The sequence below is a fragment of the Oenanthe melanoleuca genome, chromosome 2 (genome assembly GCF_029582105.1).
Source record: "Oenanthe melanoleuca isolate GR-GAL-2019-014 chromosome 2, OMel1.0, whole genome shotgun sequence".
Lineage (NCBI taxonomy): Eukaryota > Metazoa > Chordata > Aves > Passeriformes > Muscicapidae > Oenanthe > Oenanthe melanoleuca.
Genome location: NC_079335.1, coordinates 88596570 through 88668658, shown reverse-complemented (window position 1 = coordinate 88668658; position 72089 = coordinate 88596570). Strand labels below are relative to the sequence as shown.

The following is a 72089-nucleotide window of genomic DNA, read 5'->3' as shown; positions in this document are numbered from 1 at the left end:
TGCTGATTTTCAGAAAGCTAGATCTCAGTTCAGTTAGACTATCAGGATAAGAGTCTATCTGCATGATCTCATCTTCTCAAAATAATACAGAGGAAAAACTTAAGTAATGGTGAGGGTGGGGATATTATCCGCTGGGATCCTTTCCAGAATAAAACATTCGTTACTTTTTGCTTTGAACAGAGTTTCAGAAATGAGCACCAATCTTCAGTAATAGTGTGAGTGCCTGCATAAAGCATCCCAGATAATTGACTCTGTGGCTGGAGCAAATGGAGCCTTTTATAACACCAGCTGAGACAAGGTGGGAGCTGAGGGTAACACTGCTTTTGCAGGCTGGAAGGAAGGAAGGAAAGCACTCTTCTTTTTCTTCTGTAGAAGAGGGACTATTGTGTTCTCTATCATGTCCCTCTCAGGCACCACTTGAACTCCCCAAAGGACTGTTTGGCAGTACAGAAGCTTTGGTTTATTTAATACAGAAGGACTTTTCTTCTTCTTCACCAATAATGTTTTGATCTTCGCTGGGATTGAGAAGTGCTTCATTCATTATGACTGCTTGGCAGTGACATAAAGACATCCAGTGTTTAGCAGGTCTTCTGAATGTACATTGCTTGGAAAGAAATCTGTGTTTCTTCATGTATAAACATCTCTTAGTCCTGTGATGCCTGGACAGCTGTGTGTATTCAAGCTTCATCCCTTAATGTACCTCTTCACAAAACTCAAATTGCACCACTTATGAAGGGTGGAATTGCTTTTCTTTGACCATGCCACTTGGATCTTGTACTCAGTTTTGTTCCATTGTTTCTTTTTTTTATGATGTTGGGAGCTGTAAACAGCACTAGGGATGCTGAGGAACATGTCTACTGTGGTTCCTACTTTTATGTCTGAGCTCCATGGAGCAGGCTATTCTTGATGGGTCCATAAAACTTTTAGTCTATTTGGGTCACTCTCTGAAGTAGATAAAAAAAATAAGAACCTGATAAAGTGTTTGTGCCTGTTTTGTTTTCTTGTCTAGAGAGACAGACCTATACAGTGGTACTGTTTGCCAGTCCAGGCAGTAGGATGTTACCTTGTGCACTACGCTCTGGTCACTTAGCAGTCATCTCTAGAAACAGATATTAAACACCCCAAATACAATTACTATGATTTCTGGAAACCTTTTTTCTGTGCTTGTTCAGGGCTTGCTGGAGGTGAAAGTCATTGTCTCAGCAAGTGACCTTAGGTAGCTGTGTCACCTTTTGAGAAGCTGCAGTGGCTCATTGTTGCCAAGTGGTGCATCCTATCAACACGTGCCCCCCTTCTTCCTGTTCTACTTATACTGGCAGTTCTCAAATGTCCTAAACATCAGGCACTTGACTACCTTGATGGGATTACAAAGGAGAGAGTATTGTGCATGTCCTCCCTGTGCTTAGAGGCACCTCTCTATGTATCATACGAGCCATTTGTGATTAATAAATGAGGGAAAATACATAATTTGTCATACTATTTCCAAGGCTGCATTTAATTCTGTATAGAATTGCAGATCCACCTCCAGAGAGGGGATATGATACAGTATCATTTCCAAGAGAATTATGTGGAATTACCTGGAGGCTGCCTACAAGTACCTGCATGAAGCACTGCTGTCTCCTCCCTGGCAAGGGCATGCTCTTCTGAGGCGTGGTGCTCCACTTGCAATGTGCCTGATCCACAAAGGATGCTTCAGCACACCTGCTGGACTGGACTTCTCAAACAGCTTGGGGTTAATTCCTACAACATGCTGGCAGTTGTGAGCACCTGAGGCAGAGGGCACTGAAAACCTGGGTGACTTTTGGCAGGTGCAGTGTTTCATGGAGCAGTGCTTGTTTGTGGGGGCTAAAAATGATATGGGTATCATTTGTGCCTAGGGTCTGTTGACTTTTGGTTCTTGGCTAAATCTTTGCCATTTTGCAGCTTCTCAAGCCATACTAATGCAGACTTTGAAGAATGCTCCAAAGTTTCTCTCTTCCTGCCTCTCACCCTTGGTGTGAGATTTTATTTTGGAACAATTTCTGATTAAGTGAAATTTCCTTGTAAGTTCTAAAATAGTAGGTATTTCCTTTGAAGGAATGATGTTAGGATGTTTGACAGAAATTGGTAAATCTAATGACCTTTGATTAAAGCCTGCAGCTGTACAATAACACAGGCAAAGACAACTTTGAAGATGGATTCAGAAGCCAGGAATTTAGAAACCATTTTCAACATTTCAGCCTACACAGATTGCTAAATAAAGGATTTCAACAAGTGAGACAATGTTTTTGTTTGTAAAAGTGGGTGCTTAGTAGAGTGGGGTGATGAATTAAGGACAGCAGGAATACATCAGAGCATACTTTCCCACACATCCAGTACGGTTGAGCATTAATACATTTTCATCCCTTTGTAATTATTTTCTCTTTGCAGCTATTTCCAGATTGTTACCATCTGTAACTGTGACACTTTTACAAGAAAATTAATTTAGTCAATTCAGTTTCTGTGATTTTTATTATTGTCGTTGCTTCAAATCCAGAACCTTCTAATTTGGCTTGAATTCTTCAAACCTCTTATGTTGTGCAACCAATAATCAGCTTTTTTTGTTTTGTTTTTGTTTTTTGGTATTTTTTTCAGAAACCTGAATTTTTGTTTATTTGCTCTTATGGCTCTAGATAGACTCCCTTACACACAATGGTCAAGTCCTCTGGTGACATGCCAATAAAGAGATGAGCAGTTGTGCAAATTAAAGAGATTGGGGACCAAGGAGGCAGCCATTTAATAGCTGTTTTTGAAAGTTATGCACTGGACAATGGGAGAAATAGCTGGGTTGTAAACATGTATTGTATGACTGAGACAGGCTTTGGGGCTGACTAAATTGAATTCTTTCAAGACAAAGGTAGTTTGAGAAACTGTCTTTTGAAAATCCACTCTTGTGGTGGTAGTTACCTCCTTATGAGATGCTAAAGTGTGTTGCTTCCATTGAATTCAAGGGAATTGGAGTCCATTAGCACATTCAGGGCTTTTGATAGAAATTATCTGGACAACCAGAAAGCACAGAAATTTTTTTAAACAATATAAAACACATTATTTGAAATGGGTCTATCTCCAATGAACTTTTCTATGCTGTGTTACACTAAAAACTAGACTCCAAATAATTTTTGAATAATTTTCAAACCAACTTTTAAAAATGGTAATTCACAGAAAACAGCAGGGGTTACATTCTTTTTTAGTGAAGGCTAAGAAAAGAGTGCTTCTCATGAAATAAAAATGTCAGTGATTTTGAAAATTGCTTCAAAATAATGTGAACATTTAAAATGAAATAATGGGGAAACATTTCTTGTGAAAGATGAAAAAGGAATTAGTGACAATTTTCCAGTAATGCTGTTTCACTGACAAAAACGGTGTGGGGACTATTTAAAAGACAAATGTGTATTGGATGTGTGGGGAGGGAAAACCTCCTCTGTGATGCAGAGTTGAGTTGTGTGATTGCTTTGGTTGCTGATGCATGTAGCATTATACCTTTAGAGGTGTATTATTATATATTTGAGTCAAATGGATCTAGCTGCCTGTTGTACAGTGGTTTTGTAAGCATGTCTAAGCCACTGTACAGAATGGGTAGCTCATATGCAAGCTCTGGATTGCAAAGAATCCCAGACTTTTGTGAATTTCTATGTTTAGCCTGGCCCAACATCCCTGCAGATTTGCAGTTTCCCACAAGGGCCTTCCTGTATGTGCTGGCATCTGTTGGAGGAGGTAAGAATGGGTTGACACTTATTCCAGAAGTAAGACATGAGCACCAGCAGATTTCCAGCCACTGCAATGAGTTGTCTGATGGGTGAAGCATAAACAAGACATTCTCTTACAGAAGGATATGACATAGCAGGTGTCATCTGCTATGACAGGTGATGTACTGTGTGTATTGTGTATGATGGACCATCCTCCTACCAACCAGCCTTCCTGGTAGGAGTGTGTGCTGGTCTTGCTCCATGATATTCAAAGTAATGGTTTCACAGGCAGGTGAGTGTTAAATATTCAGGTCAGATATTATGTTTGTAATGGCTGTTCGTGTAATAGTAAAACACAAGAGCAGAGTGAAGTGATTTGTAGAGAAAGTGATGTTCTCAGCAGCTTCAGTGACAAAGCCATCGCTTTAGGTTAAAACAGTTGCTAAAATTATGAGTGTGTAGATGTCATCTTGAAAAAAAATTAAGGCAAATGAAGAGGCCTAGGAGGCATTTTATTTGGAAATGGAGGAAACACAAGGAGGTAGCCCTTGGGCTGCTATGAAGGGGCAAAATGTGCACCTGTAAAAGTTAGGGAAAGTTGTTGTCTTGTTGATTTTTTGGGGAAGGAAGATCATCCCCAAGATCAGGCAATTAACATTGGCACCAAAAATGGTTTAAATGATGAGCCTTCCTGTAAGTGATGAATGTAGAATAGCTGGCTAATGATTAATGCATATTTCATATTAATAAATCATATTAATTGTTCTCTTCTTCTCTCCCTTTGTGTTTATTTCTCCCTTTATATAAAAAGCACTCTATATGGGTCTGAAACCAGCACATCTGAGTATCTGAGAAGAGGCTATTATTCTTAGGTCCAAAATGCATTAAAGGAGATTTAGACAAAAAATTCATATTCCTTGTAAAACTACCAATCTGAACTAGGTAGGTATTTGAGATTACTGAGAGTGCTGAACTACAAGCTGAATGTTCACCAGTCTCTTTTACTAAAGTGTGGCTTTTGTATTTCGTGTTGTACCATGACATTGCATTGTTTACAGCCATTAATTGCTATGGATATGACTCATGCAGTCCAAGGGGACATAAAATGGAGGTAAATATGAAAAATATGAATCCTAAATAAATAGATAAAGTAAATATAAAACATGAACATTTTTTCCACAATTTTTCTGGAACTGGAAAAGGTTAACAGGAAATGCTAGGACAAAAGTAGACGAGGTATTTGCAAACAGATAATGTGAAATTGCATACAGTAATAAGATACTTGAAAAAAGTCTGAAGATTTATCTATTCATCTGATCCCTGAATCAGGGAAATGCTTTAGCATTTGTCCCTTAAACTATGAGGGTGGCATATGAGCAAACCCTTCATATAATCCTTTGTTTTGGAAGTTCAGCATCTGCTGAGTACTCTTAAACTCATAAAAGCACAAGGAATGCCTTTTGGGAAAAAGGAGAGTAAGGTAATTGCCATGTTAGCCTGCAGTGACCTCAGGTTTGTTCCTGTTTGTCTTCAGCCTCCTGAGGGAAGCTATGCAAAGTGATTGTACTCTTTCCTGCTTGTACCAACAGTGGGTAAATAGCCCTGCCTTTGTCCCTCAAGTATTTTGAAGATGATTGTTGGGCATCAGGCTGTTGACATTTCTGTCCCTGAAAATTATTTCCTTATATCAACTGCCATGGTAACATTCAAAAGACAACTTGAAAACCTGGTTTTCATCAGAAGACGTTCCAGAGTACTGCAAAATATGCACAAAGTCTCTAAGCAGTTCTTTGTGTCCAATTTTACACAAAGTTCAGACACTCATATTATTCAGACCCACTTACCTGAGTAGAATGTTTCAGGACTAAGCCTTTAGTCCACTCCCAACATTTGCAGCTGCTTTGTCTTTAGTTTTGTACAGCTCCTTTTAGTGGTTATCTCCAACTTCCTGTGAGTTTCAGGAATGAAGTCTACAAAATTTGTAAATTGAGATAGTAATAAAATAAGAAAGAGGCAGATTAGAGTGTCTGATTTAGAACATTTTTTGACCACATTTTTCTACTCCTTTATTAAAGCGAAGGTCATTTTGGTTGTTTTTTTTTTTTTTTTTTTTTTTTTTTTGCCATCTCTGTGATGAAAAATCTGGAGATTCTATCTCCAGAATTCTATTAAATCTAATTCAATAAAAAATTAGGAAAGCTTTTTTAGGAGATACTTTAGGATAAAGCAGATGAAAATAAGCAAGCTGGGGCCATTTCCTAGACATCTGATTCATTAAAGGACTATCCAGATTTGGAAGTTCAAGAGGAAAATTTCAAAAGGTAATAAGAATTCCATGGGGAAAAAATGTCTAATGTCTGAATAGTTTTTCCCTGTGTCCTTCAAGCTCCCACTTCTCACAAGGAGTCTCCCATTCAAGGCCAAATAATACTTCATTCTTATTAGTCTTTGGCATTTGGGAAGGTTACAACTGGAGGCAGGGAAATGATGTCCTTAAGACATTCATAGTGGTGAAGCATTATTAGGAGAAGTGATTTAGATTTTTCACTACTTGCTTTTCCCTGGCACTGCATCTTGATAATACATTGACTTCTGAAACTACCTTGCTGAAGGTGGTACTTGTGATCTTGTGCATGTAGCAAAGTACCCAACCATGTCTTGAGGCTGGTAGAGAGTGGTGGGGGATACGTTTTTTAGTAATGGTGATCTCAGTAAAATTACTGACACTGATAAATATTACTTTCCTATCATCCAGATGAAGCAGCATTACATAATTGACAAGTCAGCTACTTTTTTGTGCATCTTATTCTTTTTCCTTGTTGGCTCTGAAGTCAACCTTCAAGTTCTTGCAATCAATCTAATTAATTTGTGTTATTTAACTTTATATGGTTTTACTACATTCAAAATAAATGTTATTGTAAATGAGCTCTGGGAAAGAAATCAGCACCCTGAATTATTTGTTGCAAATTAATTATACAATAAACAACCTACTTTCTATTGTTTGCAGACCAAACCTGTCATCTCTTAGTTGTAAGCAATAGGTGCATCTGTTTTGGTCCATGGATTATTCATGACAGGTTCACTTCAGCAAGACAATGCTTGTGATATATAATAGACTATCCAGTTCATATTCATTCTTCCTCTGTTTCCTCATTGGGTGACTGAAACTTTTTCTTAAGAAATGAGTATTTGTGAAATAATCATGAGCCAGAAATATTTTGCAGATGACCTAGCAATTATCTGTACACAATGAATAATGCAACTCGGTGAATAATATCAGAGCTAACTTGTTTAATTATCTACTTCTGAATTAGTTCACAGTCTGACCAGATCTACTTACTTTATCCAACAAATATGGAATGCAGATTGGTACTCTTTTCTCCCTCACTGACTCCACTGATGCTGACAGAAGTCTAGTTCCCTGATCAGAGATGTAAATGATGAGAAGCATGTTCTCTGCATGCAACTGACAAACAAGTGTGACCACACTCCATACTGGATATTGTGTTTATGTTCCTCTAGTGTAGCAATGAGAGGTGAGACTGGCTCAAATCTTGACCCAATATCACCACATTATCCCAGAGCTCAGTTGTGTAGGCTAGTTTACATGCAATGTTAATTTAAAAGAACACGAACAAATATCCCAAAGGGTTTTGGTCTGTTAGGTATTAGTTCTTACTGACTAAAGTGCTGACATGGCACATGGATGACCCACCAGATTCTATTTGACCCACCAGTTAACACTTGAGAGTTGAAGAATTTGAAGTTGTCTACTTTCTTGGCAGTTACCCCACAAGACTGAGATTTTAGAAAGCTTCTTGGTGAGAAAAACGTAAGCAATGGTTATATGAGAAGTGCCTGTCATGAAAAGTCTTCAAGATTTTGGCTCGGTGGTCAGAAAACAAACCCGTTTCCTGTGAGTTTAGCAACTCTGTCATGAATTATCTCAGTTTGTTTAACACAGTTTTCAAAGGTGTGTTTTTTGTTAATACTGTGTATGATAAGTGCTACAATGTTCCTGACAGCTTGGATAAGAAGTGATGAACACAGTGAATAAGCTCCATCAAGTAAGGCCAGGAATTATATCTGTTCTAGTAATATCAGCTTGTCTTAGTGCTGCATTACTTGGCACTGTACCTATATCACATTTCATAGCTTTCTCTGCCTCTCCAGTCCCTGCCCCCACTTAGATTGTCTTCTGACACCTACATTTCTGCCACATTTCTGTATTCCTCTTGGTAGAGTCCAAGGGAATAGCAGAGCTGTTGAGGTATGTGATAGATGATCAAATTGCAGCATTTCTCAAGTTTGTTCCTTGTCAAAGCTTCATCTTTTGGAGATTTGCAATAGATCTGCTTCTCTTTATACTTTCTTTTTTTTTTTTTTTTTTTTTTTTTAATTCATCATTTCTTGGCAAGTCACTTGTTTTCCAGTGAAAGCTGTTGCCTTTACTGTAAATGACCATTCAGAACTTTGAGCACCACAAGAATAATGTGTCTGTTTGGCTAGAAGACATGAGCTTGGGGATAATCTTCTACCTCTTTTTGTACAAAGAGATCTGTTAATGAGCCAGCACATTACTCAAGTGCTGGCAGCAGACAGCCTGCATTTTAGAATGAGGTCTAACTTTAAAAATATACATCAGCTCCACAATGTGTCAGGTAACTGTACCTCATGGCAAATGAAAGTCCAATTTGCTAGGTCATGAAGAATTAATTATTTTAACACAAATTGTACTGTAATTTCTATAGAGTTTTTTTTAAACACAAAATAAAATCTTTTGCAGCTTTCCTGCATCACTCTTCAAAATACTATTGGTAGAAAGGAAAAAATTAGGTTTTGCTCTATCTTTTGTGAACTGTAATAGAATTTTTTTATCTCCCAAATGGATTAGGTCTGAATATTAGGAGAATCAAATATGGTCTCAGCCGGGCCTCACTGCTTATTTTTTTCATGTGTGTATGGCAGGAGCACAAGCTGTGATATAAAACTGAAGAAACTTTCCACAATTTATATGATCCCCTGGCTGTGAGCTAATTTCACTTTCTAGATCTTATCTGCTGATACTGAGCTGTTTTAAAGTCCTTGTCAGTGCAGGGAGCTATTTAAATAAATGTATCTCTTTGTTTAGGCAAATCATAGGACAGAAATATCTCGTAGAGTTTGGTATGTATTTCAGAAGTAGCGTCTTCATTTGATTCATATCCATATCCATATCCATACCCATGAACATCTCCATATGACTGTCCCTGCTGACTGGGACAAGGAAAGTAGAGAATCCACAGGACCTATAGTGGCTGTCTTCTGGAATTTGTAGAATATTTTTACTAATTTAATTAAACTGTCTTGATTTTTTTCTATTTTTAATAATGAGTATCATATTTAGGATTTAATTGCCTAACTCAGCTGCATGTGCATTCTACATCAAGAAGGCAAGGAACGTTTTCCTTTTGTCAAGAGTCACACGAGGGGAAAGAGAGTCATGGAGGGATTCTCATGGAATTAATCTAAATTTTCTGAATTTCTAAATTGCTCTAAATTTTCATTTTCAAATAAAGCAGTGAATGAGACAGTGCTCTCATTCAGGTACCAAATGAGATGGCAATCCAAGCAAGGCTGAGAAACTCAGTCCCAGAAATCAGGAGGACACTTTATTGTTAGTGGCATGTTATACAGCTTTTCCTTCACAGTTTAGCCCACCTCCTTCTGTTATGAAGGTAAAACCAGAAGTGCTTCTGAAACTGAAATAGAGCTCCTCTTCCCCTACCACTGAGATGTGCCATTCATATACAGACAAGTAGCACACGTTCTGCCACCCCAGAAAGAGATTCAACGTCTGTGTTAGCAGCCAGAAGGAGTCCAGGCTTCCACTGACAGTTCAAATGGATCTTCTGGTTGGAGAACCTCCCAACACAGCTGAGAGAGTCATCTTTTATCTGAGCTGAAATCCTGTTCTCTTTTAATACGACTGTTCTCTGACTCTTGCAAAGTCCTTGCTGTTTTGGCATTTTTTCCTGGTGTTTGCATGATATTTGTTTTAACATACTGCCCAATTTTCGTTCTGGGACAGTGCTCAAAGATTTGCCCATAAATGCCACTTTAACTCAGCGAATGCTGCTTTTTATCACTGAATTGCTAAAGGCATTTCTGGTGGTTTTCCAGACCACTGCTTTAGTTTGTTGATTGGTCTGTTGAAACCAATTTGAGCACAGGCACAATGGGTTAACATTTTCCTGCTTGTTTGTGTAGTGATTGATTGTTTGTCCAGGTTGTGAGACCAATCTGTAGCAGGCAACAGAATAGAGACATTTTATAAGACAGGCACATAAAGACCTGCATACATTTATGAGAGGAGCATTCTTGGGGACAGAGAGAGGAAAGAGAGAGAAAACCAAAAAAAACTATGGATGTTGTCCGATGAAATACAATGGAACAGGATTAACATTCATTTTCCTATTTCATGCCCTTCACAATTTTTCACTGTGCAGCTTCTTTTTATATGGAAAGGCCTCTGTTTCAAGGTGCCTTGATAAGAGGTGCACAACTTTCAGCACACTCAGCTGTGATACAGAGTCCAGGAGCCTTGAGGAGGAGGTGGTAGGAAAGGAGGCAGTGCACTCCCATGCACACTATGAGCAGAGTAGCACTGAACCATTGCATGACTCATTGCTATTTCTGCTTTTACAAATGAGAACAATATGGTGACAGTCTTCACTTTGGTCCTTTTAATTCCATCTCCTTTCCAGAGCAGCTGTACTGAACAGTTATAGAGCCACAGAATGGCTTGGATTGGAAGAAATCTTAAAGATTGTCCAGTTCCAAATCCCCTGCCATGGGCAGTGACAGTTTCTATCAGAGCAGGTGGACAAAAGGATGCAATGTTGTCCTCTCTGACCCTTGGGTAGCACAGGAGAATCAATCCCCTTGCTTCACAGTGGGAATCTGTCAGTGAGATCAGTCCAGTGAAATTAGCAACACCAAGACTGGTCCCTGACAGCTGTAGTTCATTCCAGGGTTCTCTTCAACCCCAGGGGCTGCTGAGATTTTCTTTACAATCTACTGTATGGAAAGCCTCACCACAAAAATCTCTCTGCTTTTCAACCAGATCAAGGAGATATTTTAATTAAAAACCACCACTTCCAGTACTGGTACAGTAGGGCACTAGGAACCCTTTCTCTGTGGCAGTTTCTCAGCACAAATGATTCTGTGTGTTTGTGGTCACATATTTGATTGACTTGGTTCCCAAGCTGATGTTCACAGTGCTGTATTCATCTTGTTCAGATGGCTGTGACATGCTGCCTGAATGCACTGATGCTGACAGTGAATGTGAGGAGAACCAGACAGTTGACAGCATCTCCATTTTTCAGAGCTGATGTAGGATGATCTATCACATGATGCTAGGCCACAGCCTGTCATTTATACAGCTACAGCTGTAATGTGGGTAAAATGAGCAGAAATGAGAGAGAAGTGACAAGAGGGGAGAAAAAAAAAGAAGGGAGGTGTTGACACTATTTTGCATGAACATATTTTATTTAAATGAAGACTATATTCATCCTACATCTCAGGTCTACCTGCTATTTCTGTGGGTTGGAACAGCATTGGCAGCCCATCCTTGCTTGCTGTTTGGGGAAATGTGTCTGCCCAGGGGAGATCTTTTGGGCTGGGGGCTGGACCTGTGCCCCATCCATCAAGGCTGTTAGAGAAGCCTTCCTCACTCTTGCTTGAAATGCACAAGCATCTGAAGGAACTGCTGCATTGCAAGGGCAGTATTCAGAAATGTCTTCCACGTGGTGACTGCCTGCTTGCCCACCTGTTCCCATGTCATCCCTGAAACAGAAGGCTGAACCCTGTTGTTGAGTGGTGTGGCATGAGCTGGACTGTCCCAGGTTTTGTGCTAGGAGCTATGAGGCTGAATTGTATCTTCTGAGCCCCAGCTGGCCCTCTACTTCACTTTTTCTCTAGCACATGTTATAAATTTCTGGTGGCCTAAACATGCAGGGAATGTGGTGTGCACTGGCTGCCATGCTGGGGGCTTAGGAGAGAAACAGAACAAAGCTCCTGCCCATTCCTCATTCTCTAATCACCTTCTCACGAGTGAATGGAAAGTCAGTGGCACTCAGCTCACTTGTCTCTGGTAATGGGGGTCACAGAGCTTGCAGACACAGTATGTTTGTAAAAGTCTTGCTTGGCTCTGTCAGTCATATTCTGGTGCCTAACTTGGGTTAAAAAGAAAGCCCCATGATGTCTGTGGTACTTCTGTGACAAATGTTTCATTTTTCTTAGTATCACATACTTCTGTTGAGATGACTGGAGCACCACACTTGACAATGATGAATTATTTACAGCAGACCAACAGCCATTTATCCTGTGGTACCATCTGCCATAAAGATCACATTTTTGTCTTAGCAGTTTTCTCCCTTTGTTATTCTTTGAAAGAATATTTGAAGATGTGGAAGCAGTGAGGAATGGATAACCACCTCTGGGCCATGTTTTCAGTGGTGTGTTCAGATGCTTCTGGACAACAGTGTTAAAGGTTAAATGCTGTTGGCATTTGATTGGGAAAACTCTAGCAAAGGTGAAGTGAATGATGCAAGCCTAGCATGAGCTTTAACTGTTTAGGATGTTTCCCATGTGCATCCTTTGCTGGTCTCCTTGGTATAAGGGTCATGTTGTGGGCAAGGAGGAGGTGTGACTGGAGCAGAACTGGCAGATGGTCCCTTGAAGGTCGTTTCTTGTTGCTATCTCCTGTAGTGCTGCCATATGCTGTGCAGGGGGATGTTTCCTTCCTCTTCATGGAGTGTAAACTCATCAAAACAGCAAGTGCAGCATGCCATCAACCCTCAGCACTTGAAGTTTCTGAATAGTTCTGTGGCTTTAAGACATTTTTAGTATGTAGTCAAAGAGCACAAAGAACAAGAAGATTTAAAAAGAAATTTTTAAAAATCTGTCCATTGTGAATGTGGAGGCTTTCTTTTAATGGCTTTATATTTTTCTTCTGAAATTGTCTTTCTGCTTATAAAAAAAATTATTTTTATTTGTTTTCCCCTAAGACCTTTCTTGTAACCTGTGAACATGGACAGTACTACGTAAGAATTTTTGGGGGATTAAATTCTATCACTGCTTCTGGAATCAAAGCTGCTCCTCTCAGCTGCTGGTGACAGCACAAGCCTCCAACAGAAAGTACCTGAAGAAAGCAGCCACAGCAACTGGGGTGTGGGGAGTTAAAAAGTGCATCAAACAGTTGTTGGTTATGTCTTGAATTAGGTTAGTATTTCTGAGCTGCTTGTGCAAGTTTAAATCCATTTCCAGTAGAGTCTTTCTAAACTGGGAGTGAAAGCACATGCAAACCACTGTTCTACATAATACATGACCATTAGATCATCTGTTTGCCCCATTCCTTTTCTTTTGTTAGTTGTCATTAATTACATCAAGAGAAGTTGTTTATCCTGAAAGAATAGACAAAAGGTATAGATGAGTTTGTAGAGGAACAACACTGGTATAAACTTTCAAGGGAATTTGGTACCAGAGTAAAAGGCAACAAGTCTGAGTAAAGAATCAGGATATCTTTGCCCATTCAAATGACTTGAAACCTTTTAGAAAGGTCTTGACTCTCTTAGTGTTAGGCCATCTAATGCCACTAGAATTAGTGTTTAATATTATTCAGATTTGGTTGGCCCAGACAATAACTATAATACTGAATTTTACAGCTCTTAAGAAGAAGTAAAAGTTTTGGTCAAGTGACTCAATCAACTGACCTAGAACTAAGGTAAAGACCCAAGAGTTTCTTGTAGCCAGGCTACCAAGGCTCAAGGCGATATAACTTTTCTTTAGTTCATTCTTCTCTTTAGCTCCTTAGGCTTCATTTACATATGTGTGTCAGTCTGTTTACAGTTTGCTGTTAGAGCTATTTTTGAACACAGTATTTTATGAGGTGAATAGCAATAGGTGGGTTTAGGATTGCAAGGACTCCACATTAAGTTAAAAAATCAGTTAGCAAACAGTGATATTTGACACTACTATTTAAAGCTGTAATGTTTATCTGTGGGTTGTAATTAAGTACTACAGAATTACAGAATCAGTTTGGTTGGAAAAGACCTCTGAGATGATAGAGTCCAAGCTATGACAGAACACCACCATGTTACCTAGATCCCAGCACTGAGTACTGAGGTCAGTCTTTCCTTAAACACCTCAAGGGATGGTGACTCTGCCACCTCCCTGGGCAGCCCATCCCAAAGTCTAATCACCTTTTCTGTGAAGAAATTCTTCCTAATGTCCAACCTAATCCTCCCCTGGCACACCTTAAGACTCTGTCCTCTTGTACTGTCACTGGATGCCTGGTAGAAGAGACTGATCCCCACCTGGCTACAGTCTCCAGGCAGTTGTAGAGACTGATAAGGTCTCCCCTGAGCCCTCTTTCCTCCAGACTAAACATCCCCAGCTCTCTCTGACACTCCTCATCAGACCTGTGCCCCACAACCTTCCCCATCTTTGCTGCCCTTCTCTGGACACGCTCCAGCCCCTTAATGTCTTCCTTGAGGTGAGGAGCCCAAAACTGAACGCAGCACTCAAGGTGTAGCCTCACCAGGGCTGAGTACAGGGGAATAGTGATCTCCCTGGCCCTGCTGGCCACACTATTGCTGATACAGGCCAGGATGCCCCTGGCCTTCTTGGCCACCTGGGCACAGCTGGCTCATGCTCAGCTGCTTCCAGCCAGCACCCCCAGGTCCTCTTCTGCTGGGCAGCTCTCCAGCCCCTTTGTCTCCTATACTGCTGCATGAGGCTATTGTGGCCAAAGTGTACAACCTGCTGCTTGGTCATGTTGAGCCTCATACTTTTGGTCCCAGCCCATTGATCCAGCCTGTCCAGATCCCCTGCAGAGCCCTCCTACCTTACAGCAGATCAACACTCCCACACACCTTGGTGATATCTGCAAATCCACTAATGGTACAATCAATCCCCTCATCCAGACTATCAATAAATTAGCATAACATTAGCAGGACATATATAAACAGGAATCCTGACAGTGTATGCAGTTATACAATTTCTCTTAACATCAGATGCTTAGAATTAATTTACTGTATGTGTAAAGGTTGATCTGATGATAGATATCATCCCATTGTATCGAATTATGAACCTTGTTAAATACCTACATTTTTTTGGTTGGGTGGTGCTGGTGGTGTATTTAATAAGCTACATAATCTATATTGCTGAACTGACCCTTTATCTATGAGCCTTTTCTTCTTTGTATTCCAAAAAGCATATACAATGTTCATGCAGTTTCCTTGATCACTTCTGCCACTATAGCAAGGCAATACTTTTGTACCCTGGTAAGTTCAGACATGTGAAAACTGCAAAGCTTAAAGAAAAATAATGACCATATTAAAATTTTACTTTCTTTATCCTTTGACATTGAAAGATGATTTTCACACTGATTCAATTTAGAAATCATGGCCTGACATGTTTATTTCATTCTCTACTCTAGAACTGCAGTTTGAAACACCAGTGTGTTTTCATTCCTGACCACAGAAAGTACTACTTTAGCTACTATTTCTGACATGGCTTATTGTTGTGCTTTTGTTGAGGGGAAAAGTGTTCTCCTTTTTATGAAGAAAATATGATATGGTCTATCCTTTTTTTTAGGGAAGAGGATTGTCAATAGTTTTAGATGTGTTTCTGGGCTTTCCTTAGGTCTCAGGAATTTTGTCACTTGGTGGAAGCAGCCCCTGTGTTTAATTTGGCTGGGATTGTTGGAGTAGTATAATTGGCATGGTGGTGGAGGAGATTTTAGAAATATTCAGAGCACCCAGGTACAAAATGTTGTGCAGGAAGCTGGGGAGATGCAATTCACCTTCAGAAGAAACACAGCTCCTCTGGCTGAGTGTATTGATGGAGCATCTCTGTGTGAATAGGCCACCTGTAGCACCTGCTCCCTATGCCCATCTTCCACAGCAGCCAATTGCTTCACAAAGTGAAAGTCTTTGTGTTAATGGGAATGTATAACAATGTGATGTGACTTTTGGAAGCGTTACAACAAGTTCTGAATGATAAATGAAATGAAAAAATCCCTGTCTGGTGAAGAGAAAGCATGTCCTGCTCTGGATGATACACTGCCAACAGTTCTAACAAGAGGCTGCTTCACAGATTTTCCACCTCAATCAGCAATGCAGTTGCTGTCCCCTGAGCAAAATCTCTCCTCTACCTCTTTTTTTTTTTTTTTTTTTTTTTTTTCCTTGTGCAAGCAAAAATATATTCTTCAGGTTCATAGCTTACCCATTGTCTAAAATGTTCAATAATCTTCCTCTGCTTAGAGTAGTGACAGTCTCTATAGGAAGCACCTTCACCCCAAATTAATTCAGCTTGTTCAAGTAGTTTTATAGTAGTTTTACTCCATACACTGAAGGAGTGGGCCAGGCAAACCTTAATCAGTGATACAATCAGTAGTGTATAGCATCTGCTGATGTATAACATCAAGTTTGATGTAAAGGTTAGCAAGAAAATTAACAATAAGGCCAAGTAAAGAGCAATCACCTGGATTTAGATTACTGTTTCAACAAAAGAGTTTTTTTTAATACAGTCAAGCCTGAGCTGATATATATATTGGCATGGAGAATAGAGTAAATCACATTTTGGAAAACAGAGGTGTATGGATGGACTTAGGTGGCATCATGAATAATTCCTTTAATTTTAATTTTTCCTGCTGTGTTGTGGTAAAAAAGGGGTGGTGTGATCCATGAAAAAGAGAAACATTTAATATTGTTTGTAGGCATCTTCATCAGGTAACGTGTCCTGTTCTGTCTAAACCGGGCTATAATGTGAGTTAAGGACTGGAAAACAAACATCAGGATGAGGGGAGCCAAGAATTCAGAGTATTCAGGTAATTTGAGAGCAGGGTGAGAGGTCAGTCTGAAGAAGACACCTGACAGCAGAGGCTTTTCCACCTGGCTGACAGAAGCTGAAGTTCAGCTAACTCAGTCTTGAAATAAGAAGCTGCTTTCTGGCTGCGAGATCTCTTGATGACAAGAACTCAAGCCTGGCCTGGACAGCTTGCTTTTCTCATCCTTTTCCTTAATGGGAAAGCATTCAACTCAAAAGCATTCAACTCAAAAGCTTATAGACAGCAAGACAATTCACAGACCCGAATTTCTCAGAAGATGATCAGGGCAGACTTCTCTGCATCTCCTCCCTTGCAAGGAACGAAGGTTTCTGTGCGCAGCTTCCTTTCATTGTTATTTACTGCTTTCCCCTGCAGCACAAGAGATTGGCCAGAGCAGGAGATCTCCTAGTAGGTGGCATACAGAGTGAATACTGATTGCCTTAGTTGGTTTGGGAGGGAATTTTCCCTGGATCAGGTTGGCAGGCTCTGTGGATCTTTCACCTCGTATAGCATGAGGTGTGGTTCGTCTGCTAGGATCATTTGTGTACATCTCACATGATTAATTCCTTGCCATTGCATGGCTTCCTCAGGTCTTGCCAGCCCTGTGCCTGTAGCAGATAATTTTGTAAGCAGAGAAATGCTTTTCCTTCACTAAAGTCTTTGAGCATCATCTAGATGTTTTGGTTAAAATTAATGGTCTGTGAATACACAGTAGGTGCATCTGGTATCCTTTTTGGCCTTAACTTTTAGGAAATTATATCTATATATGCTGTCTGATTGGTTAAGGCTGGGGTGGTTATTCAGGAAAGTGCTCTTTTCTGTTCTGAAAAATGGCCTGACTCCCTTAGAGGGCTTGTTCTGACAGCCTGAGAAAACCTTACTCTCTATGGAGCAGAAGTCCAGCTTGCTTCAGTTTAATTTCAAAGAACAGTCAACATATACAGTTCAAATTGTGCTTTTCCATGGGTAAAACCCATGCAATTTTATAGGCTGATCTCAACTGAATGTCTGTTGAAAGAATACCCTCTTCATTATCCTCAGCTTTCTGACTGTATGGAAACTATCAGTGCAAAAGTAAAGGTAACTCACATTAAGTGGTGCTCTGGCAGTTAAAGTAGTTCAACAGCCAATGGATGCCTGTCTTGCTGTGTGCTGGTACCACAGGAGCTCCCTTTCTACAGTGATTTTTTTTTCCATGTCAGAGAAATCAAACTCAGGTATTTCTGAGTTTGAATTATTTTTTCAGAAAGCATACAATTTAGCCCTTAAGTCTGTCTACTTCAGCAAAATAACAAATCCTCCCTTCAAAATATAGACTTTGCAGCCTCAGGGGCCCTGTGATGTATGTGACGAAGAACTTAACCTTCTCCATGTGCAAGCAAGTATTTGTAAATGTTTATGTGCATAGGATTAGAGTATAATATGTATTTTAAGAAAACTTTTGCTTCACTGGAGCTAGAATTTCACCATACAGGTGAAATATATGTATACAGGTGTGTAAAACCAATGAGTGCATGAAATGTTCAGTCGAAGTTCTGTGATTTGTGAAATGTGCAGCAGCAGCACAGAAACTGACATCATATAAACAGTTTGATAGTTGTCTTTCACATTATGATCAAAACCAGAGATATCTCAGAGTTTTTTTGTGAAGGGTTTTTTGCAGAAACACTATGAGTAATCAAGATTCACTCTGTGCATATCAGGAGAACCCCTGTCATTGGCTTGTGTCTGGCTTCATCCCATAAAGTGGAAAACAGCAGCAATTGTGTGACTCTATTCAAATGCTATCTGTAGTTCTGCATCTTTCTTCTTTGCACCCCAAACTAAAAACTTTCAAATAAAAATAACTGAAAAACAGAATACTGTATTTCTAAGCTGAGTTGTCCTTAAAAATTCGAATGAGTCATTTAGATAACATTCACAATACCAGCAGCTCCAGGGCACTTTAGAGAATATGTTTCAGCAGAGAGACATTTGAAACAAAAATTGTAATGTTCTAAATGGAATTAGATGAGCAAAACCGTGTCATAGAGAGATGAAATATAAATAAGTGCTTTAGGCCCACTCCATGAAAAATGTATGTGCTTTTTTAAAAGCATTTTTCTTCTGCAATGGTTTAATTTCTGTAGAAAACAGTGGTTGGTTGTGAGTTGTTTCTGTTGTTTTCTTTTCTTCTTCCTAGTGCATTCTCCCAGAATATGCTTTTGCCACTCCATAAAGCCTTTTCCACTAAAAGTCTGTCTCTCTATTAAGCCCCCAAGGAACTGTACAAGCCAAAGGCAGATGGGAAACAATAGGCATTCCATGTTCAAATGTACAACCTACAGAAAGTTCATTTGTCAAAAGTCTGAGAACATTTCCAAGGAGGCTGCTTCATAAACAACATCCACATGGGGCAGATTTGAATTGTGCTACCACTTTCCATCCACACATTCCATAAGAATTTAATAGGATGTTTACTCTTCAATTAATAGTTAAAGCAACATTTGCAGAATCTTATTCCAAATCCCAGTCTCATTTCTGCTTTCCTTCCCCTCCCACCCTACATTTTAAATCTCTTCATCTTTTACAGGCACTGACTACTTTCCTTCTTTTCACAGAAGACTTATCCTAACCTATTAAGAGCAAATCAGACTCAGACTTCTTTAGCTCTTTATTTTCTTAGACTTTTTAAACTCTCTTTTTGTACCTCTTGGAGTGGAGCTCCTTCATTGGTGAGTATGCAAATCCCACCATGGTATCTGTCTTTGAGACATCAAAAACTAATGCAAGAATTGTAGTGTTGAAAGTTAATCTAACCTTCTGACTCATGCCTGGAAGAGAAAAGTTACTCTGATTGGTGCTGCCTAGCAGACAACATACCTGCTTTTGAAACCTCTAATTATTTATGGTAAAGGTTTGCCTTCAGTCCTTGGCTTTGTATTGACTAAATATTTTTAATGTGATTAAGGTGCTGATTCTCTAAAGCTGTGAAATCACTCTGGCTCCCATGGACTTCAACAGCTTCCTGATCAAACCCCAGATTAGGGGCAAAGAAAACAGGGAAGACTTTGTCAATACCTGGATATAGGGACCCTGCTTTGAGTACCATCAATATCTGAACTTGTTCAGGAGTAATCCAGAGCTGAGACCAGCAGAGCTGTAAAGATATCAGCCAGCTATTCTACCCAAGCACCTTCTGGACACAAAGATTGCCAAAATAGACAGCTCTGATTCAGAGGGCTCTCATCAGGTAAATGGTAGTAACCACCTTCTATATTAGACCAATTTGAATTTACCTAGGATACCCAAACCCCATGTCTGGTGCTTAAAATGGCAGGTAGTAATTTCTGGTGCCAAAGCTAGATGATTTAAAATGAGATTTTAGAAAATTAGTCACCCACCAAATGCAAGATTCAGTTTTGATTTTGTACTTAATCAATGGCCATGTATTGCTCTGCAAAATAATGAAGTGTCGGAAGGCGACTTGAAACCAGAGGTACATTACATATATTTCTATACATATTCTATCACTAAAAATTTCATAACCAATTCTTAGCCTCTGGACTGCAAAAACAGCGTTTGCAAATAATAGACCTGAAAAAGTAAAAACCACCCCAGAAGAGTGGAAGCTACTCAATGGCAGCTTGCCATGTGCCAAAGAACATTGTAATTTCTGCCCAAGAGACATCAATTTCATCTGAATGAGCCATTACTCAGAACCTGGACTTCCCCCTCTCCTGAGCTGCATGGAAGTGCAGCAGTATGAATGAGCATGAAGCCAATGGCATGCTGGCAGCTTTGGGTAAGGTTTCTCCAGTGTCAGCACTTGCCTCAGACACCAAGGTCACCAGTAATTTTTTGTCTGTTAGGACTGTGGAAGTTGTTGGCTTTCCAAGGTCTGACCAGTACAAGAGGAGAAGTTGCAGCCTGATCCTTGTGTAATGTTGGGTAGAAGTGCAGAGTGGATGTGGTTTTTAAATGGACCCAGATCTCTTCACTGGAGCTGCTAAGTGTGTTTATGGCTGTCACAGGAGCTTTCACCTGCCACACTGGGGCCAAGAATCTCCATCTGCAAGATGCTGATGCAGTCTAAGTATTTCATTGCCCTCTGGTGGCATGTCCACCAGAGGAGGTATTGCTGCTCCCAGTTGCAGGAGTCTGTCCTGCTGGTGTAAGAGAAGCAGGTGCTACAGGAAGTGAAGAAAAATCCAGCAAGTATTGGTCATTACCTTATTTTTTTTAGGAATTATTGTCTGCAGTTTCTTTAGTTTTTTGCAAGAATTGTGAAAGAAAAACAGTGGGCTAAAACCTACTACCAGTTATCCCTGTGCAAATCCAGACTTCTGCTGGAGCCAGACTCAGCAGTCTGGATTTATACCTGTGCAAAAGAAGTTGGAAAGTGGCTTGAAAAGACAGGGAAGCCTTTAAATGGCTTGACTGTTAGAATAGCAATGTTAAAAGTTTGCCCTTGCAGCCTCTTAGAGCACAAGCAAGAAATGAAATTTTCTCAGTGATTGTCCAAGTGCATTCAGTACTACATGGTCTCTGAAGCCAATATTCAAGTGGGATGTATCTAGAACCTCTTCTGTGATAGTCACCATCTGGACTCTGAGGCTGGGAACCTCACCTCCAAGGTGCCACAGCCTTAAAACACTTACAGCCCTTGACACCTTACACTGGATTTTAGCAGATGAGAGAGGGCATCTGCATCTTTCAGTTGTGCTGAAATCAGCCTATGTTTACAGCTGTGTGTCCAAGATGTGGGAGAATAAGAGCATTATACTGTAAAACATTACTATTTCATTCTTGCTAGAAATGAGAAAAATACTCTGAAAAGAAGTGACAGTCCAGGAATCAGATACCAGAGTTTTTTGTTTATGTTGATTCGTTGACTTCAGTAGTTGTCTATATATATATTATGGGTCATTTGTATGTCTGTGGTATTTTTATAAGTGGGGAAGAAACCAAATCTATTTAAGTGAGCTTCCATAAATAGTTCTTTATAACCCATGGCAAAAGCATGGTAGGAAATATTACAGAGAAACAATGGCTTTTCCATTTATGCTGGAAGCTTTTTGTCTTCCCAAGGTTATGTGCTATCAGAAAGAAGTCCAGATCAGGAGAGGCAATGGAGAATTTTCTTTGTAAATTGTTTGTATCTCAGCTACTCTTACTTGCATTTATCATGGAATATATTAAAGTAGTCATATTGCAGAGTCCACACAGCATGTCAGCTTTGAGACAAGCACTCTGAAATGTGCTCACAGATGATAAATTGCACACTATGTCAACTACATCTTTGTCATGAGATTCTGTTTTCTATTTATAGTTGAAATGAAACACTTGAGAAAATTCTAAACCAAAGCAATTTCACAGAAATCTCGTAAATTTTTCCTTATGTGTATATCAGTGAAAAGACCCTCCTGTGCTATCTCTTTGCTCTGTGGGATTCCAACAATCAACTTCTGAGATCAAAGTAGAATGCTCTCAAGATTGTGAAACTTATAATGTGCCCGTGTAATCTAGCTGGTGTGCCTTTGGAGTATGTTCCCTTTCAAACATTAAGGACAAAGATCATGTAACCATAGCAGAGTGCAAATACATACAAAATCTGATACAGTTTTTGGGAATCAAAACCCATTATCTCCATAAGAGAAGAGATTATTTAGTTACTTTTTTGGCTTGTCATTTAGTTTTGTTTAAAGCTGTCTGTGCAGTACTTTGCTTTCGTTTCACCATCTTTCTAGAATGACTCTTTTTCACTTGTGCATCTTAAACACATAACCTGCTGCAACAGAGTTGTGGGTAGCAAAAATTGAAAAAAGGCACTAGGTATGCTTTGCAGCTAGAAATGCTGCTATGATTTGTTGTGGTTGTTTGTTTTGTTTTGTTTTGTTTTTCTTTTTTTCTCTGATTACAGCAACCTACTTTAGGAAAAGCCTGTTTGGATAGCAGTAATGGTGCACTTTGGTGGGACAAAAGCTCACTCTGGCCTAGACAGAGCAGGGCATTCTGTAATCTTTTGAACAAATATTTAAGTTAAGTAGGCCTTGTGATTGCTTCCTTCTACCTCAGGCACTCATATCCTCATGGACAGAAAGCACAAGGAAAGTTTCTCAGAGAGAATCATCCAAGCAAGGATGGGTAAAATACATGCAGAAGAGAGGAACTGATCAGAATCCTATGTATGGGATTCAAAAAAGAGCTTGCTTGAGAAAGAACTTGTATCTCTCTGCATGGTGAACAGAGCATTTGTCCAGGAGGATCCAGGATCCAGATCTTTGAACACCACATCCTGGGGAAGCTTGGAGCAAGAACAAGTCAAAGCTTCCTGCAGTTGTGGAAGTGGTTTTGTATGTGATACCAATAGCAGTGTTATCATTTCTGTGTCCTTTGTGGCTTTCCCTTACTAGTTCTGGGCTTCTCAAAGTATGCCTTCTACCCAGTTATCCCTTCTTAAATCTAAGAGGAGATTTGGCAGTTTTTTCCAGATCTGTGTGTGTGTTTATATATATATATATATATATATATATATATATATATAACTGATTTGAAAACCAGCTCTAACTTGATCATTAGAATGGCCTGTGAACCTGAAGATATCGATACTTATTCAAAATATGTGTTCCTACTTCTGACTCAGCTCTAAAACTGTAGTTTTAGAAGAGAGAAGCCTTGGATTTAACTTCCCTTCAGCTCTGTGACCTCAGCCATCCATTGATCAGAGTGTCATGATCTAGTTTAGAAGTGCATGTGTGGGGCATTGGCTGACAAAGAAACCACTGCAATATCAGGGTACCAATCTGGAAAGGTTAAGACAGTTACTGAATCTCAGTTTGATGGAAAGGTAAGTGATGGTGTTTAGCAGTATTTTTACAACTAGTGAGCCAATAGCTTGTGCCCTGTCTTCCAAGATGCTGCAATAAGTCTCTTTCTTTAAAAAATTGTCTTATGGAGGAAGGGATCTTTAAAAGCTACATAAAAAAAAAAAAAAAAATCCTGATGCTAAGTTAATAAGCTCACCAAAGAGAATATAAAATCCATATTCCCTGTTTGGAGCCAGTACCACAAAAACAGTTTGGCCTTTTTTTAATAAGTTGTTTTCTCTCTTCCATCTCTCCTTACTCATTTCTGGCTCTTTCTTTCTATTCCTATTCAATACACTTGCTTTATGCACTCCACGTTCATATTTTGGATGACCTTAGAAAGTGAACATGGCACATTGGGTTTGCTCATACTGCCAGTTTTCTGCCAGCATTATGTTTAATCAGGCAGCTTCCTCCTCTGCAACTGGTCTGTCCTGTTTAACTAAATCTTTTCACCCAGAGCAGCATTAGTGTTTTGCTTAACTGGTGTGTTGGCAGAGATTACTAAAGATATCTGTCTGGATGGTGATGTGACATGCACTTGGGTCAGCATCTTTAACTTTTACTACATGGCTTTGTTGTTAGCCTGTTTCTTTAAAATACTTGACTGTTAAATTTACAGTCATGAAAAATAAGATAACTAGCATCAGGTTCCAAAACTGTTGTGGGGGGAGGGTTACCCACTTGAGAACAAGCAAGAAGTCTCACAAATATTTGGACTGATTAATTCACCAGCTTTTCTTTACAGAGCTCTATTGTGCTATAAAGCTATTCATTGACCAAGAGAGTACATTGTCCATTTAGTTACTGTTTTGTATCTTGTGTCAAACAAAAGACACTGCCTCCTACAACAGTAACAGCTGAATATTTTCACTGCTCATGCAGTTTCCTCTTCTAGCTGCTGGATCATCAAAAATTCTAATCAACTCTGATCTAAAGCAAAGTACTACATGGCATTCATCATCTGTTTTAGCCTTTAATGCACCATGCAGGTTTTAATCAAAGGTATGCAACCATTAGCAAAAAAGAAAGACAAGAATTATGATGGTGTCCTGAGCAGAGCTCTTAAGCCAACATCACAGGCAGCAGATAAGTTCATCTCCCCCTGCTGAGTACAAATACAGAAGGATAAGATGAGTCTTTCTTTGAAATAATTGCAGGAGAGTGCCACTGAGGTTTCAGGGCCATGACTTCTGTTGTTTTCTCTCTGTATAACTGCTCAGACTTATTTGCTTGGCTTTCCTGAATATTGAAAACAATTGTTGGCACTGTAGCCTTGGTGTAGGGGGGCTGCTGGATCATCTACTGAGTTCAGCACAGCCTGTGTCTTCTGCTGTTGCAGAGGGAGCCAAGAGCACTGGCAGTGACTGGCAAAAGAGCCCAGAGCCTTCCTTGGGGCAGACAGGGCTTTGGGTCTCTCACCTCCTCCCAACCACACTCCATTAGTCACCTTTCCTCTTTTCCTTAAATGCAGGACTAGTGGCGTCACTGGTGGGTTCTGGGTAGAATTAGATCCACATGCCCTTCTTCCATGCAAGCAGCAAACCTATCCTGTTTCTTGTGCATTTGGCTTCTGTTCCAGCACCCCCTGCCTCCCTGCTTGTTTAACCAGGGATATCCATCCCTAAAAGGATGGCAAGCAGCCCCCTCCTGCCTTTGCCCCACTCATTACTCACACAGCACCAGGGTTTTGTTTGACTGTAAGGATACACATTCTGGATCATGTCAAGCAGTTCCTCCTGCTTCCCCACCCAGACCAGCCCAGTAAATCAAAGCCAAGCTGCAGCCAGCCACTAGCACAGTGTCAGGCTTTGAATCCAGACTGGCATGGGGAACAGGCACTGGTCCATACTGCAAAGCTGTTTAATTTCTGCCTGACCAAGGAAAGGGTGGAAGTAGTCTTTCTGTGGAGGGGAGCAGGCTGTGGACACAGCAGTGTGATGTTTCTCCAGCCACGTGAACTCATGAATGCCACCTTGCTAAGTGACTCGGGTGTGGGTGGCAGACCTGACACTTCCTCATGTGTCCTGAGCAATCCTATTGGATTTGAGGGTTCACTACCCTAAGAAAACTGCAGTTGTTTTCTCAGCCTTTCCCACTGCCCACTTCTTCCTTGGTTTTGATATTGGGAGAGCTGTTTCAGCTCCTGGTTAAGAATAAGTGGGTGTGACCTGTGTCAGCTTGTAGTGTTCCCTTGAAGCCATGATGGCAACATGGAATGAAGCTATGTGTTGCTCTTTGGCTGTGCCCCACATAGCTGGTATGGGCAGAGTGGGGAGCTGACAATTACTCAGGGAGTCGCAATTTAAATGAGTGATCTGAAACTTTGTGGATTATGTTGACTTGGCGGTATGCAGGAGAATTTCCCCATGCTGTGGTAAATGCTGAGTACTTTCTGTGGGCTCAAATCCCCCTTATAAACCATTACCCTAGCTCAAGCTGGGTCTGCTCAGACACTGAAAATCAGCCTTTCCAAGGTGCTGTCTGCCGATTCTGCTGCTGTGCTTTGCTCACTGCGCAGCTGCCGGTGGGGACAGGGCTCAGTAGGACTCAGTGTGTGCCTGCCTGCATCAGCTCCTGTGTTCAGCCTCCTGCCAGATGGAGGTCCCAGTGTGCCTAGGCTTTCACACCAGCAGAAACCCTATGTAAATTGCTGGCTTTGATTTCCACATGGCCTTTAATGTGCAACATGTGCGTCTTTTAATGACCACCTCTGGCAAAAGCTTAATTTGGTTGGGGATGGGAGGAATGGATGCTTTAAATCTACCTGTGCTTCCTGTGTCTGGCCTGTGCCCAGCTATGCATGGGAGGCAGAGATTTTCCACAGCACCAAGCAGTGGGATTATATATCCGATTTCCTATTTAACTAGGCTAAAAAATGAACAAGTTTCTGTTGTTTTAACCCAGATAGATGATTTGCTTTACCCAATTTCCAAGCATTCGTTCATCATTGCAGTGTGTTGTTGTGGGTTCCAGAGGTGGGTAATCATCAGCACAGTGTTGGAAGGATCTGGTTCCAGGTCACAGACAAATAATGGGAAAACAGCAGTCACTGAGGATTTGATTTACACACTGCAATGGCCATGTGATAGCCCCTTTTGCAAGGAAGAAAGTGTCCCTCTGGAGACCTCATTCTAACCAGCAGCAAACATTCAAGCTCCCTGGTGCTTCAGATGTCAATTATACCAAAGCCTCTTATTGTATAATGCAGGTCTGTTATAATAATACTGTCTGAGGCAGCAATAATAATGTTGAATGAATTTTCAAACAGTGGAGATGGGAGGGGGAGGTTGATCAATACGGCACTAATGATGGCCTTGTCTTTCACTGAAATAATTGTGATAGGGTTTATGGCACTTCCTTCCTATACCATGCTGTGCAGCAGTGTTAGTTTACTACCTGCTGTTACTGCTTTTGTGTAAAAAGGTGTTAAAAAGAAGCGTCTGTCAAGTTTTAAGGCAGTGAGTCTTTTTTAATGCAGCAGGGCTGTTCTACCCAAGATGGTCTGAGGATATGAGAGGTGCAGTGCTCACAGGGAGAAGAGAAATCTTTTGTTAGACACACTGACACAGTGAAAAATAAAGAAGCTTTTGGGCTCAGAAACCAGTACTAAGGTCCCAATTTTTATCACGGATTACTCATATTTTATCATAAAGGTGCCATTGGTGCCACTTTTTTTCCCAAGTGGACTCATTCTGCTTGCTTGGATATACAAATGTATCTGCTTTGAGAAGAAATGTGAGTTCTGGAACACATAAGGGTACAAAAGGAAAGCTCTCTGGCACTCTAGGAATCTTTTCTATTTACATTATCCCAATTTCTCGCCTGCTAATTGTGTGGGGTTTTCTCTGTTACTCCACCACGTGTGTAGCATGCATACTAAGACTTGCTGGACCTATGGGAAGTCATATCCTCTTGTGTTCCTGAATGTTGGGGGAGAAAGCAGAGAAAATCTTTTGAAGGAGGAAGATAACAGTATATTGGAAATTTAGTGTTGGAGGGGTTTTGTTTTGTTTTTGTTGTATTTGTCTATGGTTTCTCTGGGTTGTTGGGTTTTGTTGTTATATGATAAATTCTAACATTTTCTGCAGTATTTCAGTGTTACTTTATTTCTCAATATGCTGGAATGATGAATTCCATACTTTTTTTGGTGAAGTGAGAGAAATTGAAAGAAAATATAGCCAGAGTCTAATGATAAAAATCCTCTCTGTTGAAGCTCTTCATTACAGTACTTTTCAGAACAGAAAAGACAAACTGCTTTTGCAGTGGCACAAGTCCAATCTCAAACTAGAATCAATTGCTTTGCCAACGCTGAACACAAAGGATGTTCATTGTTTGCAAACTGAATTTTTCTTAGTGTGTGTGCACAAAACCAATGATCATATTATTATTTTTTTCCTTTAGAGAAACCCCTGCAGTGAAAAAACTGCAGCTGATTCTGTGCTTCCCATCCTGGTTTGCAGGAAGGCTTCTCGCTTCACAGTGTGATTTCTTCATAATAGCTGCATGACAACAGTATGCCAATATTTTGAAAAAAAACAACATCCAAAGTTGTAACACGGTTGCTTATGTTAGCTACTCACTGCTGGGTTTGGGGTTTTTGTTTTTTTTTTTTTTTTTTTCCTTGAGGAAATACATTTGCTTTTGTCCACATTCTTTTGAGGCTCACCTTGCTATGTACAACCAACCTTAGTGTCTATGTCTGTCTGTACATCTATGTATATAAATTTTGACAGCAGAGAGACCTTCCCAGGCCTGTCCCTTCCTGCAACAAGTAACTGCATTATATTATGCTTAGCATCAACCATCTTAAAAATGAGGAAAGGATTTCTTCCCTTGTTGTATTTATGCAATATCTGCCCCAGGGTCACTATTTTCCCTGAAGCTTGTGACCTTTTTTTCTAATATCTAAACATATTTCTGGCTGACTTCTCCCTATTGCTTTGCCAACATTGTTTTCACATTCCTCTTTCCTCCTGTCATATACTTTCTCCTTGGTATATTTGCAGAGAGTAATCACGTCCCTTTTCTGTGTCTTTTGACTCTGAGCCAGCATCTGAAAATGTAAGGTCATTATGGGGTGGCAAAAACTCACCCAGACATTCATGTTTGAACCAGACATTCATGTTTAATCCACGTGGTGGATATGGCATCTGCCTGGAGCCATCCTGACTCTGACTGCAGCACTTTGTCCCTGAGGGATGGGATCCCGACTGGAGGCCAGTGATGCTAATTTTGTGAGGATCTATTTATTTATTGGGCATACCCCTCCTGCATGGCATTGCCTGGGATTGCCTGGTTCAGAAAGCAGCTCCATGTAGGAGCACAGGCTCTACATGATCCAAGGAAAGCAGTCCCACTTGCTGACAAGAGAGTGAAAGTGACGTGGACTCTGCATTAACTTATGTAAGTATTAAAGCTGCCTCATTTGCTTATTTGAATCTCGCCTCTTTATGCAACACCTCCCAGTTGGCTGCCTTCTCCTCAGAAGTCTTTGCAGCTGACTGACATGTTGTAAATTATCCTGTGGTTTGTGGGGGAGCTCAACATTTGTAATTTAAGCCTGTTTGTTACTGGTCATGTGGCACAGCTTTTCTTCCCTGACTGAATGAGCTTAGCAGGTCAAAATTTTCTGTTGAATCCTCACAGGAAGTTATTTGAAAACTTTCTGCAGAATATGCAGAGTTAAAGATTTGCTGGCTCTTGCACATTTGCACTGATATAACATGACCACAGAAATGCTGGTGGAAAGCTTAACGTGGGGGGGGGCTGTGTATATAGTAGCACTAATTTGTTTTAGGGCATCCTACAGAAAATTACTTGCAGTATTCCTGAACCATCATGTCAATACATCAGCATAAAAGCTTCCCTTGACATTTGCTGATATGCAGTGACATGCGTCCCTTCTGAGAATATTTGATAAATATTTAACCCAGGGCTGTAATGAGAATTTCTTTCCTATGTGTTATATATTCTCATATATTTTCTGATATCTAGTGTTACAGGATATTCCCTGGTTCTCTTGGTAAGATGTTTTACAGTATCAGTTATGGCATTTTTCAAATACAAGAAGCAGCATACATTTTGTGAAGCATTCTGCTTTGCCTCTATTTGCAGATTTTTTTTGCCCTGCTTGTTCACTAATTGGCAGAGCTGAGTAATTTGTAATCTGTCTTCCCACTGAACCAGTGAGAGCTCTGTGTGTGTATGCATATGTTTACAAAGTCTTAGGATTCATCTATGTGGTAACTAGAACCAAAGGAAATAACTGCATTCTAATTAATAATATTTTGATTAAGGTCTATTTGTAAACCCTAGTTTTGATGTAATTTAAGCTGATAAAAGAAATCACATTTAGCTGTACTGAAATGGCTCTGAAATCTCTGTCTCATGCTAACTACTGATGAAATGTTAAGGGTGTGATTTACAACTGATTTAATTGGATTGCTTTCATTTACCACCTAAACAAGCCCTTAAATGTTGGAGTGTTTACCACCTGTTGTGACTCCTACCTTACAGAGATTTTTTGTTCACAGGCAGGAGAGTGTGCACTGTAATGAGAGAGGAAAAGGAGGCTATAAATGTTATCTTAGTTCATGCATGCCATTAAGCTTGGGCCTGGAAAAGTGAAGATTTTTCTAGAATTTATGATTAATTTTAATAAGTTGGTGGTGATTTCTTCTAGCTTCTGACAAGTAGTGTGTTTACTTCCCATCAACTCAGACAATTTATGCAGAAAAAGGTTTCTTTGTTGTGTTATATAACGCTAGCTGTTGTTCTGCTGTCACTCTACAGATCTAGGTTTTGTAACAGGTTGTGAGCAACTCTGATAAACCATCCTGAAAAATATTAAAGGTTTTTATGAAATTTCCTTGGAAGGTTGGATTTTTGGTGTTGAGTGTTTGCCATAGTCCAAGAAAAAGATACAAGGCAAAAAAGGTCTATACTGGAGAAACCCTGTGAGATATTTTGGTGTAACCAGGTTGGGCTGTTGACACAAGCAATCACCCTAATTTTCTTGTAGTCTTCTCTGCAAATGTAGTAAGTTGAGTCTTCCTTTGCTAACCCCCTGCAATAGTTCTGCACAGATGGGTCAAAGAAGATGATCCTTCCCTTCCCTCTTCTCAATCCTGACAGCCACCTGGAGCTCTGGATCCTCTTCTGGGCTCCCAAGTGTCCAGCAAATCATGAGGATGATTAAGGTACTGGAGTATCTGACATTGGGAGAGGATGAGAGAACAGGAACTATTCACCATTCACAAGGGAGAACTTGGGGCAGGTCTTCTCAATATTTGATGAGGCAGTGGTAAAGAAGACAGAACCAAACTCTTCTCAAAAATGCTCAGTGTAAGAACAAGGGATAATGACCTCAAGCTGAAACTCAGGAAACTCTGTGTGAACATAAAAGACAACTTTAGTCATATAAAACTGGTTGAAAACTAGAACAAGTTGCCTAGATAGATTGAGGAGCCTCCATCCTTCGAGTTACTCAAAACCTTACTGGACCAACCTCTCTAGCTGTCCCTGCTGTGGACAGAGATCTTGTACTAGACAATCTCCAGAGGCCCCTTCACACTTCAGCAGTTCCATGAATCCATCATTTTTGCACTGTTGTCTAGGTAATCAAGGTAAATTTGATTGTAGACTGTGGTAGATACACGCTTTTAAACTGAGATAGCCGAGGTCACACCACCAGCAGATTTGGGGAAAGATATGTAAAGAAATGCAGCAATCCAAAAGTAGGAAGTTATCTTCCTTTCTCCAAGGCATGTTTTCCCTACTTCTATCATCTACTTCCTTCCTCTTAGATTCCAGATAACTCGTTGCTTTGTCACTTCTCATTTTTGGTGTTCCACCCTTCTCTGCATGTTCTCTCTCTGCTGGGCCAGCAATCACAATTAAAATGTCCTACATTAGAGTCTGATTCAAGCAGAAAGCCCTGCTGGGACATGAGCTCAGTAGCACAGCAATGATCAAGGTTTCAACAGGATTTTCTCACATTCCTGAGATGCTGAGAAATTTGTATCTTTAAACACCAAATTCTGTCATGTTGTTCAGACTTTAGCTTCTTTCTTTGCTCCTTCCATTTTCACCACTACTTAGCCCAAAATTCCCTGTGTTCTTTAGGATGCCATAATCTAATAACCACTTCCATTATTATTTCCCAGAGTTCTTAAAAATTATGGATCTTTCTGCCTACATACCACTGCTCGGCTCTTAACCACCTCCTTATTCCATCCAGACTCAGGATGGGAAAATGGAACATATTATTTGGGTGGAGGTCTCTGTTGCTCATATGCTGTCATCATGAACCTTTCAAATTGCTTCATACGTTGGTTTTCACAGCATTCTTTTTTAATGGATTCCAGCACCTCTGTTTTCAAGCCTTAGTGGATTCAAGATGCTAGATTAAATCAGGGTCTCTGAGACCCATGTGTTTATTGACTTTTATGTGCTCCTTCTCATTAAGGTTGTTTGTCATCTTGTTGTACTCAGAATTGTTATGATTCCTCTAGAAGAGAAGAGTAATCTAGATCATATCTGCCTACCTTGGTCACATTCTCTGTTCTCCCAGTCTATCCTCCCTCTCTTTTTCCATTATTTCTAACTCTGGATGCATCTGTCACTTATTTTCATTTACAATTTTTATATATATGTATATATATATATATATAATATAGCTACATAGTTTTTATTTGGTAGTCTCTTTAAAATGCCTTAAAATTAGTTTTATTCCTCCAGAACAGACCCGCAGAATCTGAGAAAGGTTTTAGCTTTTAGGATGCCAAATGGAATCTTTAATTGGATGATCCATTTGTGCCTGCAAGTAATCAGGCTGATTCTCTGTACAGACAGGTACAGAGGTACAAACTCTTCTCATACATAGAGACTGACAAACTATTAGTAACCTTATTTGGCAGTTTCACTGTGTTTTGATGGTACAGGGGCCATTAAGAAAGAAGCCAATTCAATTTATAAATAGATTATGAATTCTACAGAAAAATAATCTGTTCATGTCCTCCTAAGTTTCAGAACACTGAAGTTTTGTGTTAGTATTAAAATAATACCTAGAAATTAGAAAAATACTTAGAAATTAGGAAAAAAAACATAAAACAACTAAATACCCAAACCAACACAAGTTTTTGGGGCGAAAGACCTCATTATGTTTGTAAAAGTGTGTGTATACTGCTGGTTTTAAGACCTACCTTTCTCTAAGAGAATATGTTCACATTTTCATGCTTTTAAAGGTTTTATTAGTATTAGATAGGACATTGTGCCCAGCAGTGTTGTCTAGATTTTGCGAGCCTACTGAATCCCAGAATTATTGGGGTATTGTCCAAACTGATGAGTAGCTTCCCTTTACAGCAAGAGCCCAGTCTCCCTCTGCCATGAATTTTCCAGAGCCATCTAGAAATAAAAACTACAATAGCTCAATCTCTTACTTGGAGCCTAAAAGCAACTTGCTCTGTCAAGGTAATAATGTGGAAACTTTTGACATACTTTTCACTTACTGTCCTCTTTGGCACAGAGGAAGCAGGAGAATGTGGGATTTTTTTCTGATATTCTAGTAACAGCAAGATTTTTCATTTCATTTGGTAGCAGCAAGGATTTCTGCTTCTGAAAGTTGTACTGTGGGGAGTATGCCCACTGACTAAATTGAAGCTAAATCTGTATTTCTTCCTCTTTGGGTTAAGATATGCCACAGAAAGTCATGAGGAGACTCGTGTTGTCTCAGAGACATGCAGGTATGAGGACACTGAAGGTAAAACCCTTCAAAAAAAAAGTGCAAAAAATTTTGGTGATAAAGCTCACTGAAAGGAATTATAAAGATTTTAGGTTTACACAGCAGTTTGCATCAGGATGCTGACAGCGATTAGATTTTGCATCCCTACCATTTTATAGCAGATTAATCCTTTTTTTTTTTTTTTTTTTTTTTTGTCTTTTGAACAGAAGGTGTAGTGTATAGAACCGAAGTGAAATGCTATAATTCTTGGTAGGACTGAAGACCCTGGAGAGAGAAGAACACAATTATGGTGTGACATGGTACATGTAGTTAGGTACATTTGGCCTTTCCACAAGCTTCCTTCTGAAATCCCTTTTGGCTTTTAGTTCTCCTCCACAGGCAACTTGTAAAAATCTCTTGCAAATTAAGTGTGATTTTACCAATTTAAATTCTGTTTCCAGTACTGTTTTAGATTTAGGACAATTAATTGCAGCAATGTTAAAATCAGTGGAAGTTGCATGCAGAATGGGAACACTAGAGCAAAGGAATGAGCACTATTGCAAATAATGAAGGAAATCATTGCCTAGCAAATGCAGTCAGAATTCTTCTGGACTAGAATCTATCCTGAACAATGTACTTAAGTTGCTTAAATCTTAGTTAAATCAACACATTTTGAAATTGCAGGGAGATTTGACTGTTTACATCATCTTTGTAGCCAATTGATTGTAACAGACTTCCCTCTGAGAAAAAATATTTTTTTCTGTCTAAAGGCTTCTCCCTTCCTCAAAACTCTTGTAATTCTCTTGTTCTTAAAGTTATTTAATCACTTTAGCAAAATCAACATGGAAAAATGAATGAGGTCTGCCAACGGAAGAATGAGTTAGCAGGAGCTGATCTATAGAGAATGCTTTTCTAAGAAGCATCATTTTTCTCATGACTGTTGTCCTCTGCTAAAAAAAGCCAAACAGCCTACTTAAAATTTCTTTCTAAAATGAAATAGAAATAACAGTAACAACCAATGCTATCTGGAATGTTTCTGTTTGTTAGTCTCATAGTATCATTATCTGGATTTTATTAAATGCTTTCGTAGTGCTGAAATAATCTTAAAATCACAAACACACACCTGTGCACAAGGTATATGACATTATCCAAGGTATATCTATACTTTGTGGGTTTAAATATCAGGTTAAAGCAAACAGGAAAAATACTTCTTGTGAGCATATGCCTCTTCAGATGTCAGTATGGTTGCTGATGAATCTTCTGTTGGTATCTTTGCTAAAAATTGCTCCACTGCCAAGTTACACAAAAACACAAAGTCCTACACTTGGAGATGCAAAAAAAGTGTTTAGAGGTTTTTTGGGAATTTGGATTGCTTTTGTGGGTGGAGGTGTTTTGTTATCTTTTTTTCCTGCAAGATAATTTCTGCTGATTCAGTAAAATCGTTGCTCTGGGTTGATAGTGTTGAAAAACTCTGAAAAATCCTTCCGATGGCTCTGCTTTGTTCCTTTGTCCCTTCTACCTTCAAACTCAACTAAGTCACTCATGCTTCTGTCCTGTGAGGGGATTTATGGTTAAACAGCCTTTCAGGCTTGGAATTTGGCACATTAGACTCCTGTCTACTTGCATATGGGCAAGAGTAATGAGCTGCCTTTAATACAAGGTGGTCTTCAGACTTTTTAAGGTCTACAAAACAAACCTAAATTGCTTGTTAATTCGAGGGAAGCTGTGGATGGCAAGGCTGTCTGCAATTTCACTGTTTCTTTTAGTAGGGCTGGTTGTGGCCAGGTAAAGAAACATTGCCCTTCAGGAACATATTTAAATGATCTGCTTCTTTTTAGAAGCTGCCAGTTGCATAGTCAGTCTTGTGTTTCATGTACATCTAAATGCTTCATTGACTTGTGCCAAGAGATGGAAACTAGCCTGCTTGTTTTAATACATTCCTGATGATTTTGATGGAAAATCTGAATGTGTGAAGAACACAAGATCCTGCCCACTAGCAGCCAAAAGGATACCATTTCACATTTGTTACTCTTGGGAATCGGGGGGAGGAAAAACAAACAAACCAAAAAAACCCCAAACAAACAAACAAACCAACCCCAATCCCAACAAAACAGCAAGAACAAGCTCTTGAAATTAGAAAGAAACCAAGGAGTAAAAGCTGCAGTTAATGTGGGAGCCATGCAGAGAGATCTTACAGAATCACAGGGCAGCCCAGGCTGGAAGGGGGCTTGGAAGGTCCTTTTGTCCAGCCTTTCATGGAAGAGGGAGCCTAGATGAGATTATCCAGTGCCCTGTTCAGTCTTCTCACTCAGCAAAATTTTCTGGTTCCCCATATTCCGTGAGGGGGACAGCTGAATAGTTCTTCCTAACCTGCTTCATCAGATTGTTGTGTCGGTGGCTTTTGATCTGGTAGTTATTCTGCTTTTATTGCATGTTTTTATATTAGACACTTAGCTTTTCTTTGTAATTAGACATCGTGATTATAGAATCCTTTTATGTTACACTGGAGTGCTCCTTTAATGCAGAAATCAAATAAACAAAACACTTAAAATACAGGAAAAAAAATTGCAACAGTAATGCTTGGGTCCGAAGGAGCAAAGAATTGGGAAAAACCAAGTTGTGGTTATTGCTTTTGGCTTCAGCAACACAGTTCATATTTTTTATTATCCTCCAAATTAGGTTTATTCATTTATTACAATTCAGTGAATGAATTAAATATAAAACCAATCCAGATTTTTAAAGACAGACATGTGTTGTCATTAAACACAACTTTTTTGTTCTTGTTCAAATGCTGAAAAACGTTTTTCTTCTTAGTGTAAATGTTTTCTGAGGAAAGGGTTATGTGGGGTGAGGAGAGAGCACTCAGGGCAGAAGAATAAGTAGTGGAGTATTTAACAGCACAGAGCAGGGCTGTGCTGTTCCTCCGTGGCAGCATCCACACAGAGATCAGCAGTCTAACGCCTTGCCTTTATCTAAGGAACAACACATTTATTCCACGTGGTCCCAGCTGGGAGTTTGCTTCAGAACAGTATTACCTTCCCCATGATAAGAATCTCTGCTTATGAAATTATTTTGGAAAAAGGCCATCTGCTAGGGAAAATAACAATAATAAAAAAAAAAATGAATCCATGATTCAGATAATAAAACTTTGATTACTGCTCTCTTAGGAGGATGGATGAGGAAGCAACGGTCCAAGGAGCTGTCCCTGGAACATGTTTTAGAACAAGCTGTTGGGATTGACTGTAATGTCGTGCAGAGGCTTGTTGTGTGAGGTACACCACTCAGCTGGCTCCCAGGGAATGAATCAGGTTTCCTTCACCAGCCTTGGCTCCGAGCGGTTCCTGAACAGGGTGCGAGCAGTGAGGAAAGAGATTCCTCCCTGATACAAACACCATCAGTGCTTGGTGGCATCTGCTGGGTGGGATAATAGAGTGTGATACAACTGCCCTGAGGAGGCAAGTCCTCAGCTGTTTGCTGTACCCAAGATGGTTCAAACTAAAATGGTTTTAGAGTAGTTCAGCAGCTAATACATCAGTGCCTCAACAGAAGCAGTAGTGCAGAGATGACATCTTATCAGTCAGATATTAGACACACCTTCTACAAAGTCCTGATCCCATTCAGCATAGAATTGTAAGTAATAGAAGATTTCAGTCCATGGAACACTAAAAGTTGAATGAACTCTCATTTTCACATTATTTTAAACACTGGTTGGATTCTCCCAGTTGCTTAAACAAGTATAAATCAGGAATAACTTCTGGAGTGACTGCATTCCAGAGGAAGGTTAGAAAATTAAATAAATCCTCTTCTTTGTTAGGGACCTGGGTGGAGGAGGACAACCATCCTTCTAAGTGCTGTGTTTGAAAGTGCACAGAAGATAAGATACACCAGCTGTGTTAAAACGAGTAATTTTCATCTCACACATACACCCTGCAATTCTACTTTTTAATTTCTAGGCAATCACACTGCTGGAATCTTTTCCAGCCATTGAGTAAAATATATGTTTGTCTTGCAATTATGTAAATAAGGTAAGTGGTTAAGATTTAGATCTAGAATAATAATGTTAACATCATTGTCCCTTCAATAAACAGCAAGCAAGCTTTGGATGTAATGTTGTTTTTGCTCTGTATGTTCCATGCCACAGAAAAACACGGGCAGACACAGAGATGATGTGGTATTCTCATTGTATTTAAAACAATATTTAGCAGTGTAGCTCCTATTGCCTTTTACATGTGTTTGAAGGAAAGCCCTGCTTCATCAATGGGAATGTGTCAGAATTTTGTAATAAAGCATGCTGTGTAATATATTTAAACACTGTCCAAATTAATTAAAGTGTAGTGGACGTGAAAGATACATACTCAATGTGACATTTCAAATAGGGAGAAAATATGATAATGAGCTATTTCCATGTGTTGCCATCCTTCTGGTTAAATAATACTTCTGTTTCCAATGAAGCCACTGAGCAATAACATTCATTTTTGGAGTTCCACAGCGGTTAGAACTGATTGTATACAGGCTGTAATCATTATCCTAATTCTGCCCAGGAAACCCTCTTTCCCCACCATGGAGAAATTTGGAATAAAAAGTCTCGTTCCAGGAAAAAGAATTTCCAAATAATCCTGGGCACCAGATCAAAATATGAGCTCCAAATCCGTTCCTTTTTCTTAATAAGAATCAGCACTTTGAAAAATGCTGCTCTGCAAGGAAATAATTGCATTAGTCAGCCTCTTGGCACTGACGTGGGCTGGAGCCTTCTCTTAAAATGAGGCCCAGCCTCACCCTGCAGTGCATCCAAACCCTCCAAAGATGCAAGTAGCCCCAAGACCCATGGCTTTGTTCTTACAGGCAGAAAACTAAAACATGGGACAAAAGGAGAGAAAGTGACCTGGAAACACAGCCTGTCCAATGCTGGGGCAGGCTGGGGTAAGACAGGCATCCTTTTGTGTGCTGAGGAGTAGAAACCAAAATAGGAACTGGAAATAAGAGGTTATTGTTTTCATGTTATCCTTTCCTTCTGAAGGAAGGAACATCCCACAGATGCAGGACCTTTAGGTAACTGTATAGACCAAAGGACCGGTGATATTTGATCATGTATTTGCCTCTTGACAGGATTATAGTGCTTATGATCAGGTCAACTCCAATGCTCACGCCCTGACAAGCACAAACAAAGATAACTTTGATTGCTCTATGCTGCAAATGCAGAGATCTTGCATTTAGTCCACAAAGTAAGCCTATGTGGCTTTCACTTCAAGGATTTTTATAGTCACACCACAGTGTTCCTTTTTATTAAGGCTCTGGTTATCTGATTTTCAGCAGTGAAAATGCTGCACATCAATGGAGAGAGATGAAAGACAAACAGGATGCAGTATTGGATATCAGAAGTGCAATGCTGCAGCCTTGATCTACAGGAGCAGAAACAAGACTTGCCTGGCACCACGACATTAACCCTTCAAGAAATCATCTAAACTGACCAACACCCTGGAATTCACTGGGAGGTAGGTGTTGAAGTGTTTTTCACATGCCTGTTTTGTCCTTACATTGTTTGAACTTGTCCATTTGAGTCCTCCACGTCACCACCACCAAAATTATTCCCTTCCCAGCTGCTCTTCAAATAGACCAGTTGTAAGTAATATAGAGGTGCCCATAGTGTAAACCATTAAGATTAGTTTGTCACAGAATGAACAACTCATTCCTCTGTTCAAAGACTACCAAGAAACAGATCTATTTCCTGATACACAGGAAGAGTAATTTGTTTCAAATTTAGTTGTATGCAAAACTTTGCACGTTAACTCTGGTGAGTTATAGTAAATACCCAGGAACTGAGTCCCTCAGTGAGGTTGATGAACAGGGCAGGCAGTCAGTGCCCACCCGTGATCCTCCTGCTAATTGCTTTGTTGGCAGTGCATTTCAGGGCCTCTGTATTCCTCCCTCTTTGGGCTAATATTGTACCAATTGTTTCCTCCTATTCAGCTAAAGAATCAGAAGCAAATGCTCCTTTGCTAGCTGCTATTGACCTAATGGGAAAACACAATGCAGATGTAGCTTTCAGTCATCATCTGAATATAGTAGAGGAGGAAGACACTTTAACCTGTTTGTGCTAAGACTAACGACAGGAATGTGCCAGTAGGGAAAGCATGTGACCTCACTATGCCAAATCAGAGCTTGCCAGAGCCCTCACCACCTGGCAGAGTCATGGATGGAGTCAAACTTTGTGTGCTCAATCAAGATCATGTGCTCTGTGCATTAAATGCCAGACTCTGCTGGGTTTTCCTGCATTTAGATTTAGCTCTTCTGCTGCTGGAGTGTTCTAATATTGTGATCTCAGGTGTTACAAGGTGTCTGAAGAAAGAGCCAGCCTGCCTTGAAGATGGTTGCTTCAGAAAGAAGCACAATGGATAAAGTTCAGACCAATAGGATCTAAGCAAGCTTTACTGCTCTGGTGTGCACCTGTCTGCCTGGCAGCCTGGCAATGCCCAGCAAACCTCCCAAGGGGTAGGAATGCTGCTGGAAAAGGGATTGCCATGGGCTGTTTTGTCCTGAAGAAGGCAGGGTTATCCTCAGGTAAAATGCACACATGTGCCTAGGAGAAGTGTGAGATAATGAGCTAATAATAAACCTAATGTCTTCTGTCACCAAAGAAAGAGTAACTCAGGGAGAATTTGTAAATTGGCAGAAGCATTACAGATGTCAGTGTGAGATATTTATGGCATTAAGAGTGTGAGTGTTTTGTACTGGTCTGAAATTTTCCACCAAGGTTTTTTTTTTCTGAATGGAAGATTACACAGTATTTTTTAAATTGATAGAGTTTTGTGTGAGAGAGACTCTCCTCCTCATATTCAGAGTGTGCTCAGTGTGATAAGGGCATGTATGTACCTGTCCTTCCCAGTCTTTTCTTGCTTCCCAGTACCTGGGCCATAAAACTGAGATTTAGGTGATGCATACCCCTTTGCCTACTGCAGATCAGACACTGAGAATTCACTACAGTATTTTCTCTATGTTTGTCCTCCTGGACAGGAGCTACACTGGCTCAGGCTGAATGACAGGTGGCCCTCTGGCTTTGGTAGTTCTGAGATTTCTATTCTTTACCAAATTGAGTTGATTGAACAGCAATAAGAGAAGATAGTGGATTGAAAGGCAAACCCAAGAAAGCTGTTTGATGCAGCAAAGGAGAGAGAACTGGTGGAATGATGCATGGAGAGAGTAGCATGCAATAGTAGAAATATCAGGTAGCAATGTTACTTGGAGGAAGAACAGAAGGGCCAGCTCCACAGAGCAACAACTGAGACAAATTAAAGAAACAATCCCAGGAGAGGTTTAGACAGAAGTAACCCATTTCTTTTGCATTATGCTCCCAGAGTGTGCAAGAATGGCACTGAACTGAACAAGGCCCATAGGAGCACAGAAGGCAATTGTTGATAAAAATCTGTGTGAGACAGAGAGATGAGGATCCAGGCAGAGCTTCTGGGTTCAGAAAAGGGAGGATTGAAGAGGGCTGCAAAGGCAGCTGTTGATTTGGAACATTCTGAACATGGGGCAGGATCTAGAGACTGTGAGGAGAGCATAAAATGGATGGGACTGTAAGGAAATAAATCTAGCTAGGAGGAGAATGGGAATAAATAACACAGGACCTCTGGTAAGTAAGGGAGTGAGAGGACATGATATCTAGAGAACAGGCAGAAAAGAGACAGAAGGAGGGGGATTGCCTTTCTAATTATGGGTATCTGTAACGTTCCTGAGATATAATGGGCAGGGGATGACTAACAAATGGCTGAGTCACAGAAACCACGTGACTATGATTCTAAATTCATCTGCTGAGGGGCTTGAATATTCACACAAAGCTTAGAAATTTTCCTCTAATACTATTCTGGTGCAGGTGATCCTAAACCTCCTATACCAAAAAAAGCTTTCCAACTGCTGTTTGGAAATATCTATCTCAGTAAATTGGTCAATATTCATGTTGGCAGGCAAGTATATTACCTTATTCCTCCGCTCCTGGTGGAGAAAGACACTTTTGGCCAACTAAAAAATTGTCCATTTTTATCCATAGAACCTTCTGCAGGGAACTTTATGCAAGCTGTTTGAGCCTTCACCATAGCAATTTAGTAAATGATGTTGCTTAGAGTCGGAATAGTGCTCTGCCAGCCTTTGTAAGACAATTTATTGCCACTAACTGTCTACTACTTGTAGGATTTTCAAATACTTGATGTTTCATGAAATAAGGAGAATGTGTGTCCTCTGTTTCAAGGTGCTGACTACTGGAAGTCTTTATTTCATGTAACATTAATGCTGGTAAAAATTGGTAGAACCATCAAAATAAGTTATTCATGCCTTCCACTCACTCTCCTCCTCCTATGTGGCTTAGAGTCAGGAACTGATGTAGGTTAAAATTACCTGTTGTCCTGGCCATCATCTGATTAATCAGGTGCAATCATAGTTGTCTGAATTATTTCAGATAATATTTTTAGGGGAACAACATAAATGTGAAAATCCACCCCACCCCCCACTGATAAAGAATGGAATAATTTATTTTCCTGGTAGCAATTACTGAAGAAATACAGTCTGGTGGAAATCAGGATGAATGTCTCTCCCCAGCTGAGCTGGAGTTTCTGTGTGCAGAAGATTTGGACTGATGTCCAAAAGATGTGTGGGGAGATTTGGACAGCAGAGCTTTTGTGAGTACTGTTACTTTAGTGAAGATTTCCCCCTTTTGACTTAGCAATCTCTAGATGAGTGAGTTGACTCACTTCTCCCTTACCTTTTTGTTCATGGGGAAAGAGCAACAAAACAAGCAAGCTGGCTACTGAGGGCAAATCTAGAGCAAGCAGGCTTTTAGCCTCAGGTCTAGGACATTAGTCACATGCAAATTGGTAATGATAAATCAGTGCCACCTGGCTCACAAAGCTGCCTAGGAAATCATCAGATGAAAACATGGTTTTTAAAGTACACAGCTAATCCCTCTCGTCATAAAGGAACAGTCCTGACTTCTGTGTCTAGCAACATTTTTCAGAGCAGGAGCTGGACTTTTCCACAAGGCTCCCCTGGGAGTTACCTGACTCTTAGTCCTTCATTAGAGCTCTTCCATCCCTTTTTCCTAACAGCCAGAGAGTCTCAGCATCTGATGCTTCTATCAAACAGCAGAGAGGAGGTGGTTCTGACTCTATTTCTTTGTAAAAAGTTCCACTGCCACAATTCCCTGGATGGCACACAGTGCTATGAGCTTCTGCCTGCACAATAACTGGTTTAAAACATTTCTGCTTAATCAAGGGTGAAGTAAATGTCAGAGATTCAATGTTCTAGATCAGCAGTTTCCAACACTGATACATCTTAATCAAGCAATTAGGTGCCTTTTTTTTTTTTCTTTTTGTTATTGTTTGGTGTTTTCCAAGCTGGAGAAGGGAACAGATTTGCTGCTTTGCTCTGCTGACTGCTAGCAGCAGTGTTTGTTGTTAACAGAGACATGTACACCTAACCACCAGTTGGCAGGTGTTAACACTTTGTTACTCGCTATTCCCACATGCTGGGGATTGTGGGAAAGCTGTCAAGCTCTCTGTCTTGTGTAACACTCAGCTTTTACAATAACAACAACAACAACATCAACAAGCTCTGAACAAATTCAGAAGCTCCGTAGGAATGCAGCGACGCAGCACTCGCAAGGGAAACAATAGGATGGATTCTCCTGGCTTTGATGGGAGGAAATATGAGGCATGTGGAGAGTTTGAGATATTGCCTTATATTGGCTTGGAAGCAGGTAGATGGAAGCTGAGTGCCCTTTTTTATTTCTTCTTTCTTTTTTAATTGGTGATATGGTCTGATGTTAGAAAAAACCAAGAATGCATTGTGTGTGCCCCAATATTTTTAGTCTGCCTCTGACATTTGTACTTGCCCATGTTCAGGAAAGAAAGCCATGAATACAGCATGCAAACAGAGAAAATAGCAGAAAATGATAGGACTGTGTTTTGGGGATTTTTTTTTTTTTTTTTTTTTTTTTTTTTGTTTATTTTTGGCTGGGAGGTGTGACTGGCAAGAGAGAAATGAGAATTTTTCTTTAGTATAGTACAACCCTTCTGGCGAGCTCAGATGTGCCAAGAAGCAAAGGCCCTCTGTGAGCCTTAAGTATTATTAAAATACTTCTTTTTCTTTTTTGCTTGCTGTCATCCAGGTGCTCAAATATAGTCTGCCTTTGCAGCCACAAAGTCATGATTTTATAGTTGAGTAACCCAAAGAATTGATTTATTACTGAAGAAGTGAGGTTTGATGGATTTTTGATTTACATGAAGACAGCAAAAAGAAGGAGTGGGAGGCACAAGGCAGCTGCAGAGTGGAGTACAAGACAGAAACTTAAAAGAGCAAGTGGGCCAAACAGTGCAATGGATTAGATGAGCAACCAGTTTATATGGCTGATTTTAATAGTGCTGCATAACTGCACCCTGTCCTCCCATACAGCATAACTCAGATCACTTCTTGAACCTGTGTGAGGAGGGATTTCATGCATTTGCTTTTTGCTGAGAGGGCTTCAGATAAAGGGGGCATGATGAAAGGAGTGATCATGGGTTTTCTGGCATGCAGGCTATGGCTGAGCTGCCTTTTGAGCACAGTTCCAAGTTTGGGGTCATTCTCCAGTTCATCTTGCATCCCAGCTGAACACTCCTTGCACTATGGATGGGCTGGGCTCAGGATAGAGCATTTCTTTGGATACACCCATGCTGACTTGAATCCACCAATGCCTGTCCTGTCAAACACGAGGCAATGTTCCCTGACAGGTGGGTGGGCCAAGTTCTTTCCTGGAAAGGCTCTGACTGCGTGACAAGGAGTCCCCATGGGATGTGGAGGAGGTTGAGCAGCAGGTTCTTAACAATACAGTCATATTTTAGTGGCCTGCTGCTGGGTCTGTGTTATACAAGGCAATGTTAGCATGGCCCTGAAGACAGTGACTTTAAAATGAATTTTAATTCTGGAATACAGGTTTGAGGGTTAGTCAAAAATTACGGGCTTAGGAGCTTAATGAAGTGGGATGTGCAAGACAGCTGCAGAAATGAATGGATGAAATCCCCTGGGCTGTGTTTTGCATTGGGTGGGATTCCAGTGGTCTCTCCTGACTTCACAGGTCCCTGAATCACTGCAGAAAGCAGAGTTGTTTTTTTTTAAAAAAATGGATTTAACACTATTTTCTTGACATGAAAGTCATCCCTGTACCTGCACTGCTTTAAAAAGCCTTCCTGCTTGCAGAGCCACTTCCTGCAAGCTGGTTCTGAAAGATGTCTGCCAAACTTGGGGGTGAGAGGGAGGGACTGGCTTCCACACATCTGCAAGCTGTATTTCCTAGATTCACATTCCTCTTAAAAATTTTTTTGCTCTTGTTTGGACACAGGAAACCAGCCAGGGGAGTCACTAACATTGGTAAGATCAATATGTAGATCAAATATTGATAAACATATATTTTGTGTAGGCACGGTCCTGAATTTGTTCCTGCACATATTAAAGGATAATTTTGTCTTTTAAAAACACTGGAGGGAGAAATCTTGTCGCTCAGGGGAGCCATGGGGTAAGTGAGAGAAGACAGAACATTTAATGAATGGGATTCATAAGGTGGGTTGGGTTTCCACCATGCACCCTCTGTTGATTAATTAGTTTGTGCACTGCTTGTCTTTCTTTAAGTGTGGACATGTAGTGTGATATGTAGACTTTTCAGGGCTTGTTTTTGAGGTGCTTAGGTGAAAAATAAGTGATTTGATGCAATGAAATTGTGGATTTGGTTTGAGAGTATGGCTACAGACTGACAAAAGACCAAGTTAACAGGCAATAAGAAGGCCCTTTCTTGAAACTGGGATTCTGTCCTCCCACCTGAAGGCCAGGCATAGCCATGAGCACAGTCCCATCCACTGGCACTGGGAAAAATGAGTCATCCGTGTACATGATGGCTAATGGCATTTCACTCTGCTGTGCAACAGGTTGGAAGAGAAGCTTGCCATTCCCTGCCTGCTCCTCTGCTGTGAGCTGAGGTCTCCCTGAAACATGGCAGTGGCTTTGCTGTGATCATATGCTCTCCTCTGCAGCTGCTATTGTCTGATTGTATTATGGAGGTGCCCAGAGGACTTGGACAGAGTGCTTTGGGCTCTGGGCATACCCAGGAGTCAGTTCCTCAAGGATTAGAACCATTGTGCTGATCCTGCAGACACGAGACTATCATTTAAGCTACTTGCTTGTATGAATTATCTGAAGGACTACAGCTGAGCTTCATGGCTTCTCAGCACCTTAGCTGCCCTAGTTTGAGCAAAGTCATCAGCATTTTGCAAGGGGATTCATGTTTAATTTGGAATTTTTGATCTCCATAAGCGAAACAAGGAAGAAAATATTTCCCGAACTTCTGGCAGGATTTCTGTGCTTTTTTTTTTTTTTTTTTCCCTTCTTTAGCAACTTAATTTGTTTCTCTTTTTCCTTCTTCTTTTTCCCACCCCACCCAGCCTTAAACAGTGCCGGGAAATTCTGTACTTACCCAGCTGTACTGTCTGAGGAAAGCCAAGTTGTTTTTTTTCCATGCATCAAAATGATAATAGTTTGAAATTATTTATTAACTCTCTGAGTTTCCCAGAGAGAAAACATCATATATTTAACTAATATGGCCCTTGTACTTAGACAAAAGGCCAAAGGTTAGGGCAAGTGGGTACACATGACAACTTTATCCGAGCCCTTGAGGATTTCCCATTGACTAAGTCACAGTTTCATTCTTTTTTATTTTTTTTTCTTCAAATGAAAATAATTAACATGACTCAAGTACAGTGAGTTAATTTATTTTCATTTCAGGTCTCTTCCTGGTGCAAACTCTGCAGTCTGTGGACAAAGAAGATATAGATGTTACTCAGATGGCTGTCTTGCCTCAAAACATGCAGTGATCACCTCAAATAGCTCACCTCAAATTGGGTCATTGCTTGAGAACTCATATTATGAAATAGTTTTAGAACAAATTGATTTATATGTTCACAAATAGATCAAATAAACATTTCCTTGTGTATAACTACTGCTGCTGTGTTGATGACAAAACTGTGTCACAGCAGTGCAACTTTTTGATTGCTGCTATTACATGGAGTTCCAAAACACTGCAGTTCTGTGGGTTAGTACTCTTTTGCTCTGCTAGGAAGGGAAAATCGTTTGTTTGGACTGGCAGGAAACACTGTTATTTAATTTACTGTGCTTTTTGGTGGGCATATTATATGTTGTGGGCTATGGCAAGTGATGATTCCCTGTATAATCCTTCAGCATTCACAAGCACTCACACCCACATCAGGATGGTGAAACCTTTTTATCAATAAAAACATTGTGACCTAGAACTCAGTATTATTGCATCTGGAGTTTCCAAAATGTCTAGGGAATGCTCAAGCAGCAAAAAAAATGGTGCACCAAAATAGAATTCTGCATGAGAAAGACTCTAGCTGCAATAATATTTCCTCAGCCACCCTCACTGTTGGGCCCTTCCTGGCAGAGCTGGACCACGTCCACAGGTCATGTTGACTTTGTCTGGATTGATGGTGTTTCAGCAGCTGTCCCCTGCTGCTTTCAGGAAGCCAGGTTTGGAGCCATTAGGTGAAACAGCCCTGTAAGATTAAGAGCAAGTGCCAGTGCCTGGCATGAGCAGGGGTATGATTTCATGTCTGAGAGAACAGCATCCAGGAACACGCATTGTGCCATACCCATGCCTGGGTGTGCCAGGGGACTCCATAGGAAAACACCTGGAATTTGGGGAAAAATCTGGGGCAAGTATGCCTCTCATTCCCTTGCTCTTCTGACCCCATAGAGACCTCCAGCAGATGTGATTAGCTCCCAAGTCATTGCCCAGCTGTTGCCTTATGACTGTATGTGTTTGGCTCCTTGCTGGGATGAGATCTGTGCCCACCCTTGAGACTCTGGTGGCACAAAAGCTCTGCTGCCCAATGCACTGCTTGCTGTGCTGTGTAGGTTTAGTGAAGGATCAGAAAGTAAATGGAAAAGGGGTCTGAATTTCACCAGAATAGGCAAATTAATGAAACCTGCTGAGCCTACAGTAATGCCTAAGAAATCTCTCCCTTTCTCTTTTGTTTATATCTCACCTGCACTTTGCTGCCTGACTTGGGACTTGGAGCTGAAAAACAGTTTTTCGAGCAGCAAGTTTGAACTGTGGGACTTGGGGAGCCAAAGAATGGTCTTCTCACATCCAAAGGTCACTCCTTGAGTACAGATGTTTCACAGACCCTTGCTTTGATACCAATTAATTATATGGATTTTTGAATAGTTGGATCCTAAGTGGCAAATACTTGGATCCAGGTGGTAACTGGTACAGATAGCAGACAGTGCAAAGCAACTGTGCTGATTTTTTTTTCCTTGGGAACTTAAAAATTCCAATCTTGCTGCATTAAACTAAGTCATGCAGAAATGCTCCAGCTGTTCTTTGCACTGTGGAAGCCAAATTCAGCATTTTGATGGGTTTTTTTCTTTGTTTTTAAGAGACCAGTTGGGAAACTATTTGATGTCTTAGGTAACAAAATCGTACCTGTACTCTCCTTCCAGTTTTTTGGGTTTTCTTAGTTATTTTATTTAAAGTGGACCCCTTACAGGTCATTATGTAAAATACCAAGTTCACCAGGAGGTAAACTGGTGAGCCTTCTTTGCTAGCTGGGATGTCCAGTAGCACTGACAGACTTATATTGTTTTAGATTCCCTCTTCTTCTTTTTCACTGAATACTCTGATGGCAGCTAACTCACAAGAATTTTGGTCAAAAGCAGTAGAACACACCAGCAAATAATTCCTGTGTTATGTGTTCTGTTTCTAGTAAGTACAAAGTGTGGTGAACCCTTCTCAGCTCCCTCCATTTGCAGGAGGAGCCAACCCTTATTTAAATACTCCTAAGGGAGAACCCATTTAAGTATTTTTATTGTTATTTTGCAAATTAGATGTATCCTACTTTTCCTAGCAGTTTTCAGGTGTGAGAGTTTTCTGAAATGTACATGATATTCATCATGGTGTTTTAATGAAGAGCTTATGTCTCTGCTTAGTAGTGAGTTTCCTGCCCCTCACTTCCTTCTCAGTGCATTGAGAAACAAGAACACTGAGTTTGGGAGCAGTTACTCCATGGCACTGCTGCCTGGAGCAATGTTTATGCTGTGGTTTCTGGATGCACGATCAGGAGAACAGTACATGCTGCATGGAGCAGCTTGTACCTGAGCAGATCCAACGATTGACCCAGACCCTGGGTAACCTGGTAATGCTTACATGCCACATGGGTTAGTTCCCTATTCCTCTAGTAGGCATGGACTTTCAGTGCTCAGTTCCTGCTGGTTTAATGGAGAAGAAAATGATCTGTGTCCATTGTCAAATTATGTAGAGTCCTTTCCACAGAGCTTGTAATTTCAAAGTCTTTCCCCTTGTTTCAGTGAAGCTATTTGAGGATTTCCAGGGTTACTAATAATTTTAATCTAAGCCTTTTTAACTTAAAAGTTAGTCAGCTCTCATAAGGCTGGAGCCAGGTGACTGGTGAAGGTCACAGCAAAGTGACACGTGCAGCACTATCCAGCCTGTTATCAGTGACTGCACCAGGCACAGCTCAGTACCTGACCATATGACAGCACAGTAGCCTGTTTTGATCTTCATTTTCTCACTTTAATTGGGTGCCCTTTCTCATGTCTCTCCCTGCCTCTGGTCTTATTAACTCGTGAGTGTGGAACGGACTGGCTGAGATATCAAAAGACTGGGTACTTAAGATGAACAAAACCATACAGCAGTTTATAGTAATTCAAAGAATATGGAAGCATTTGCACTTTCTGATACCACCTGCTTTGAGTGCCAAAGATTGTAAGGGGAACAAAAAGCTTACAAGTTTCAGGAAAGGGAAAAAAAGCCTTTTTGTGGAAAAAAATTAAAGGAAAGGGCAACATAAGTTGTCTTGGGATGTGAGTGAAACAGAAACATTGGTCATGAACTGAGTGAAGGAGGTAGATCTAATTACTGTGTAGCAAAACAAAGGAAGATGGTTTAGCAGCCATTTAAATTGCAGACACTAAGCCCTACTGCAGAGCTATAGATTGGACTGTTGTAGGTAAATGTGGAAAATGTCAGTCCAGTCCTTTTTATGGGAATTGCCAGAATCAAAGAGATACTCATAGAGAAATTCATCAAATACTATTATCCCCAGATATGTGTTAATAATATTCTTAATCTTCACTATATTTTCTCTTGGGCCTATATGCTGCATGAATATTTCTTGGCATGCCTACAGATCTGTAATTGTTTGTATATTTGGCTTGCCTCAGGCCTACTTTAAATGAATGCATGCAAGAATCTTTGCTATGTATGAGAGTTTTTAAGTGTCATTACCATATCTGTGTGGTATTGTTTACCATGTGTCATACCATTAAAAAAAAAAACAAAAAAAACCAAAAAAAACACCAAAAAACCAAACCAAAGAAAATTCAGAAGGGGAATCCTGTCAAGTTTTTGATCAGCATGATATATTGAGCAATCCAGTCAGTGATATTCAAAGGTGCTAGGGCTACCTCTGCACGCTTAAAATTCTGTTGGTAGAACTGAATGTTTATATTTTTTCAGAGTTGCCGAAGAGAGTGTAGGACTGTGCTTACAACTCATCTAGAAATGCCCAAAGTAGCTCTAAGCTACCTTGTCTGATAGCACTGAGTTCAATAAGGACAGAAGTCCTGCCTCCAAAACTTGGTAAATTCACAAGGGACACTTCCTCTCAGCTGATCTTATTCCTTAGTCTAAATCATAACTGAGACCCTCCTTTGGATCCCAGCATTAAGCATGTTGCATGAAGCTGTGTTTTATATGCACAGAGGTGCCTCTGGGGATGGATAGCCAGTGACTTGAACGCACCTGCAGCAGTGGAGACTGGACTGGGAGGCAGAGGCAGACACAGATTAGGAAATTGGGCCCTTTTGTTGGGTTGATGTGGCCAGAAATGTGTATTCTATCACCATCTGTTGAAGCTGGGTGGGGCAGTGATTCCTCATCTCCGAGGCACATACCATCTGCTAATGGGCCATCTTTAAAACCAGGTGGGGCAATCATCTTTATCTTTTCCACAACCCATCCTCCTCCAGGAAGATATCATCTGCTGCTGGGCCATTAAGTCCCAGTGTATGACTGATAAAATTACATCATCCCACTGGGAGATGCTCCAGCCAGGGGGAGGAGCCAAGCCTTTCCTACCTAGATAAAAACTGAGATTTTGGACAGCAAGATATCATCTTTCCACTGGATTCCAGAGCAAAGTCAGACCTTTTTACATCATCCCTGGATGTTCAGAGGAAAACTGCACCTTCTACAGGAGCACTGCTCCAGCTGAACCACATCTGCCACTGCAGGAGGATGCAGCCACCATTTAATGGGACTGCTACCAACACCCTGACTGACTGACAAGGTGTCAGGTTGTATTCTGACTCTGTCAGGGTTGGGATTGTTCTTTGTAATTCTGTATTTCTATTCTAATTTTCCTAGTAAAGAACTCTTATTCCTAGTTCCCCTATCTTTGCCTGAGAGACCCTTAATTTCAAAATTATAATAATAATTTGGAGGAAGGGGGTTTACATTCTCCATTTCAAAGAGAAGCTTCTGCTTTTATTGGCAGACACCTGTCCTTCAAACCAGGACAGCCCTCTAGGTAGCAAAAGAAGTTATGAAATATGGTGCTATAAAAATTCTTCGGGAGGGAGAGGGGCTCAAATGATTGGCATGTCTCTTTTGTGGTTTATGATATTTCTGGTGTGACAGAGAATGGCAGCCCCATTTTTCAGTATTCAGGGTTATTTATTGTGTGTCACTGTCTTTGAGTTGGCTGTTCCAGACAGGTACTTTCATGTCATTTCCTTATTCCTGCACCGTTGCTCTGCATTGCTCTCTTAGTGTGGAAAAAGAAGACAGGGTGAGAAAAATGTGCTGGTGGTGTTTGCCTGAATGGCACACTGCAGGAGCTGGATTTCTCACAGAACATTTGTGCCTGTGTGGCACCAACACCTGAAGCAGGGCAGTTGAGTTTGCAGAACAGAGCCTCTAGAAATCTGGCTGATCATGTCTGACACACTCTGATTTAGGCAAAAGTGCAGATTATCGGGCTCAGTGCTGCACCAGTGGCACACTGTGTTTGGCAATGGTCCTGACAGTCTTAGTGTTAAGACTATGGCAAAAAAAAGATACTGAGCTGCATGGGTTTGCCCCATAGACTGTACATGGCCCTTGGACCACTAGCTGATCCCCCTAAATGGAATCATACCATGGCTAGTATCCCCAGCTCAGTTCCTGTTGCGTGTTCTCTCTGATGGGTCAAGTTGGACAGAGTTCCAAATTGTTCTAAGTGGTTTGAATGTGGTGATGTGCTGAGTGGCCTGGCTGCAGTATGCTGAAAGGCATTTGTCTTGAGTTCTTCAGCATATAGGAGTCTCCAGCCCCAAAGCAATGGGTAGACTTCCCAAAAGGCAGGGAGGCAAGCTAGAAGAGTGGCTGCTTGCCATTTGTTTTTGGTCCATTCAGGTTAAAAATCAGCTTTGCATGTGAAGAGAGAGAGGAGGTCTCTGTTGGCTGCTTTTCAAGAAACTTTCACCTTTTTTCTCCTCACTTCTGCAGCAGGGTGTTGTGGCTTCTTTTCCCTTTTACATACCCTTTTCCCAACACAAACCTCCCCTGTCTCTAAAGCTATCACAAAAGACCTGTTGGATCTCTCTTCTCTGACCCCAGTATCGTAACCCACTCTCCCTGTGCTCCCTCACTTCTTGTTTTCCTTTTCTCTCTCTCCATTTCACCTCCTGTTAGGCAAAATCTGTGCTCTGTGGAATAGAGGCTGAGCGTGGGCTGAGAGAAGAGAAAGTATTCAGACACCTCTAAGCATAGTGTGTCTTCCTGACAAATAGCCTGGTTATTCTGGACAAAGGAAGAGAAACAGATCTGATTCTTCACCACCACCATGGAAGTCTGTACTGCTGCTGCACTTCAGGCATTGCTCAGTTCCCGTAAGAGGAGCAGGTCAATGGGAAGGTTTCTGGGGCCAGGATCCAAAGTGCTCCCCAAGAGTCCCTGGGAGTGTCAGCAGTGTCAGTGAGCCAAGAGCAGGGCCTGTGACGGCACCTCTGAACTATGTGTGGGATTAGCTGCTGTCCACGGGCAGCCTGCCTGTAAACTGGGGTGCTCAGCTCCCTCCATCCCTGGGAGCCTTATGTAAACTGGGGTGTTCAGCTCCCTCCATCCCTGGGAGCCTCCTGTAAACTGGGGTGTTCAGCTCCCTCCATCCCTGGGAGCCTTAATGTAAACTGGGGTGTTCAGCTCCCTCCATCCCTGGGAGCCTGCCTGTAAACTGGGGTGTTCAGCTCCCTCCATCCCTGGGATCCTGCTTGTAAACTGGGGTGCTCAGCTCCCTCCATCCCTGGGAACCTCACTAAGGATGGGGCTGGGGAGGCGTTGGATGTGCCAGCATGGCATCTCTGAGCAGGGAAAGAGGAGGGCAAGAGTTGTGAAAGAGGCTTTTTAATTTCATTACTTTCTTCCCATACCCCATATCCTTTCTGTGGAGAGCTCTTAGCAGACTCGTGGACCTGCACTGCCGTGTGAGTTGAAAAAAAAAAAAAGAAAAAGTGATGGAGAGTGAGAGAAAACCAAGGGAATCCATTAAAAAATGCCTCTGCTACCTCATTAATCTTTTGCAGCAAATAATATATGCAAAACTTGGGCTAGCAAAGTCTCCAAAGAATAACATTTTTTTTGGTGAGGTTTTAACAAATTAAAGAAATAAATTAAGTCAATAGCACAGCAGGAAAGTGCTTGAGGCCTCCAGGATTTGTATGTTTTACCATTGTTCTAAAAATAAATTGGGGGGGGGGGGGGGGGCAGAAATTTAAAAGTCTTTCAGTTAAAAAATAATATTTGCTTTAAGTAGCCGTGTTTGGGTTTCGCTCCCACACAGTGCTTCACCACCTTCCCTGGCCCTGAGGCTGACTTTTGGAAAAAGAAGGTGGAAAATCGTGGAAGCAGAGGTTGCAAAGCCATGTGGTGGAGGGAGAGGCATGCTGGGCGTCAGCGGGAAGGACGTAAAGCAGAAATTAAAACCCTTGTGCCTCACCCCACTGCGGCTGCTGAGACAAGGCATGTGGTAGAGATTAGCACTCGGCTTACTGGCACCCTAAGGCCCAAAGCAGTGGGAAACTTTCTGACAGCTTTGGTCAGCTTTGGGAGAGAGGGGGCTGGCACCCTCCTCTCTTGCTGTACTGTAGACTGGTCATTATTTTAATGGTCAGAGCAAGGCTTCCCAGGTTGCCAGAAACCAGAGAAGTTAAAGGTTGCCTTCTGATTTTCCTTTTCCATGCTCCTTTTTGTAATTTGCAGTTAAGTGACCAGAGTGAACAGCATTACAGCTCTGTCTTTCCTTCTCCCCTTAAACTGACCACTTCCCCTCACATCCCAGCTGCTACCTGCTAAGATAGTTTTCCACTCCACTCCACTCCCTCTCCTCCCTGGGCTACCTCCACTTCCCATCTGCTGCCTGCTGTCATTTTTTCCAGCTCCACCCAGGCTTTGCCTCACTCTCTAGCCTGTCTCAGAATTGGAACAACTGCTTTTTGATCTATGATCAAAGACTATCATTTTGATCAGTTATCTGCAGGCAAGCAGCATTCTGGAGAGAGGTCTAAATGATGGGTAGGTGCCTAGCTTCCTACTTCCTCTACTAGGACAGAGGTATCATGAATTTCTTCTACTCCAGCTCTGCTGAGGCTGAATGCATGCACATTAAATAAGAAATTAATTAAAGGATGCCCTTAGAGTTGCAAAGACAAGGTTGTTGTTTTCTAGTAGGTGACCTGCAACTTGACTGTAATTACCCCACTGATCACACAAATTCCTCAGTAGTGGGAATTATATTTGTACAAGAAAAATATAAGGAACTACTCTGTTGTTCTGCATAGCTTTTTGTTGATGGACCTCTGATACTTGTCCTTTAGCCTCAGTTTCCATCCCTCTAGCATTCTCTCAAGGGTCCAGGCTACTGATTTTATGTAGATGACCTGTGCATGGAGCAATCCCATGTGCACAGCCAGAATACACACATACAGACAGACACACTCATACATGCACATGCTTGACAATTCCAAGTCAGCAAGTGCCAGAACTCCAGCTACCCTGGTATCTTCTGTTAGTCCCTGTGGGAATGTTTTTCTGTCATAGCATTTAATTACATATGCTTCTGCTATTTTCTTCCCTTTCATCTCTGCCTTATTTCGTGCACAGCATGGGCTGTGCTCAATTACTGAGCAGCAACTCAATATTTAGTTTTCTCCTTACTGCTCACTGTGTGGCCCCTACCCTTATTGATGGGACAACATTCAAATCCTTCTCTGATGAGAAAATGGTTGATTCCCTCATGAGCTTTTCTGTGTCCTCATCATTGCATGTGTATCTGTGGCTACACAAGTGCTTTATGGTGGAACTTGTTCTGATACTTGTTCCCAGCCCCCTGATGGTGCCCACTTACTGCTTTCATTCTTGGGATGATTTTAGAGTAGAGAAATATGCCCAACAAAGCTGTGTAATTTGCTGTCAAGGGAGGTAGCTTTTTTTTTTTTTTTTTTTTTTTTTTTTTTTTTTGCTAGTGCATGTTCTGTTTTGTTAGGAAAGCTGTGGGTGAACAGCAAGGTGTTTTATTCTGCCTGCTTCAGTTCTGAAGAGAAAGATTTTGGGAGGGGAGGAGAGCTTTTATAGGGAGCAGCGTGGGGCATCCTATTCTACCCAACACATACCCCCAGAACTGGAGCAGAACTCTTGGGAAACTCCCAAGCGTGGCACTGGGCCATGACATCCCCCCTTGGCCCCCATAGAGCATCTCCTGGGAGCCAGCAGGAATGGCTCAGGCCTTGGAGCTGAGCATTGAAAACTGCTGGAAAGGTTTGGGAGCTCCTTAGCATTGAATACATAACAGCTGGGAAGACGAGGTGGGGAAGGAGTGGTAAGGACTGTCGTTTGTGTTTTTTTCTGTTCCAAGTTTTGTGTTCTCTTTGTTTGCAGTTGCCTGAACTCACATCTGTGCAGATCCTAACCCCTTTGGCATGCCTGGGCTGCTCACATTAAGGAAAAGGTGTGAGAAGACCACCTCAGAGTGCTGGCCAGTTTCAGATGCAGTTGCAACTGCAACCAGTTTGGCAGCAACTGGATTTCTTTGGCCACATCTGCCTGTGTTGGACACTGTTAAATCCTAGTGGCAATCCTGGATCTGGGGCTCTGTAGAGAACTTCTGGCTCTTGCTGATTACTGTGCTGTCTCCTGAGTATTTTGGGAAGGCAGGCTCTTCGTGGTGCTGGTATTTTCCCCTGAGAAGAAAGGGAATACGTTTAGTTCCTGCAGGGCTGCAACAGCAACAGCTGCCTGCAAGGTAGAGCTGAGACATTGTATGATACTGGACTTGAGTGGTTAAGAGGGATGATGTTTACTGGGCTGAGGGTGAAAAAGAATAATCCTCCTTTTCCTGAATTTTGCTAGTCAGCAAAGTGTTAAAGGTATTGCTGGGTAGGTGGGACTGAGAGTAAATCAGTATTTAGCATAAGCCCCTAGCAGGTTGTGAAGAAGGTCTTTGAGACAGCTAAGGATGGTTGTAAGCGTGGGCATATGTGTGAGGATGGCTGAAACCAGTGAGGAGGATGCCAGGTGCTAGTGGAAGGAGAATAAGTGTTCTTCCATCTATAATGTTTTACTGAGGTGCTCCTTTCCATCACCTTAGGGGCATGTTTTGTGTTTTAAAGGCCAGCAGGAATATCTATTGGAGGTACACAACCTGATCCAAGTTTTCCAGAGCAGGTGACTAGACAAAGATGTGCATTCAGCTTCTTGAAGCGTGGGAGACACCCTTTAGCAGCCATAATTTAGAACACAGGGAAACATATTTACACAAGTGATGTCTCAATTCCACCGCTGTGGGAAAAAAATAAATACTCATTGCCCTGGCTGCTGTGGTGTGCAGCCAAGGCTTGGCAGGAACTGTGGTTCAGTCTCCTCTGAATTGCCAGGTCTCTAAGCAAACTCTATGTTATTGAAACAGAAGGATCTGTTTTCCACTGGGATTTAAAGCAATTTGTGCTGAATGCAGGGAGTTTTCAAACTACCAGATCATAAAACTGTCTTTGTTAGAAGAGGAAGGAAGGGGATCCTAGGGCATAGAGATTTTGAGTCAGTGGTCTGGGTTTGCTCATCATGTGAGTAGAGGGAAGATCTGCAAGCGGTTTCAATAACCAGGCATCAATGTTTGTCAAGGCAGAGACAGAGATGCCAGCAGACTCCCCTGTACCTCTCACCATGTGAGCAGAGAGCACTTGTGTTGTTGCGTGTTCCCCTCATTACTCTGATGTCTGATTCCAGCCCCAAGTACTAAAAATCTGTAGCAACAGGTTTTTTGCCTTAGAGGGAGAAGGGCAAGGACAAGGGCTTGCAAGAGGCTTATAAGGTTATGCCATACTAGACAACTAATATTTGCCTTTGTTTCCTGAACAGTGTATACCAACTTAGGATAGGTTCTCTAGAAGTGGCCATAGGATGCATTTGGGAAACCAGGCTATGTTGAAACTAAAAATGCTTTATGGCCAGTAAACTTAGAAAAAGATTTTTTTTTTTTTTTTTTTTTTTTTTTTTTTTAAAGAGGGTAGCTTGAAAATTGTGTCTGATTATGAACCAGTGCTTAAGCCTTTTAAAGGGAAGACATGGAGTTAAAAAGAATTGGTCTACGTAAAGGATATTCCATAGCCTTGGATTTGAGGCTGATTTCTATGAAAAGAACTATCTTTAATGTAAAGCTGAAAAGATATTATAAAAGACGAAGCAACTGGAAATAAAAGAAGACTGGCCAAATTTTTTATTTACATGGTCCATGTGAATCTGTCTCTTGAACTGTAGTTACTGATCTATTTTTATTTTCTTTGCTTCCCAGAGACAAAAGTAATAGCTCTATGCCAAAAAGGCCAGTTTTCCCAGCACTTACCAAAACCAGCATAAGCTCCTCAATGGCCAATGTCACAGAAGTTGCATGTGTAAAATTTGAGAGGGTTTTTTGTAAGCATTGATGTTGTAGGCAGAAAGGGGCCAACTAAACCCCAGGCCCTAGATAAGTTTGGATTGTTATCTACACTTGATATCATGTTATTGTGATCTAGGTTCCTCTCTGCTTGATGTCTTTCCAAGATTCCCCTGTATTCATCTTATCCTTGACAGGCTAGTGAACATCTACAGGCACTGTATGAAAAGGTTTGCAAAGGCAACAGCTGAACATAATCTTCAGACAAATGCAACATACCACGGCCACAAAAATGGTCTCTCTCATGAACAGAAAAGTGAGCTCTGAAAAGATTTTGATTTAGATTTCTCCCTAGAGTGTAGTGAAGATCAAGTTATCACAGTTGTGATCCTGCAACATGGTGAGCTGGGTTGTGGAAACTCTCAGATATATACCTGCATATATATTTGGCTACTCAGAGGATTTTGAGACTTATGTTGGGAATGCCTTGATGGGTGGTGTGCTGCCAGGCCTTCATGACTTGAGCCTTCCCCAGCTGAGCTAAAAGAGAAGAAATGAGCTGCATATGCCACCCCTGATGCAGTATAAGCATACAAACATATGTATCTGTCTCTGCAGAGCCACATTCAGATGCACATGTTGGTTCCTCAGTGCCAGATCCTGCTATGAGCTATAGCTCTGCGTGCTGTTAGAAACGGCAGAAGGAGACAGATATCTGGATCTCTACACGTGCACGGGGTTTTATCTTTTGTTTTTTTGACCTGCAGCATATTATGGTGTTTGCTTAATCCACAGAAAACTCACATACCCATACATGATGTAACAGGTATTTTCCTCTCAGCATGCAAACCATGGTTTTGAGCTGGGCTGTATTTGTTCCCAGATCCTCTCCATTTCTGCTGCATAGATAGGCAGGTATGCTTGGTATTTTTGTTCTCTTTTTTTTTTTTTTTTTTTTTCCTTATTTTTCTTTTTAAAAATCCCCTAGAAAACACATAAATAATTCAGAGCACATGCTTTATATCAACTGTTTCAATTATTTTATCTCTATAAAGAGGGCAGAGGCAAACCCCATGCAAAAAAGCAAGGGGAGGAAGATGGATTGCAAAATGATGGCTGGGGTAATGCACAGATATATTTTTGACTGGAAAGCTCAGCTCAGAAATATGATATCTGCATTTTAATGCTTGGGCACTGTGAGTTGCTGAGTGCACATAAAGCCCTCTGACTGCATCTGTGCAGTCACTATTTGTTCGTGACTTTGGGTCAGGATGGACTTCCAGATGTTCAGAAATCCCACGCAAGTACGCTGTAACAAGAGACTCAATTGGAGGGTGCTAAATTTCTTGGCATTCCCTAGGAATTCAGCCCCTTATAAAATACAAAGTTTGGGTCACTTTTCCTAAGAGAGAAGCCAAGTCCAAACTCCTGAAGTCAGATGGAAGTGCTCTGTTGAATTGAAAAAGGGGTTGGGTTGGACCCATAAGATCTCATCTTCCATGCAGATGTGACCATTCCATTTGCTTTTCCATCTCATAGATTCCTGAATAATCAGCTGCTGAGAGAATTCCTGAAAGTTACTTTGTTTTTCAGCCCACCTTACACACTCCCTATAGTTCATGTCAGACCCTCAGTCTCTTTATGTGAGGATGTTCCCTCATGCCCCACTGACTGTGCTTCAGCATTGCTGAGAAAGTCTGTTCCTAGCCCTTTGTAGCTCCCTGGTTTATTCCAATAACTTCATGAGCTATATAATTTTGTATATCTTCTGACACAGTAGACTTAAACTCATTTCTCTTTTACCATGGTGATAATAAATGTCACCACTACTTGTCTACCACTCAAGTCCTGGTATGCACTGCAAAACTGAAGACAGCAAAACAAACTAGGTAATACCCTAGGCTGTCATGTCCACAGCATAGAACACAGCAGGGCAATTCCATCTTTCAAAAGACCCATTGCTGGGGATTATTTATCAGCCCTTTTTCAAAAACCTGTTTGAAGGACAAGTCACCAGTGTTGCTGTGAATATCCTGTCCCAGTATCTCACTTCTCTGCAGTTAGAAGATTCCCTTTATGTGTAACACAGCGGCCACAGAAGCAATCAGTAACAACCTTTTATATACCAGCTAGATGAGGGACCCTCTAGCATAGATGCTTCTGCTGTAGTTATGTGGAGCCAGAATTCTTGGGGCCTTTCTCTGCCATATATTTTACATCTGTCCTCAGAGAGGTCTGTTAATCCTCATATTTTGATACCCCAAAAGGGTGCTGTGAGGGTACATTCATTGGTGTTTCCTGGGGGATTCAGACACTGAAACTGACAGAGGCTGCATAGGTGAACAGAGAAAGAGAGCAGGCACATGTATATTAATTTGGTAAAGGACTGATATTTAACTCAGCAATGCTCCCAAACAGATGTCAAAGTCTGCATTATCTGCATGCCTCTTATCTCTGGAATTTTGTTTTGTGCTGTCCTACTTTACTGATTTGTTTTGCAGCTTCCTGGAAAGGAGAATTTTAAGAACAAGAACAGAAAAAAAAAAAAAGCCTGGTAAAAGTTGTAACTGGCTCTGCCTGTCTGTGCTATGACAGCCAACAATATCACCTGCTGATGATTTACAGATTCCTGGGAGATGTGTTGTTGAGTCTCAAGGAACTGGAACAAGAACAACTTGCTCAAATTGCTTCCCGTGAAACAGCATAATGTATCCACCCGCTTCATGCTCTCCTAATTTAGGACACATGTAGTGTGTAATGATGAACAGGCCAACTGATTATGTTGCTGTAAATCTCATTCCCCACCTTACAAAACACCCCTGATTGACCCCTTTCTCGTGATAGCTCAGTGCAGCATTTCCAGTCCATTTCTTGGACTGGAAAGGGAGAAAAATCGCACTAGCCACTTGCAAAAGCAGTTTTTCTGGGAGAAAAACGCAACATTTTGTTGTTTTTATTCCATTGGGCAGCCTTTTCAAGTTCTGTGACCCACTTTTGCTTCCCTTTAAATTGTGACCAGTATTTATTTATCCCTCTTTGAACACAATAACTTAATTAAGAAACTAATCAGCAGCGTTGAACTGATCTTTCAACTCACCCCTATCACTGAAGGAAATTTATGAATGCATAATACAAGAAAGATCCTATTATCTAAAAAGCTTTCTACTAAAAGCATTTGGTGTCTAAAAAGTAAGACTTGAAATTCTGCACTAAATTTAGAATGTAAGTATGTGAAGATTATTTATAGAGTCTGAAATGCACCCCAACTGAATCTAACAAGTTTGTCTGGATTATTTATTAAGAGTAAAAATGCTACAAGTTTAAAGGATTGAATTGTATATTTTTGAGTCTGAAGGACAGATTGTAAAAGTACCTGTAGAATAGAGAGAAGTTTAGGTTGCCTCTTCCATCAGTGGAGAGAGGTTGACATGCTCCATTTTCTTAGGCACTTATCTTTGGATGGAAATTTATTGGCTGATCATCTCAGCAGGGCATTAACAGGATGTCTGTAGTTAGTCATCATCATCATCTGTTATTCCCAGCTCCCTTGGCTTCACACCAAGAGAATAATTCTGAACACTACCTGGGATGGAGGCACTTGGGGCAAAAAGTGGCCAGACCCCAAAAGGAGAGCTCCCTCTGTGCACGCTTGCTCAACCCTGGGAACTGAGCTGCTGCTGGCTGTCTGACAGGACAGATTCAATAGGACTTTCTCCTCTCCACCAGCCTTGTGCTGAGTGAATGTCAGCACTAGAGGACCTAGTTCATAAGTCCCAAATGCCTTCTGGGGTAGGATGGCTCCAAGATGTTTGGCCCAACGTAGCCAAAACATTTGTATTTCTGGACATGCTCAACAAATGAATAAAAGGTGCCTGAGTAACTGCTCTGGAGGAGAACTGAGTGGTTAGAGGAGGGACAGAAGATCCCTTGCTATCAGGCCTCTCCATCTATCTAAGTGGCACTGTGGGCACTCAGCTGCAGGTTCAGATCCAGTCCTTTGTCCTCCATGGACTTGAACAGACAGGTAGAGATAACAATTTGTTCCATCCAAAAGCGGGCCTAAAATTAAGGTCTGATTGCTGGAATTAATGAGTGGCACTTGAGAAGCCTGGATTTCTATGGCTTTGGATCTTGTGACTGGATTAACCTGTGTCTAAGGAGGTATGAGCTCTATTCCAAGGTTTGCCTGCAGCTGGGGAACTCCTCAAAGTGCTTGACTCTGGGGATCCTCTGGTGACTATGGTGAAAGAGTTCTTAGAGGTCTCTTTTGTAAAAAGAACTACAATTATTTTCTGCCTTCTTGCCCTCATATGATTTGTGGGGTTTCATCTTTTACCTTCTAGTCCTCTAGTAGTTGGCTTGAAATGTGCTAACAGGCTCAAAAGGCTGTGGTGGAGGAGAGAAGATAGATACAGACTGGCATGTACTGCTTTCCTCAGAAAATGTAAAATTAAAGGGGAGTAATGTCTGTCCTATGAAGCTTCCTGTATCCCTAAGGGATGGGCTAAAGACAAAAGAATGGACTGAGGGAGGTGTGACATATTAGGGACTCATGTTGGAAAGAGCAGGTAATTCTTTTAGCAGCTTGAGGAGCCCCTCAGATCAGTTTGCCACTACTTACACTGTCTATTGAGCTTGCACAAAGGTGTGATACAAGAATTAATGTCCTCACACTTTCTGTTGCCCCATTTGCTTGGTTGTGTATTGCATACTCCACATGAGATCTGCAGGGAAAAGAGAAATAAAGATAAAATAAGAGGACTGCCATTTTTTCAAGGGAGAGCAGATTGCAAGACTGTGGCATTTTTCCCACACATCTTGAATAGTTTTGTGCTTGGGCTTTTTGAGGACTTTTTAATTAATTTATTGTTTAAGTAACAAGAAGAGCCCCTGCCACACTGATTCTAATGAAGATTTTATGTGGTCTGTGTTTTTCTCCTTGTGGCCTGTATAATTTAAATATCTTAGCCAACATGTGCTGTGGCAGATTTCACTTATATTTGCTTAAATTAAAGCTTGTCAGTTTAGGAGCTAAGAAGCATGCAAATATTTGAGAGATATTTGACATTCACTGCTGAAATCATAGCACTAAATATCTGGAATCAATGACATTACTTGAGAAGGGTTGGAAATTCTTCTGTCTTGTACAGGCTGGACATTCTGGACATAGTTAAGAAAAATGTACTTATCCTTATGTGTTCATAATTAAGGTCTCCACCAAAATTTCAGCTTGTTTTTCTTCTATATTTTCTCTGAGCAATATGTGACTGTTTGAGAATCTCAAAGTTGCTGCTGGGAGAACAAACAGTACCAATATCTCAGAAGTAGCTGGAGTAATAGCACGACTTAGCTGTAAAAGGAATGGCATTTCCTTATGTTCTCATCCCCTAGAAATGCAAAGGAAGATGGCGCTAAGCTGGAAGAGTCTGATGGAACCTTGGACGTTTGAACAGCTCCAGGAGATGAAGATTAATTTCCTGTGCTTGTGTATTTTTTCCTATTATGGGTCACTATATTAAAACACCATACTATATGTAGTAGGTACAGCATGCAAACTTTCTGTGCTGAAAAGTACTGGCTTGTCAGTCAAAGCCAGTCGAAATTGGATATTAAAATAGAGGTGTTAGACATCTAGGTGTAATCTCAATTGTAATGTAATTGTAGTGGTACTTAATTGGCCATTACAAAAGGCAGAAGAACCCAAATAATTCCAATACTGAGACAGAGTTCTTGCTACCAATTATAGAGCAGCTTTATTTTCTGATACAGGATCAGTTAATATGCAAAAAATATCAGAGAAAGTATTATCACAGGATACTTAGGGTCAAAAACAACTCAGGAAATCTTCAGTCCTGCTCTAGACAGGATCTGCCATAAGATGAAGCCAGGTTGCTCAAAGCTTTATCTGAGTGGGCCTTGAAACCTCCAAGGAGGCTGCAAATCTCTGGGAAACTCTGGTTGTCCCCAGGGGAAAAATAATTATCCTTATAACCAGTCTGGACTGCTTTCCATTTATGCCTTGCCCTCCCACCACACTCTGCTGTGGAGAGCTTGACTCTTGGTGATGTCTTTGCTCAGCAACAGGGTGCACCCACTTCTGGTGACTGACATGCACAGAGGAACCACGAAGTTCTGAGTCTTGCACAGTATAAAGGCAAGTAATGGCTGTAAAATACAGCATTTCCTCTTCTAAAGTCCAGGCACTGACCTACTCCCTCACTCCAATCACTCCTTTCACTTTCTTTGTTTAACCTTAGACTGGTGGGTCTCCTGCTGTTCAAAGGTTTTGAGAGCTAGGAAGAAGGAACCTTTTCTTTGATCTCTGTTGATTTATGTTGTTTGCAGTTAGGCACAGGAAAAAACACCACTCCCCCCAGAGAATTCCAGTGGTCCATTTTCCACAGTTTATTCCCCATTTCCTTCAGGATCTGAATTTTAGCCATAATCATCTGTCTTGTTCATTGTGAAGTTTTGTGTAAGTGGTGGCACAAGCTCTGAGCATATCCTACTCTGCACAAGCTCTCACCAGAGCCAAGGAGAAGAGTCAGGAACTCAGCTCTTGGCCCTGCTACCTGTTCACACTAACATGTGCCAGTTCCAATTATTGTCCCTTACACATGCAGCCACTGCCATGTCCAGGGTACCTGCTCTGAAGGAGCAGCAACCTGCCCCTATACCAAATAAACTCAGCTCAGGTGAAGGTCAGATCTGTCATGCTGAGCTATTTTTATCTTGAGAGACACTGCAAAGGACTTGGTGGGCAGAACATGGATGGGGAAAATTGAGTTGACAGAACGGAGCCATCTTTTGTAGCACTTGAACTTCTTTGTAAGGGAATTTTGGTTTGTGTTTGAATTCAGGGCAGGTCTGAGTGGAGGTGTTATTCAGTCCAGCAGAAACAATGTGGAGGAGTGGGTTCCTCATCCTCAAACACTGTGCAACTCTGACTACACTTCTTCATGCCATGGAATTACCTGTCATCTCCTCCCTTTCCTCCTGCTTGCCCAGTTTCAGGTCTGGAACAATTCCTGTTGGCAGCCTCCTGTAGCACTGGAATGCTGAATGTTTAAGGCTGGCTGGTAAATCTTCACTTTTTGGATAAGAAAATTTGTACATAGAAAAATGAAATTTCTGAAATGGTACTGCTCCATGCTCTTTTCAGAACTGTTGTTTACTGTTGCCTGAGCCCCTCTTAGCTGAAAAGCTTAGGAGGGCTTCAGGAACTTCACACACTCAGGGTGCCTCTGTACTTTGTTCTCACTGATGGTATTCAATTAATTTGTTTCCTCTGAAGAGTTGGACAGGCTTTCTCCAGATTTGGTGCTGCACATTAATGCTTATGCATAATGTGGCTTAAAGAAAAGATGAATTGGTGAGCAGTCTGGAAACCTGAGGCACTCTGCCCTTTTGAGTAATGATTCTGCATATGGAAGGGGGAGGAAAACATTGCCATAGGGCCTCTGTGACCTGTTCATGGGTAAATAATTATTTAGAAAACATTGATTTGGAATGAAAAGTAGCTCAAAGGCCTGGTGGTTATACAGCAGTCCACAGGGTTAATCTGGGAAGGTTGTGAAATCAGTCAAAAGTCAAATTAATCCCTGAACAAAACTGGCCTGGTGAAGTTTTTGTTTTGAGAAACAGAGAGAAAAACAAAAGCATTGTTGATTGCTGTGGGTGGAGAAAAGCATCCTTCAGGCTGTCAACATTTTAAAGATGCAATGTTGTACACCAGATTAATTAAGCCAAATGCTCTGTATATGCACAGGAGCAACATTCTTGTGAATGGTGAGTGGGTAAGTTCTCTGAGAATTTCCAGGACATGAAAGACTTTTAAATGGACTCATCTAAATTTTTATGGCATGCCGTGTAAGCCAGCCAAGTTGGAGAATTGGGCAAGGCACCTAGGAAGTCAGAGGCCTCACACTAATCTTTATTATCTCAGAGATTTCCTTTTCCTGGCTCCTGTTTCCCAATTGAAAAAGTAAGATAATGCCAAAGTTCAACTGACACTGTCTGTTTTACTTATCCTCAGTTTAGAGTTTAAATTTCTTTGTAATAAAATATAGTTGACCCAATTGGAGCCCTTGTGAGAGGAAGATGGTTCTTTCTACCCTTTTTATCCATGAAGTGTCAAGGACAAGGTGACTTCTTAGAAGAGGTAGGGTATGGAAGACAGGAGGGAGCAACTACTTAGTAAAAGAGGCTTCTTTTAAGTGAGCGGGCTGGGACATAATGAATAAAAGTAAGAAGTAGATTCATAATTAAGTGTTTTTGGAATGGGAAGAGGCACCTACATGAGGATCAGGACTTCTTAGGCATGTTCTGCTCTGGTCCAAAACTGACTGAGTTGACTGAAACCAGGATAGAAGGCATCCCTGCAAGGATGCAGTGGGCAGGGGAAAATGGATTTATGTAATCCATTTTATGGTGATTGTGTTTGACCTAGTCGGTCCAATTTGTGAAAAACTGGCTGGATGGTCTGGCCCAGAGGGTGGTGCTGAGTGGAGCTAAATCCATTTGGCAGCAGGTCACCAGTGGTGTTCCACAGGACTCAGCACTGGGGCTGGTCCTGTTTAACATCTTTATTGATGATTTGGACAAGGGGGCTGGGTGCATCCCCAGTTAGTTCACAGACATCAAGTTAGGTGGGACTGCTGGTTTGCTGGGGGGCAGGAAGACAGCACAGAGAGGTTTTGATGGACTGGATCAATGGGCTGGGGCCAGCTGTGTGACCTTCAAATAGGTAAAGTGCCGGGTCCTGCACCTGCCCACGAGAACCCAAGTCAGCACTACAGGCTTTGGGCAGAGTGGCTTGAGAGCTATCACCCTGAGAGAGCAGAAAGGGACTTGGGAGTGCTGGTGGACAGCCATTGAACCTGAGCCAGCTGTGCCCAGGTGCCATAAGATCAAGGGCATCCTGGCCTGTATCAGCAATAGTGTGGCCATCAGGAGCAGGGCAGGGATTGTCCCTCTGTACTCAGCACTGTGAGGCCACGTCTCAAAATCTGTGTTCAATTCTGGGCACCTCACTTCAAAAAGGACATTAAGGGTCTGGAGCATGTACAAAGCAGGGCATGGAGGTTGGTGAAGGGTCTAGAAAATCTGTCTTTTGAAGACTGGGTGAGGGAGCCTGGAGAAAAGGAGGCTTGGGGGGACCTCATTGCTCTGTACCACTGCCTGAAAGGAGGTTTAGTGAGCTGGGCACCATCTCTTCTGCCATGTATCAGGTGAAAGGACAAGAGGAGACAGCCTTAAGTTGCACCAGGGGAGGTTCCAACTTGATATTAGAAATAAAAAAAATCATTGAAAGAGTGGCTAAGCCTTGAATAAAGTTGCCCAGGGAGGTGGTAGAGTCACATCTCTGAAAGTGTTGGAAAGACAGGTGGGGATTTGGTTTAGGGGTAACTTGGCAGTGCTGGGTTGACAGTTGGACTAAATGATTCAAGGTCTCTTCCAGACCCAATAATTCTGTGAGAAATTAAGAATTATCATTTATATTCTAGTAAAATCCAGTTGTTTTTCATTCAAAAACCTTTCTTTTGAGCGGCTCCGAATAAGGGAGGTTTACCTGCTGAATTGGGATCTCATAACACGAGAAAGCTCTTTCATTGCAAGATGATTTGAGGTTACTGGAATGAAAAGTACCACAGAAGTCTGACACAGTAGTTTTTGAACTGCTGAATACTCCCTCAGGTCTAGAAGCCTGTTTCCTGTGCTCATATGCTGCTCCTCCCAGCTGATGAGAGCCTTGCTGAATTCTGCAGAGATTGTAGGAAGTTAATCCTTGAAGGTTTTCTCTTCTCCTCTATTTAAGCCAAGTACGAGCAAGAGCAGTGAAGATTCTGTTTGTCTTAACCACAGTGGAAATATCTTCAGTCAATTAAACCATTAAAATTCTCTTCTGTCCTTTGATCCCTATTTGTACCCACCTGTCCCTTTGTTGTATCTTTCCTAGTGCTGAAGAGAAGCTCATCTGCATCTCTGGAGATGGGCAGTTCACTGCATGATGCTGCTTGTGGAATGGTTTCCATCAGCTCCAGGTCCCAGTGGGGTGTATAATTCTTCATAAATGGAAAGGCAACTTTCCAGGCTTTGCCCCACAGAAACACACAAAGGAAAACGTGCAATATACAGTTTTCTTTCGATTCCTTTTTCTTTAGATAATGCACATCAAATTTAATTCCAATAGTCCCAGTGAGATCCAGTTTATTAGCACCAATAATTTATATGTTTTACAGATATAGACTTCTCTTCCTGCTCATTTCTGAAGAAGTCAGTACACTAAATTCCCAAAATGTAATCTGAGCCTACACAGACAACAAGATCCTAGGAACTGGAACACATTGTTTAAGTCAGTGGGAATTCTGGAAGTCTCTTAACACCCAAAATCACTCATTGATTGTAAGTAATAATATTAATTCTTATTACTTATGGCTATAGAATTATGTTGCACCCTTTCCATTTTTTAATGCTTTAGGCAATGCTCCATGACACTTTGACCAATATTTAGAAAAAAAATGGCCTGTATGTCTTTTCTTCAGAGCAAATAAAATAATTTTTATGGAATGGTAAGTGGAGGGTAGAACTGAATAAGCTAGTTGCAATGGAAATAATCTTTCAAAACATTGGAAAAGTTAGACAGTTGCAATAGCATGTGGTCTAATTTCCTGAACCTGTGAGAAAGGACATGAATTATTATACAGCTTACTGTTGAACATATGCCTGATTCCTTGTGTATGTAGAAAACAAGGGTGGAATATGTGCATGAGTCAGGTCCAGCCTTTCTCATTCTGTCTCTAACAAGTTTAAAACCAAATCAGACATTGAGATTGACAGGAAGGTATGCCAAGAAGTGAGCCAGAGCAACTCAGAGTAGTCAAGATGCTTCTGCACTGTACTGTAAAAGAAGAAAAATAACTTTGATAATCTCTCTAATTTGTAAATAGCATTTATTATATTTTGTTTAAAAAAAACTCCTCAGTAGTTTTGGAATTATTTTTTTCAGTGTGTATCAAAATAGCCAGTGTGGTAATTTTGCATATGAACCATAACTCATACACTGTTCCTCTGTCTTTCTCTAGTATTTCTGCACTGTTTTCACAGCATTTACAAATTAGTTTACTGAACTATGGGGTCAAAGATGATGCAATGAGGGTTTTTCTAGGTTTTGTTGTTGTTGTTGTTGTTTGATTTTCATTTAGTTAGAAGTTTTGTTTGTTTGGCGTATTTTTTAAGAAACATATACCTGAGTTTAAAATTCAGATAGAATCTTGGCTCCTTTAAGGTCACATCAAGGTGGGCTCCCACAAACACAGGTTCAGTTGCCACCTGGAGAATGTAGGACATTCACAATTCACATTCAATTTACTGCTTTTACGTGAAAGGTTTCTGGATTTCAGAGCTGGAGGGTGGGGTGACATTGAATACAAGATTGTGTGGCGCTTTATAGAACTTTTCTTTTATTGCCAGCTCAATAATCACATTAAGTTAGACTGAAAATTTGAACTAATTCTTTCCCTAGAGGCCTGGGCTCTAATAATGGTAAAAATCTGGGAAATAAGATGAATACAATTCAATAATTATATTGATAAATAAAATGAAAATCAACTAATTGTGTCATTCAGTCAGTTGCCTGCCTCCGTTGTTGCTGCCTTTCTGCATCAGCGACTGCTAAACTTTTTCTGTCACACTTCAATAAATTTAATTGTGCAGAATAAATGAGCTAATTTTTGAAGTCACAGGCACTGTTTGCAAGATAAGGATGATGATTTATTGACCTCCTTCTAACTCTGTAAGAATGTCACCCTCCTTTTTCCTGACAACCATAAAAAGGGGTTTTGTCCCTCTTCACCCAGCACCTTGCTAAATCCTACTTTGTATATTTACCTTCCCATCTTATTTTCTTGAAGTCACATTATACAGCACAATAGATCAAAGATCCCTGCTTGAGTTTGGTGGCTATATAGAATATTCCAAATGATTATCAGAACCATGGGGATTTTTTTAAATTTCATTTTATGTCACTTCCTTCTGATGATCTTTTCATTCTCTGTATTTTGAAAGGGTGTGGGCTAAGACAAAGTACAAGAAAAAAAGGCATAGATTAATGCCTGTTTTTATCTGGAAGCTATGTTCTAATAATCTCAGTCGTGGTTCTATCAGTTCATATACCCTGCCAGGATGGACACTCACCCTAGTGCTCATTCACATTGATAGTTTGACCAGAAACACAGGAAAAAGGCTGATTTTAGGCATTGGACACACCTTAGGAAAAAAGTGCCAGCTTTTAAAACTTTTGTTTCTGTTTCTTGGGCTCAGATGATGAGAAGATGACACTGACTACTTTGTCTGTTGATACTGCTGCAATTTTGACAGCAATGGGTTTGTTAAACTGACATGAAAAGGTAGGAGTGAATAGACTGTACCCATTCTTTCCCACCTCTCTGATTTTCTTTCTGAGTTAGGGTTTTTTTCAGCAAAACATCTGTATGACAGCCACAACTACCCTTTTTTATAAGGCTGGATATTTTGTTCTGTTCTTTAAATTAAAACCTCCCAGTAACCTGTATGTGCATGAAAAGAGTTGATTGTGGAACAGCTATGGTACAACTGTGTCTCTGTTACAGCAGACAAATTGGTTGTCATGCTGTAGCAATGTGATCCCTGAATCTAAAATCTTGGTAATCTATTGAGTCAATAAAACTCTCTAGAGAAAAATAAGATCAGCATCAACAGTGTCAAAAAATGCTCTCAAAGTTCTTCCTCCTTGCCTCTGTCAAATAAATCCAATAAATGTCAAGGATGGGGACACCTTCTTTGTATATAAAATGGCTGACTCCTGATGTGCACTGGGCTTTGCAAACTATCTCAGTGTGTCCTGTGTTTCTTCTTCACACTAAGACTGAATCTACTATTCTTTGACTATGATGCTAGGCAACACAGTAGGTCAAATATATATGAAAGCTAGCTAGATGTTGACAAACCTGGCATCCTGGAAGTGCACAGTAAAAGACTTTTTTATGGAGCCAGGATTTCAGCCAGGTACTTAGAACACAAAGCGTGAGAAAGCTTTTTTTCATGTTTTAGTTGTTATATTGGACCTCTTTCTGCTGTAATTTTCTTCTAAAGAAGACTTATAACCTCCTAAATATTTCCTGTCAGGTGTTGGCTAGGTGAAATGCATCCTAGGGAATTGCAGCTGGAGGAATCACAACATCCCACATGCAGAGCAGTCCAGATTCCTGCCAAACTCTTCACTGTGCCTTAAACCACTTGCACTCTTTGTGACTGATGCTTGTAGCAAAAAGGCAGACCTAACCCAGAAGAGCCTTCTGCATCATAGCTCTGCCTTCCTTCAAACAAAAACTTATTCCTGATTTAACAGCCTGCCTAGGAGCTCCACACAAACCTAACACAGACAGCCTTTGACAGATTTTGGCTTTTTGCTAGTAATTGCTGTCCCTCCACATTTTTGCTGTGTAGTTGGTGCTTGTGCCTTGGTTGCTGTGGGTCACTTAATTTACACTATCTCAGGAATCTGTGAAACTGCACTGGAGAGATTATATTGATTTTTAAAGGAGCACTGAAAGCAAATTAAACCTGAACAAAACTGACTCTTTGGCAAAGAAAGCATTGCCAACTTTAAAAGGATAAAATTGCGCCAGCATGTAATGTTTTATTGGGCTGTAGTGAAATACTTCAGAGAAAGATTTCCAGTTCATAAAGAACTTCCAGAACGTTGATTGGCCTTCTGTTTCATGGATCAGTATAATTTTTCTTTTTGCAAACCAGCTTCCAACTGCCCTGCAGATTTCTTGCACCAAGAACAAGAAAATAAAGTATGTAATAAACCTTGGACATTGTGGGAGGCACAGGAGATTTCTGAAAATACTGTCTGATTCAGATCAACATTTCTAAAGCCATGGCTTCCACTGAAGAAGGACTGTGTAGTTCCTTTGAAAGGAAGAGGAAAGTCAGTAGTCTTGCAATTAAAGGAGTGCTAATTTTCCAGTTGAGATTTTTTTTTTCTGCTGTGCCATTCGTCAGATCTCAAATTGTAAGTAGACAAATAGAACGTATTTTATAATTAATCCAAATTGAACATATTCATCATGCTCTGTAAATTGTAACACAGTACTGCCCTTCTTTATCCTTTTTTGTTTGTTTTCTGATTATGTGGGTATGACTGAGCATTGCTGGTCTGCTCTGGAAGTGACTTGGCAAAATGCCACCTGCTTGTCACTCCAAGTCTGATTTACAGACTAGCTGAAGGGTACAAGCTTTGGTTAAGTAATAGGTCCACAGATGAAACCAAAGTTAGGCAAATAAGGGCTCCTCATGAAAGAAAACCTATCTTCCTTGTTGCTGAATGTAGAAGATGAACTTTCCATTTGTGGGGATAAATCAGAACCAAGTATAGAGATAAGACTGGTGAAATTTTGCTGTATTTGTAACATACCAGGCTTTTGGTTCATTCTGATGAAGATGTGGAAGCCAGCTCCATTACCAAGACAATGCACAGAGAAAACCAGGGTTTAGGTATGGTATCTTCCTAAAAATACTGGGCTTTTTGCTCATTCTGCTGAATAAATGGAAGCCAGGTAGCCAGGCCCCTTGTTCAGGCAATGCATGGATTTGAGACAATTCTGTGTTCTTTGATGTTTGAAAACCAAGCTGGCAATAATAGAACCATCCAATTATGTAAAAATCAGGAGCTTGAGGGTGTATTGAAGCCCACGTGAAAACAAATAGAAAAGAATGTCTAGAGAAAGGAGCCATTCAGTGTCCATAACTGGCTTGGATTCCTTTATTGCCAGACCTTTTCCAGTCCTCAGGACAGATCTAACATGATTAGATCACAGCATCCCCTATTTCACAATATATACTTACTGATAGACACTTGTTTCCAGTTGAGATTTT

At 40.9% G+C, this 72089-nt stretch overlaps 1 long non-coding RNA gene across 1 annotated transcript; it reads left to right on the top strand.

The window, feature by feature from the left end:
* The first annotated feature begins 28746 nt into the window (after nt 1-28746).
* Nucleotides 28747-46157, top strand: LOC130250099 (uncharacterized). Its single transcript, XR_008839905.1, has 4 exons — nt 28747-28832; nt 38461-38642; nt 44594-44689; nt 45949-46157. It is a non-coding gene; the product is annotated as an uncharacterized LOC130250099 (long non-coding RNA).
* The last annotated feature ends 25932 nt before the right edge of the window (nt 46158-72089 follow it).